Source organism: Grus americana, unplaced genomic scaffold, assembly GCF_028858705.1.
Source record: "Grus americana isolate bGruAme1 unplaced genomic scaffold, bGruAme1.mat H_67, whole genome shotgun sequence".
Lineage (NCBI taxonomy): Eukaryota > Metazoa > Chordata > Aves > Gruiformes > Gruidae > Grus > Grus americana.
Genome location: NW_026561390.1, coordinates 1 through 64,108, shown reverse-complemented (window position 1 = coordinate 64,108; position 64,108 = coordinate 1). Strand labels below are relative to the sequence as shown.

General features: G+C 41.3%; 2 protein-coding genes across 2 annotated transcripts; both read left to right on the top strand.

The window, feature by feature from the left end:
• The first annotated feature begins 6 nt into the window (after positions 1–6).
• Positions 7–8,790, top strand: LOC129200356 (BEN domain-containing protein 6-like). Its single transcript, XM_054811687.1, has 4 exons — positions 7–97; positions 2,128–2,320; positions 4,140–4,278; positions 6,776–8,790. Exons 1-4 carry the CDS (start codon positions 29–31, stop codon positions 7,041–7,043), a joined length of 669 nt encoding a protein of 222 aa, XP_054667662.1. The 5' UTR covers positions 7–28; the 3' UTR covers positions 7,044–8,790.
• Positions 8,791–14,110: 5,320 nt separating this feature from the next.
• Positions 14,111–62,658, top strand: LOC129200355 (E3 SUMO-protein ligase ZNF451-like). The gene is made up of 15 exons (XM_054811686.1): positions 14,111–14,382; positions 15,182–15,265; positions 29,684–29,767; positions 31,105–31,230; positions 32,784–32,895; positions 33,513–33,663; positions 35,034–35,160; positions 37,438–37,591; positions 39,559–39,706; positions 40,283–41,931; positions 43,016–43,147; positions 47,194–47,324; positions 48,257–48,443; positions 58,059–58,130; positions 61,507–62,658. Exons 2-15 carry the CDS (start codon positions 15,185–15,187, stop codon positions 61,557–61,559), a joined length of 3,207 nt encoding a protein of 1,068 aa, XP_054667661.1. The 5' UTR covers positions 14,111–14,382; positions 15,182–15,184; the 3' UTR covers positions 61,560–62,658.
• Positions 62,659–64,108: the final 1,450 nt, after the last annotated feature.

The window sequence follows — 64,108 nt, the reverse complement described above, 5'->3', positions numbered from 1 at the left end:
CAATCCATTAGCAGATTCATATGCAGCTATGCATAGTAACTCCGGTTCACCAATAACTTTGAATGTGGAAGATGAGGAGCAACAGACCGAAAAACAGGTCAGTTAAAAGGCAATTTCAGGCATAAAAATTAAAACTTTATATAGTACAAACTTTACTGTTATAGTATAACAAATATAAAAAATAAGCATCAGTAAAAATCATTTTGTCATTCAGTTGATGATGTGACTAATGAGCTCCTTTTGTGCAGAAGGCTCTTTCCATGAGAAACACTAGACTTAAATCAGTGTGCTGGTACACTCTCAAACTCGCTTTGATGTCGGTGGCTTTCCACATCTGTGACTAAGGGCAGAATGTAGATGCATGAAGAAAATACTGAGACCCAGGGATAACTTCCAGCCCAGTGTTTTGGATGCCAAAGAGGAATGGTAGTGTTTCAGAGATAATTAAGAAAAATACCAGCAGTCTGTTTAAACTGTTAATAAGTAAATGGAGAATGGTATGTTTCTGCTCTTGCTCCAGACACGGGCCAGCAGTCCAGTAGAAACACATACATATATAGATACTGAGTAAAGATGTTCCCCTATTCTCTGTAATTATCACTGAGCATAACTGACAAATCTCAGGCACAGAGGCTGTCCCAAGCACAGCTATAGGCTGGGCGAGGAATGGATTGAAAGCAGTCCCAAGGAGAAGGACTTGAGGGTATTGATTGATGAGCTGGCAGTGTGCACTTGCAGCCCAGAAAGCCAACTGTGTCCTGGGCTGCATCAAGAGAGGTGTGACCAGCAGGTCGAGGGAGGTGATCCTGCCCCTCTACTCCACTCTTGTGAGACCCATCTGGAGTACTGCATCCAGCTCTGGGGGCCCCAGTACAGGAGAGACATGGAGCTGTTGGAGTGAGTCCAGAAGAAGGCCATGAAGCTGATCAGAGGGCTGGAGCACCTCTCCTATGAGGACAGGCTGAGAGAGTTGGGGTTGTTCAGCCTGGAGAAAAGAAGGCTCCAGGGAGATCTAATTGTGGCTTACCAGGACCTGAAGGGGGCCTACAAGAAATCTGGAGAGGGACTGTTTATCAGGGAGTGTAGTGACAGGACAAGGGGTAACGGGTTTAAGCTGAAGGAGGGTCGATTTAGATTAGATATTAGAAAGAAATTCTTCACTGTGAGGGTGGTGAGGTACTGGAACAGGTTGCCCAGAGAGGTTGTGGATGCCCCCTCCCTGGAAGTGTTTAAGACCAGGTTGGATGAGGCTTTGGGCAACCTGTAGTGGAGGGTGTCCCTGCCCATGGCAGGGGGGTTGGAACTAGATGATCTTTGAGGTCCCTTCCAACCCAAACCGTTCTATGATTCTATAAAGACGCAACCAAAAGAATTCTAGCTTCTGCATTCACAATTTACATAAACATTCTTATGCATTGAGTCATGTCAGTTGATGGAAATCATTCTTGTGTGTTGTCATGGGTTCCTAAAAAACAAAGAAATCTATTAAGAATTATCAATCATCATATCAATGATGTTTTTACTGAATATTGCAATACACAAAATTTGACCTAGCATCTCCAAAGAAATAAAAAGACCTAATTTTCTAAGCAGCCTAGCCTTACTTAATAGAGGTAGCTCAAAATTGCCCATTAGGAGAGTTCAACTACTTAGGCTGTACAACTGCTTGTGTCAAAGTCACTCTCAAAGCCCAGGATTAGATGTCACGGTTCTTAGGGCATGTCTGCTTGGAGACAGGAATGTGCACGATGCCATGCTCCCGAGGCCGTACAGAATCCACACCAGAACTGGACCACAGCCAGCCTGCGTGGAGTGCAAGCGGAAGGATTTAGATATGTCTGAACATGTCCTGTCTCCACTAGTGAGTAATAAGGATCGCTTGGTGAAGTGGTTGCTAGGATGAATGGGGTCTTTAGTCTGCCCCAGACTTGCTTCTGAAAATAAATCAACCTGCGTGCACAGTTGCAAACGTTGAGTAGTATGCAAGTTTAGCGTTGATCTCAAGCACACAGTTTGCAGAGATTTGTGGTTTAAAAAAAGAAAATGTAAAAAAAAAAATTCAGAGGTAATTCTATATTTTTCTAGAGAACTGCAATAGTTATGCCTATGACTGATTTTGTTTTCCAGTTCAAGATTGAAAAGTGGCAGATTGCACTTTGTAACAAAAGCAAACCTCAGAAGTTTATAAATGACTTGATGCAAGCACTTTATACACATGAATACATGGCTACACACAGCCTGACAGGCGCAAAGTCCTCCTCTTCAAAGGATAAAGCAGCAAAACCAGCTATGAATCAGAATGAAGTTCAGGAGATCATAGGTGATGACTTGTTCACGTTATTCAATGTGGCACTGACTTGATGGAGGGCTTTCTCTGAGGGAGGGGCTGTAATGCTTAACAGCTGGTCTACTCGGGTGATGTGCTGTTTCCTATTTCCTTCTTCAGCTACATACTTTTTTAACTCAGCTGTTACAAATACTGTTAGTGAAATGCTAAGTAGTAGTATTTCTGTTGCGTGAATTTTGTGGGTTTTACTTAAGTGGTTACTTAGCACAGGGATATAATTTTTTTTTAGCCTTTGAAAGGTTAATCTGTGACAGTCAAATTTGGAGCATGACAATAACAGATAAGGGAAGGCAAAGAGAGGACACAGATCAAATTTAAAATAATGTCTGCTATGTTCTGAAGTTAGTGAATGTTATGAATGCTGACATTTTAAATAACGCTGGAGGCAAAATGAGACAATAAGTATAGAAGACAGGAATAGTGATCAGAGAAGCAAACAAAATTTGTTTTATGCTGAGGTTTAAGGCAAAGAATGTTTGGTGCATAGGAAAGAGAATAATTTCAGATGGAAGTAGCAGCTTTAAAGAAAACAGTATTTTGTGAGCACACGAAGCCTGATTTTTATTGGTTTCCAACCTATAGCTTAATACTTGAACAACATAGCCTAAATTCCTGTATTAGAATCCCTTACCCATTGCCATTCTCTTGGACTTCCCCAGTTCTCTCAGTTCCCTTCCCAGTTTAGCTCCAGTCCCTGTACCTTGGTCCAGTTTTGTTGAAGCGGGCCAGCAGTTTCAAAAGTTATCAGTTGCAGAAACCTCTTTTTCTTAAGAGCCTAGCTAAAGAAAAAGGCCCAAAGTCAAGAGAGAGAAAAGGAAAGAGTGCGTAAGGTGGTGAAAATATATTTAGAGGCAGTAAGATGAGACAATTTCAGAATGATGTATGAGAAAAATTAAGATTTCATGGGATGACAAGAACAGTTGGACTCGATGATCTAAATGGTTTTTCCCTACCTCAATGATTCTATGATTGTAAGAGCTACCGGTGACTTTTCAAAGGTGGATTCTGGGGAAGGGTCTAGGCAAAACTGAAAAGGGAAGCAGAGATGATAATCAGGACACTGAATACAGCAGGCTGCAGAGAATTCAGTGACCAAGGGGAACCTATAGAGAAGTCAAAGAAGTTTGTTGAGGGAAATGACAACACTCCTGAATTCAAATAGAAAAGTTTCAACATTATACAAGAGAAGAACTAAAATAAGAGGGAAGCCTGGGAGTTCTAGGACTGTAGAAAATGAGTTAGTAGAAGTTAGTTAGTAGTTAAAGAAGATGGAAACTATAAAACTTCAAAATGAAATGAAAGAGGGGAGAAAAACAGGGGAAGGGAAGATGATCGAGGAGAGCAGGAGTTGCATTCCTGATGTTGAGTTCTGTTTGGGTTTTTGCATTCAAAAAAGTTAGCCAGCCAAAACAGAAAGGAAATTTTTAGGTAAGGAGACATCACCTGCAAATGAAAATTAATGAACAAAATCTGTAAGATTCAGAGGCATGAGGACTGACGAGGATAGGAATAGGACTCTTTGATCAAGAGCAGAACAAAGGGAGAGAGGATGAGCAAACACAAATCACTCACTACAGGAAGCCCTTTGTGGCCCTGGAGTTCCCTTTGAGTTTGCCAAGAGAAGGCACAGAGAAAAGCAAGAGCTGGCGCATGCAAAATCTATGAAGTATTGTGTGAAGAAGCAAAGTAACTAGAGCTGAAGCTGATGAAGTAGCTGGAAATTTCAAGATGCAAGAAATGAGTTGTTTCACTGATTTGGAGGCCTCATATATATCATCTCTTTATTTTGCAGGAATCACAAAACAGTTGTTTCCAAACACAGATGATGCTTTAATTAGGCGAATGATGGGACAAAAACTGAACAATTGCACCAAGAAGCCAATTTTAAGCAAAGATGTTAACTCAGGTGCTTTTCAGAAGCATAGCTTTTGGTAAGTCTTAGAAAAAAATAAAAATGTAGCCTCAATATGTAATTCCGTATATTACCCTGTGGTAACAAAATCTAAAAGCAGTCTTAAAATTACCATGAAGATACGTGTTCATAGATGCATTGACAAGTAGGTAAATATTTTCATAACCTTGTAATACAGAAGCAGTCCAACTTTACAGCACAAAAAAAGTTGTTCATTCTAGACAAAGCTGCACAAGGCTATTAAATTACAGGAAGAGGATACAGAAGTAAACATGGAGTTACCTTGATCCGTATGTCTGTTTTAGATTTGGCATTATTTACTTTGCTTATTATTTTCTGTAGGCTCTCCAGAGACCAGTCAATTCCATTTTCATGTCACCTGTTGCACCTCAAATAACCCACAAGTAAAGATAAGGAAAATCACACCTCTTTTGTACCTACTGATAGAAGTACTGTAGGAGAGCTAAATTAGCATTATTTTACTGCCAGAAGAGTCTAAATTATTGGGGCAGAGGAATTATTTAACAACATCTTGCTTTTTATGGGCATTCTTACCTTGTGAACAAGACTAAGTCTAAAAGTGCTGAACTCATCCCTATTGTCAGTCAAGTCAATTATTTGCATAGTACTGTTTCCATATATACCAAACATACATATCATGGAATGGCTGAAGTTGGGAGGGACCTCTGTAGATTGGCTAGTGCAACCCCCACTGCTGAAAGCAGGGTCACCTAGACTGGGTTGCACAGAGCCATGTACAGTTGGGTTGAGTATCTCCAAGGATGGAAACTCCACAACCTCCCTGGGCAACCTGTTCCAGTGCTCCATCACCCTCACAGCGTAAAGGTGTTTCGTGATGCTCAGAGGGAACCTTCAGTGTTTCAGTTTGTGCCCATTGCCTCTGGTCCTGCCACTGGGCGCCACTGAGAAGAGGCTCCATCTTCTTTACACCCTCCCATCAGATATTAATCCACATAGATAAAATCCCCTTGAGCCTTCTTGAGGCTAAACAGGCCCAGCTCCCTCAGCCTCTCCTCAGGAACAGGAGAGGAGATTAAAATCAGGGAGACAGGGAGAACAGATTTGTCCTTACTTTGACTTTCCATACTGAAGTAATATTTTACTTCTTTCTAGTTCAGTTATCTCGTGCACGTTTTAAAATGTATATTTGCAACTGTAAGACACTTCATAACAACAACAACAAAAAAACCAAACAATGAATGAAACCACTCCAAGATACTTGACTATGTTACAACACAATTGTTTGAAAAGTGGCAGTGCTTTGCTGCTAAAATTCCTCTCTAAGCCACCTGGAAGTACTCCATGGACCACCAGTGGTCTATGAATTACTACTTGAGAAATAATCAGATAACATCTACTGGAAGAATCCACATACACAGGTTTTCCCATGTGGAAACAATAAACAAATGCACTAGCCTGGCTAAAATACAGTTTACTATGTTAATGCTTTTCTCCTAGAGATGACAAAGCTTCATAAAACAAAGGTCCTCTGTATTTGTAATATACAGTGTGCATTGATTCACTGTAGTATTTTTCCTTGTCCTTGATGCAGGTGGTAAAAAAAAAGCACAGAAACATAGACTCTGTCTTCTTTGAAAGTACTAAATCTTAACTATTTTATATTTATATCTTTATCTTCATTAGATAAATCCATAAATTTTGCTAATTCCTGAGTCTTCTCATGTACAGACACAGTATTCCTGAAGCCTTGACAGGAGGATCTTGAGCTAGCACTATAACAATTCTGGGTTGTTTTTTAATACTGCCTATAGACCTTTCAGTTTAAACTTGATATCTTAAATATGTTTTTATGTCTGGTATTGATAAGTGCTTACGTAAAATCCAGTCCAACATCCACTGAAACCAATGCAGATATTGCCTGCATAGCTTGTCTTGAATGGATGCTTATTAGAATGCATTTATAATGGATTCATTTTACATCTGTTCAGAATTTCCTCACTATAAAAGCATTTAAGCACTTTGTAGGTAATCAGGATAATGGTGGCCATTCCTTTAACTCAGATGACACAAGTTTTCTCTGTAAGAAAATTAGAAGAATTTAAAAGCGCTCATAATTTGACAGTTCCTCCTTCAGTTCACCTTCCAGCAATGACGTACAGAGGGGCCAAGAGAAAATGCTACTGTGCAGTGCCTTTAGTAACAACTTACACAAAAGTTACGAACTTTTAAAAATGGTGATATTGCAGTTTTGATCTCCTCCCTGGCTGCTCCACCTTCCTTGCCCACCTCCTCTGCCCTTCCTCAGAACGTGATTACAATTCAAGAGAAGGAGTTTGGAGTCAAATCCAACAAGACAGACAAATGACCATCTCAGATCCATATGGCTGAGGTGAAACAAGGAAAAGGGGAATGTGTCAATGAAGAAAACTAGTTAACTAGCTAATAAACAAACTCTGCTGCTCGGAAACTAAGAACAGTAGTAATTGCACATTTAATGCGAGTATCTCAGGCTCAGTTATAAATTGTCTCAACAGTGGTTCGACAGCTGCTCCTCAGGGCATCATCTCTTCTGCTGTTCCTCCCAGCACACAAGACCAGCAGGATGATGATTCAACAGCTGCTAATGCACAAATTCAGCAAAGCAACAGCCATCTGTCTCCTCCACCTCCCACCACACAAGGTCAGCAGGAGTACTTCAAACCCACTTCTTCTAAGGTGGAGTCTCATCTCACCAGAAGCTCACCAGCGCCCTCTCCCAACCAGGGTTGCAGACAGGATCTCAGGAATTCAGACAAAGAGTAATAGAAGGTATTTCATACCGGTTTAAATTCTCAATGGAGATTAAGGAGTAGTATAAAATAAAAAAGAAGTAATATCTAAATCGGCCTAGAAATAGTGGACAGAGATGCTGCAAGCAGAATAGAAGCCTGAGAACCATTTTCTCAAACAAATTAAAATCCCACAGCATAGAAAAAAATGAAGGCATATTAATATCTTTGGCTTTAAGATATTATTAAATATATGCATGTTACACAGTAATTAAAAAAATATAAACTCATTCTGAAGAATATAAGAAGAGTTCCCCTTAGCTAGAAAAAAACATGATTTAAAGTAATACCAAAAGAATGTATAAAAGGAACCTTAATCCCCTTGCTTTCACCTTGATAGCTGATGGAAAACCGCTTTACCGATCAGAGAAAGCTATTGCATATTAATACAAAAAAGATATAGAGGTATGAAAAGAGAATAGAAAAATTTCCTAGTGAAATTAAGACTATGACCAGCACAGGGCCACGTGAGCAGAGAAGGAATAAAATAGCGGAGGATGCTGTTAACTTGGAAAGAAGAAAATATTCTTGGGGCAATGAAACTGCAGCTCTCAAGATGTCTGCAAGAAAGCAGCAGCTCATTTTTAACCTCTGAAAGCTGGAAAGGCAATGAAAGAAGCCATGTTCCCTCTTAGCTCAGGGAAGGGTCCTCCAGGATAGCCTCTTAGGTTGTGGAGGCCATACCTTCTCTCACAGGCCTTCTGCTGCTGGTATCCTGCTGGCATCCTGCTGGCTTGGCAGCTCTTGCTCTCCCTTCTTCCCTGAACATCAGGGTGCCTGATCCCTCTGGTCAGGAAATGGAGGACTGTCTTTTGGAAGCAAGTAGTACAAGGCAGAATTGCCAGCCTTTACTCCCTGTGTTCCAATTTTGGTATGCTACCTCTTGCTGGGAGAGTAAGTAGGCAGGCAGAGCTTTCCTTACGGGACTGGGACTAGAAAAATCCCAGTAACTGTGCAGTTCCTCTTGAAATTTAACACCACTTGCCCCTGGGAGCAGCTGGCAGTCACACACCCTCTAATTGCCTGAGGAGGAGGAGGAGGGGGGAAGCTACATTTTTTTCCTCACTGACTGATTCCAGGTTTACAGGGTGCTGGTAGCATGGGAAGGAGAGAACACTTGGATTATAGCATTCGTGCTTGAGTGTACTTCTCCCAGATCAGAGAGTGCTAATACTTAAACCTATTTTGTATGTGGCAAACAAACAACTAAGGAGTCAAGATGAAGGAAAAAAAACCCAACATAAAGTTGAAGAAACCTAGCTTGACTTGAGGAAGATTTCTGTAACTCAGGAGATCTGAGCTATAGAAATAAATTAGAAATAGTATTAGGGTGAATGCCAGAAAAAAACCCTGAAGATAGGTTAGCAGCCAAATACCTCTAAAAGAAAGTGCTGCAAACATAACTGTACTAGAACAATGCACTAACAAAATGCACTGTGAAGAAGACTTTTGTGGGGCTGGGGTATGAATTAAGTGATCTGCTAGCCTTTTCCATCTCTCATGTCTATCAATTCCTTATAGATAAGATCAGGATGAAAGCAGGTATGAAATATGATGTAAGTCCTATCTCATGTTATTAACTACTATCCATAAAATGCAACAGAAGGATGTTTGCTATTATGTATATTTTGTATATGTACTGTATGTACAGCATATAAGAATGTATATAGTTAATCATATTTTTGAAGCAACTTTCTATAAAATAAAATGAAACATTACTACGTCTTAGTTCTACTTTCTTGTCCTGACTGTCTTCTGGGCCTTTTCTTACATCCATCTCTAATGTAAGGTGTTTGAGTTTTTTCTCGCTCACTTTTTTTTCCTTTTTAAAAAAAACTGTTCTGAAGCCAGCTTCTATAAAGCTCATAATCTTTAGCTGGGGAAGGAGTTGGTCTAGCTTACAAGGGCTCTCTAACCTTAAAGTTGTCACAGCTGATATTGCCCAGCTGCAGCTGTTCTGCTATTTGGGAGGTGTAGTAACACTTGGGCAGGTACACGGAGCCAAACATGAGTGGTGGCCCTCCCTGTCGCAGTACTGAAGATCACACTATAGCACACGCTCTTCTATTCTGCTGACCAGGTAAGTTGTCGAAGGCTCACCACAAGGAGTAAAGGAGGATTTTGTGTGGTAGGATGATGGGCCTACTCCCAGGCACAAGCTAGGAAGAGAGATGGGTGTTCTGGACAAAAAGAGCAACACAGAAGGAGACATCTTAGTGTTTTGCTAAAGGGTAAGGAGGGAGCAAGCTGCAAAGGATTGTTCCTCTCTCCTAAAGTATAGGACTAGTGTTATCCCACCAGAAAAAAGAAGATAAATAGCTTTTACACAACGACACAGTTAACAGAAAAGCCATGCTCCTTGCAGTATGACCAAAAAGGAAGAAAATACAACTGGTTTTCCAAAATGACCCTGACAAACTGAGAACACACAACTGAAGACTAGATAATCACAGATTAGAAACTTCAGAAGTATCAGAAAGGGAGACCAGAGCAGTCTAATGCTGCTTCTGCCAACATTTGCACTAAAATCAAAATTAATTGGTGGTGTGTAAATGTGTGGTGTCACAAAGTGTAAAATTCTTCTGATACGAGTGACAGAGGACACATAATTTGCATTACGTAGAATAGGAGAAGGCTGACGGCTACTGTAGAAAAACCTAACAACTATATGACTATACAGCATTTAGTAACTGGAGATTTAGTACTGAAAAGGTAAGCAATACTAAAACTAATAACTTGAACTATTTGTTTCTATTACTGCATTTTAGATTGAAGATTACCCTGGAAAAAAATTTGGTCATTGTTTATTATGAACTGCTCAGTAAGAACACTTGCTTTCTAACGAGGGAATAATATTGAGATATGTGAAGAATGGGATAAAAAACTTACTGAAAAAATATGCTATTGAATAAATCAAGGGTTTTAATGCATGTCAAGTTCATGTCTCCTCTTATTATGGTGTATAGATAGGAGTAAAAACAATCCAAACTGCCAGACATCTAAATTTTCTAGATCAAGAGTAAGTGGCAGTATGCAATGTTGAGGGAAATCAATGGTTAAAAAGGCAATGTTTCACTCACTTTAAGGAGCAAGGAGAGAAACAAGGATGTTGAAATATGTTTAAATTCTATAAAAGAAAATCATTAAGGGCACATTATGAATATATGGAATCGGTTGCTAGCGAGCATTACTGAGTTTATATAAGAGTCTGGTCAGAAACAACTTCCACATCCTATGTGATACCCAGACTTCGTTTGGAGGTTTGGACTTGGAGATCTGAGGTCATGAAGAGCAGATCGTGGGTACGCCCTGCTCTCCCAGGTTTGTTTGCTCCTCCCTTTGGCAATCTACTGCCTGTGTTTAAAAAAAAAATTACTCTCTTACCAAGTTAGACAGTGAATGTGGCTTGCAGGTGGCCCACCAGCCAAGAAGTCCAGCAGGCTACATCTTTTCTCTTCTCTACGAAACGCGTAACAACTTTCCCAAGCTGACCCAGCCTGGGAAGCCTGTGCTTTCCCAGGAATTAGCTGAAATACTCAAATTTTGGAATTCCAAGTTTTGTTAGCATATTATAAATGCTGACATGATTGCATGGCAATTCCCTTACTATTTTTTTTTTCCTTAACTGTGTTGTTTAAATACGAGGAGGATGTTTGGATGGGTCATTGCATGAGCAACCATTTACGTAAATTACTGCTGAAAAATTTATATTCAAGAGAGTGTCATTTTTATCGGGTATCAGAGTTTGGAAAATTAATGCCACCTTGCTGTTCTAGTAACTTGTCACTATGGCACTTTATCTAATCTATCCTCAAGAATCAAAATTAAGTGCAAATGCAAGCTATGAATAGAATGGCTGCTATTTTATTAGCAAATTTAAGTTATAAATGCAAAATATGAAAGTTTAGACAGCAACAATGACTTTAATTTTCAAAGTAGTAGTCAGGTTTCCATTATTTTAATAATGAAATAAAACTGTTCAAATCAATGTTGTTTATACAGTCCAACAATAGTGATTAAGTTGTACAAATTTGTTTCCTAGTATGTAACTAGTATATATAATTAGCATCTGTTTGTCTGTCTTCTCTCATAAATATCAGAAGCTCCCATAACATCAAAATTTAACACAGAACCCTGAATTCTTTCTCTCCTGCGTGTACAGGATTTGATAAGCATACATCAATGATGTGCCTCTCTAAAGTGTCTGTATATTAATGCACACAGCATGGGGAATAAACATGAAAAGTTAGAGATCTGTGTGCAGTTGCAGGGCTATGATCTTTTTGGGATCACAGAGACACGGTAGGATGGCTCCCACGACTAGAGTGTCACAGTGAAGGGATACAGGCTCTTTAGGAAGGAGAAGCTAGGACAACAAGGAGGGGGAAGTCACTCTTCATGTGAAAGAGCAGTTGGAGTGCATGGAGCTCTGCCTGGGGTGGATGAGGAACCAAATGAAGGTTTACAGATGAGGATTAGAGGACAGGTAAAGGCGATGTTATAGTGGGTGTCTGCTATAGGCCACCTGACCAGGAAGAACAAGTGGATGAGGTAGACAGATAGGAGCAGTCTCACATTCGCAAGCCCTGGTCCTCATGGGGGACTTCAACCACCCAGATATTTGGTGGAGGGACAACACAGCAGGGCATAAGCAATCCATAAGATTCCTGAAGTGCACTGATAACCTTTTCCTCCAAGTCATAAAGGAGCCAAGGCGGACCAATGAAGCACTGCTTTGCTGGCCCGCTCATACCAATGAGGGGCTTGTTGGGAATGTGAAGCTCAAAAGCAGCCTTGGCTGAAGTGAGCATGAGGTGGTGGAGCTCAGGATCCTGAGGGGAGTCACAGAATCACAGAACGGTAGGGGTTGAAAGGGACCTGCGGAGATCATCTAGTCCAACCCCTCTGCTAAAGCAGGATCACCTAGAGCAGGTTGCACAAGATCGCATCCAGGTGGGCTTTTAATATCTCCAGAGAAGGAGACTGCACAACTTCTCTGGGCAGCCTGTGCCAGTGTTCTGTCACCCTCAAAGTGAAGAAGTTTTTCCTCATATTGAGATGGAACTGCCTGTGCTCCAGTCTGTGCCCGTTGCCCCTTGTCCTGTCACTGGGCACCATTGAAAAGAGTCTGGCCCCATCCTCTTGACACCCACCCTTTAGATATTTTTAAGCATTGATCAGATCCCCTCTCAGTCGTCTTTTCTCCAGGCTAAACAGCTCTCTCAGCCTTTCCTCGTACGAGAGATGCTCCAGTCCCCTAATCATCCTCGCAGCCCTTTGCTGGACTCTCTCCAGTAGTTCCCTGTCTTTCTTGAACTGGGGAGCCCAGAACTGGACACAGTACTCTAGATGTGGCCTAGCCAGGGCAGAGTAGAGCGGGAGGATAACCTCCCTCGACCTGCTGGCCACACTCTTCTTAATGCACCCCAGGATACCATTGGCCGCCTTGGCCACAAGGGCACATTGCTGGCTCATGTTGTCCACCAGGACTCCCAGGTCCTTCTCCGCAGAGCTGCTTCCCAGCAGGTCAACCCCTAACCTGTACTGGTGCTTGGGGTTATTCCTCCCTAGGTGCAGGACCCTACACTTGCCCTTGTTGAATTTCACTTGATTCCGTTCTGCCCAACTCTCTACCTGTCCAGATCTTGCTGAATGGCAGCACAGCCTTCTGGTGTATCGAAGGGAGGGAGTGTAAAAAGCAAGTTCACAACCCTGGACTTCAGGAGAGTGAACTTTGGCCTCTTCAAAGATCTGTTTGGAAGAGTCTATGGGATAAGTCCCTGGAGGGATGAGGAGCCCTAGAAAGCTGGTTAATATTCAATGATCACCTCCTCTGAGCTCATAAGCAGTTCATCCCAGTGAATAGGAAGTCAAGCAAAAATGCCAGGAAGCCTGTGTAGATGAAGAAGGAGCTCCTCGTCAAACTCAAACACAAAAAGGAAGCATACGAAGGGTGGAAGCAAGGATGAATAACCTGGGAGGAATACAAAACATTGTTCAAGCATATAGAGATGAAGTTAGGAAAGCTGAAGCCCAGCTGGAACTGGATCTAGCCTGGGATGTCAAAGACAACAAGAATGGCTTCTATAAATACATAGGTGACAAAAGGAAGACTAGGGAAAATGTGGGCCCATTGCTAAATGAGATGGGTGACCTGGTGACACTGAACATGGAAAAGGCTGAGTTACTGAATGCATTCTTTGCCTCAGTCTTTACTAGCAAGACCGAGCTTCAGGAATCCCAGGTCCCAGAGAACAGGGGAAAAGGCTGGAGCAAGCAAGTTGTACCCTTGGTGGAAGAGGATCAAGTCAGGGGATACTTAAGCAAACTGGACAAAATGGGCCCTGATGGGATGCACCATGAGTGCTGAAGGAGCTGGCAGATGTCATTGCAAGGCCACTCTTCGTAATCTTGACTAGGACAGGTGCCTGAGGGCTGGAGGAAAGCAAATGTGACTTCCATCTTCAGGAAGAGCAAGAAGGAGGATACATGGAACTACAAGCTGGTCAGCCTTACCCTAATCCCTGGGAAGATGATGGCACAGCTAATCCTAGAAACCATTTCCAGGCACTTGAGTGACAAGAAAATCATCAGGAGTCATCAGTATGGCGTTACCAAGGGGAAGTCATGCTTGACCAACTTAAATAAACTTCTATGATAAAGTGATTGACCTGGTAGATGAGGGGAGAGCAATCTGGATGTCACCAAGGCCATTGACACGGTCTTCCATAAGATCCTTACAGACAAGCTGTTGATGTCTGGGCTGGATAAGCAGGCAGCGAGGCGGACTGAAAGCTGGCAGGCTGAAAAGGCACAACGGCGTGGGGGCAGGGAATGGCCGCCCGCCGGAGCAGCACCCCCCTGCGGCCGCCTCAGCACCGCTGACTGCCGGCCCCGCGCGCCCTCCTCCCGCAGAGGTGCTTTTCGCGCCTTCCTCCCTCTGCTGTCCGCCCCAATGGCCGCCACTTTCCTCCTCCTCCGGAAGCGGCGTGTGGGTTTTCCTGCTTTGAGCAGGAACTCTATGCAACCTAACTGAAGGCGGAAGAAGGGAAGCAGGAAGTTATTGAAGGAAAGAGCCCCGTAACGCTGTCGCGGGGGGCGGGGGCCGCGCCATGGCGTTATCACGGTAGCGCCGGCACCTGCCATGGGGGAAGAGGAGGGGGAGCGAGGCGAAGCAGGTGGCAACTACAAATCCCGGCAAGCAGTGCCGCGCTCCCGCCCCACGTCTCCCCTCCCCGCCATCCCCGGGTTGAAGAGGAAGCGGAGACGCGCGGGGTCGGGGCGTTGGCGTGTCCTCGGGTGCTGGCGGCGGGGTGAGCGGGGCCGGGGCATTATGAGGGGCGCGGGGCCGTCGCTTAGCAACCCAACCCCCGCAGGGCGGCTGGGCGAGGAGCGGGGTCCTGGCGAGGCCGCCGCTTCCTCAACCCGCCGCCCAGCCTGAGCTGTGGCGGCGGGGAGGCCCGGTGGCGGTGTGCTGCGGGGCTGGGGTGTCCGTGCGGCTAAAGAAACGTGAGTCAGCAAAGCCTCCCCCCCGGGTCCGTGCTGCCCGTGCCGCCCTCGGGCGGGCCGCGGTTCCTCGCCGTTCACACGGAGATTTTCCGCTTGGTAGAGCGGCGCTTGTTTTGAAGCAAGAAGCTCAGCCGCCTGGCTCTGCCGTGGTCCTAAAGCGGCCACAGGCATCAGAAATAGCTGTGGCTGCTAATTGTGCCTGAACTCGCCCCGCGTCTGTTACCAAACCGTCCTCTGTTCTAGCGGTAGTAGTGCGCCGTTAGGCTAGAGCTCCGGTCTGTCTCTTGCTAAGGTTTTTCACGGTTAAGTGCACTATTAACGCTGGCGGTATGCTACAGCTATGGTGGGGTACAGGCATTGGGATGCCTTGTAGATTAGGCCACGTTTTGTGTATTTGGAAAAACATAGTAAAGTGATTCGAGTCAAAATTGTTACTGCTTATTCTGGTATTACTGATAATTGTTGGTGAATGATGTAGAGAGGTTGGTTGAGTGCAAATAGGCTGTAAGGCCAAAGTAGGCATAAAATGGAAAATGCCATGTAGCTAAAGAAAACGGAGAAAATAAAATGATGATGCATGTTTTGTTTTTTTTTTTTTTTAAGATAATGGAGTCTCATAGCTCTACCAACATTCATGAGAGTACATCATCAACTTCTGAGAGTGAAGATGAGATTGAGTTCGTTGGAGTAAGTAGATCTTGTAGTGGGAACATCTGCTTCTTGTAGTAAATATGGTCTTGGTAGCCTGATAAAATAGGAGGGAGCCTTTGCGTACTGCGTTGATGATCTTGATTATATTTCAATGGAAAGCATTACTTCTGGATTTAAATATAATTTAATTTGTAAATCTTTGTGGCAGATAACAGGCTTATCTGCCCTTTCTTTGGAAGGGTATAAGATGATGTCAGTTGCTCCTATAGAGAGAATATAGACTTGAGTATCCTAGCAGGTGAGTGGGGGGTTACAGTGATCAGTGAGGTATATGAGAAGTCATTGTAGATAACTTTTCTGGTAATTGTATTGCATCGTGTTTTGCTTCATAAATAGTCCCACTGAAGTTAATGGAATAAAGCACTGCTTGCTCTGCAAAATGTCAAAACCACTATACTTTGTTTAGAAGACAAGCAAGGAAATAATGGGTTAGAGGCCTTAAACGGTCTTCTCAAATTGTGAAGCACTGAATAATAGCTACAGTACAACACCTAGTCTAATGCAGACATGTGGCTTATGTGAATGTAACTTTAAGACACATCTGTTGAATATCCAAGAGAAGCAGAATGTTTTTCATGCTGCCTGTGTTTTGGCCTCAGTCTGTCATCAGTGAAGTGGTGTTGGGTGGCAGGGATACGTGCAAGAACAGAAAGATGATCTTCCCTAAGGAGCGTGTCATGTAAATAAGTGGTTAATTGATGCCAGAACTAATAATGGATGATTTCCTATGGATTTGTCTTATTTTTAATGCTGAACAGTAACTAGGGGTTTTTTTTGTATGGTGTTTGATTAAAGCTTATGTTCAATGTACAGACTTCTTCTGCAGGGGTATTTAGGTGCTCAAGTATGAAGGACATGTATATTTTTGTGAAAATTTTAAGTAGTTGATTATCTCTGAGACTTCTTGTCCTTTGAGTTGATATGGTCAAAATTGACTAACAAGTTCAAAGTTCATTATATACACACATAAGCATCCATGCGTAGCATGACTGTATGAGCTTCATTTTCCTGAAACACTGGGCAAACAATGAGGAAGCTACTATAGCTTTGGTTGAATGGCTGCTGGAGCACCAAGAGCAGCAATTGGAAGAGGAGAGACTTACTGAAATCAACACTTCTGATACCTTTTTTCTTTTTTTTTTTTCCTGGTTTCACCTGTGGATAATATGGAGCCTTATAGTCCCAGTGATGATTGCTTCTGAGAGAGGCTGCTATATATAGGAAGATGACTCCGCTTAGGCTTGCTTGTGCAAGATTGGTATCTTGGGTTGAGGAGCTTACTGTTGTCACTGATGAATACAAGGGGAAAGGTGTGTGATGCTGGCCATTGCCTAATGTCAGCAATGTGTCCTTGGACTTCCCATTTGTTCCTCTGAGTGAGAGTGAACTTGGACTTTGCAAAAGGGTTTCTGAACTATTTGGCTAGCTTTAGGTCATCATTTCCATATAATAATGTGTATTGTTAGAAGTGTATAGGCTTCATAAATATTGTCTATGAATGCTACCTGATCATCCAGGTACTATTTTCTGCATGTCCTGAGGACTCAGTGCACCAGGTGGTACCATATAAATTGAATTAGAGAAGCCACTTGGATTTCTCAACCTGTGCTCATTTTGATAGAAAAAGTTGTAGGCCATGTGATCTCTGTGTTTTTCTTTTTTTTTTCTTGAAAACAAGTTGGGTGGTTTTTTGGTGTGTTTTGTTTTGAGCTTGGTTTTTTTGTGTGTGGTATTTTTATTTCAATTGCTCGTCTTAGGGTGTTTGAATTCTTCTGTAGGACTATGGCAAAAAGTCCTCATTTGAAGGAGCAAAAGGGATCTCTGCTGCTGCCAGAGTTTTTGAGCTTTTACAGTCAGATTCACCCTCATTCAGGAAACTTAAAACTGTTCTTTGATAATTTCCTACCTTTTAATTCTGCATTACAATATATTTTGTCCACTTAAAATCATTAAATTCTAAATTTTGCATACCAGCAGAAAAATATAATCTACAACATTATTCCTAATGGCTTAATTTCTTAGGATAGGATAGTCTGGCTCCCATTCTGTTTCCTTGGGAAGTACAAGGCAAGAGTGAAGAGATTCACAGTATTAATGGAGTCTATAGCACTTAAGTAGACAGATTATTCAAGTTGCCACAGTCTATGCTGAAAGCATTGGACTCTTCCTGAAGTGGAGTTTTTTGTTTTGTTTTTGTTTGGGGTTTTTTAATGGTATCCATCCACTCATGCTTTGTTGCTGACTAATTTCTTGAAAGATGAGGCTCATCATTATGATGCTTTTTTAAAAAAATATAAATTCTGCCTGATAAAGCTGTTGGCTTTCCAATGCAGTAGCTTTTCTTACCTTTGTTGCTGTATGTGGGACTTCAAGATAATACGTAGTTTTAGAAAGTATTTAAATACTTCCTGACTCCTCTGTTACGTTACAATGGCGAACACTGTTAAGGAGGATATTTGTGTTTATTTTCTGTAAACATTTGTTAAGTACATGTAAAGATAATGTATCCAAAATAAAATTCAACTGGAAAATTGAAGATCTATGTATTTAAAAATTACTTTCATTTTCTGGTGTAATATTACATTTATGCCAAGTCTTTTTCACTGTTGGTGATTTTTATTTCAAAAGTATGAATTCAAAGAAAAACTTACTTCCATAGGCCCTGGCTAATTCAATAATGAGCTGTAAATTTAATTCAACTTGAAATCCAAGAAAACCAAACATACTCCATATACTTTGTAACTTTTCCTTTTTACAATGTTTTGGCTGCACTTCATAGGAAAAGACAGAGGCCCTTTCTGCCCTGGAGGAGTTCGAACAGCCACTTAGTTTTTTTTCAAACAGATGTTTAAAAATTTGGGTTTTATTTCAATCCTGAAGAGGACTTCTGGACTATTATGGGAACTGATGATACTAGAAAAATTGGTTTATTAAAAACAATTGCAGTTCTTTGAGTTCCTGCAGAGGTCTTAAGGAAAATCAAAAACTTTACCTGTTCCTTGTAATTATTGTTTTCCAATAAAAATAGAGATCTGAAGAACATTTGGCCCTGGGATGTACCAAAATCAAGTGATTTGCTGAAACATGATAGTTACCATTTCAATATTTTGGTTCTTTCCCCCTGAGGTGTTAAATATTGGATATATAGACTCAAATATTTGTCTCTCTGGCTTTCCGTTGCATCACAGCAGGAACAGAAGAAAATTGTACAGGTGTTACAAAGCATCTCTGAAGCAGGACTTCTGGTTTTGCTCCCCAGCTAGCCACGGACTTGGATTTTTGTATTTGCTAGGTTACAGAAATCCAAACTTTCTAAGTGCATCTTGGTTCACAACGTAGGTCAGTTATTCAGCAGGCTTAAAGTTGGAAATCTTCTGGGACAAAGATTTAGACTGCAAATAATACAATTTATGTCAGATTTTTAAATTTATTTTAATTTAGATTTGTTTCATGATAATTAGTTTGTTTACATGTGTATACACAATTATGCTCACATAATTATTTTGTCAAAGATATGTTAAGTCTGTGGTGTCAACGTATATTGAAAGCCAGTTTCATGCTTTCTGTATGCCAGTGTGTATACAAAGCACAATTAAACTTTTGCATACTTGTAAGTAAATGATGTTTTTTCTGAATGCATGTAAAGCTGAGCAAGCAAACAGAAACCTTACATGATGTATCAGTGAACTAGGTGTCTGTTAGCTAGGCATGATAACCCAAAGACTGACTGAAATGAGGGAGGGGAAGAAAGTGAGACCACAGTTTAGGACTTTTTGAGAAAACTTCTGGAGACAGTAAAAATGAGCTTCACAGAACTCCTTGAGAAGAAACTGTCCTTGGAGATGAATATGAGTCTCCATCTTTACCAGCCACCAATTAAATGGCCTTGATTATATTAACTGTTAGAATTGGTATTTTGCATAGCATAGTGAAATTAGTTTTGTTGATTTAATGCTAATGCTTTCAACCAAAGCTATGAATAACAGCAGATACACTACAGCTGCCTGAAGACTCAAAAGATACTTTTCTATCAATTAAAACCTAAAAATTCTTCTAGTAACCAAAATAGCTGCGATTTAGCCATTGGTTGATTGCTCAGTGGTGTGGCAGCTGTTTGGTGAGAAGTGGCTTTCAAAGATTGTTTAGAGACGTAATTGAAAAGTGGAGTGTTGGTTTTTTTGTTTGGGTTTTTTGAATGTGAAGGATCTGCTTACAAGATGTGAAGACTGAGCATAACAATACTAAGCATTGATGGCTTTCTGAGTGCCAAGTATGCTAGTATAGTCAGCTGGAGAGGCCACAACTTTCAGCTGTTTGTTGAGTGCTTATCCATGTTGTTTCTTCTGTAATCTCAGGCTCTTGTGTGCCAAGATACTTTTTAGCTGGTGGTGGTGGTCTTGGGGGGGCATACTAAGACTTGGATGAAGCTAACTGATCCTCGGTTTCTTAACTCTCCTACAGTGATGAAATCCTAAGGGTTGGCACTATCTCTGTATTATGTTACTACTTAGTTTAACCAGTTGGAAAAAAATGAAGTAATTAAACTTCTCTTAACTTTCAATTTGGGGCTCACCCTGTGCAGAGGTGAGCCAACAGAGCGAAAGCTCAGTTCCTGCTGTTGAGAACTTTCCCACCATGTGGTACTGGAGTATTCATTGGGAATGTTTACTAGCAATACCTGCTCTCTCTTGCTGGAAAAAAGGATGTGTTTCACCTGGGACCGCTTCTCCAGTCCAGATTAAAATTATAGGAAGTCCATCTGAAGCTATGGCTTGCATGAAATTCTCAGAAGGCCTCTATGAGTGTTTAAAGGGTAGGGGAGTCCTAGACTCAGTTTCCCTCTGTGAGGAAAATTTCTATCCTGGGCCACTGAATAAAGAAGCTTTGAACTTATACTTTCATTTTGGTATCAACACCTTTTGGCAGACAGAAACACTGCTGTCAGGATGAGCCCAGGCTGAAGTCACTGTCTCTTTAGAAATAGTATTTGGAGACTTCTCTATGTAATGGCACTCAGATGGGGTGGATCTAAACCAGTGTCGTGACACTTAATGATGACTTTCAACTAAGGTTTCTCAGATATTGGTGTAAGCAGTTGCTGAGTGGATATACTTGGGATAGGTTTATACAGTTTTACCCAATTCTTATGCTCTCCCAAAATAATCTTTTGTAGCACAGATGAGTTCTTGATCAGACACAGGATTGTAGTTCTTACACTCTTCAGTATTTGGTTTTAGTCTTCATCTAAGTTGGTTAAACTACCAACCAGTGAAACACAAACTAGCCTAAATAAATGCTACATGTGGGACTCACATTATTATTCAGGAGTGTATATCGGCAGATGATGTGGTGGTTTGTTTTGGAGTTTTTCTTCCTCCTCATTTTATTTTTGTGGAAAATAAGGGTGTATATCTTTGAGTAGTCATTTGAAAGAATTACCATATTGCATTTGTGTTCAAATTGGAATGCAATCCAAAAAGTACTACACAAAAATCGTGTAGTAAGAGGCACAGAATTCAGAAGGAAAAAACATTTCACGTGTGCAAACAAGTGTAATATTACTTGTGTTAAATGGAATTTACTGTTCTGGTCACTAGAACTTCCTATGCTTGAAAGCAAGTTACTCTGCTTTTCAGCTGTCAATTTCCTAACTTTTAGTTAGTTGTTGAACCCAGGGAGTAAGTAAACAGAAACCAGGAAAAGAAGCTACAGCTGTTAGGATCAGAGTTGAACAGTTCAGAACACCTTATTGAACTGATTGGACAGTCAGGTGGTCTGAGTGTGACTTTGAACTGGTACTTGCTACCACTTGTTGTTTAATAAAGATTTGATTTCTTGTTAAGTTTAGAGAGGTCAGTTTCTACAAAGGCAAATGTGATTATTTATTTAAGATTTCATTTAGAAAAACCATGTTCTCTTTATTTAATGATAAAAGTTAAGCACTCTTTTGGGGTAATTTGAGGCCTGCAGCTTGATTCATATAAGTTTGTCATCTGTCCAAGATCTCATCCCTCTTCCTTCCCAGTGAGACAATGAGGACTGTTTATGCCTGGCTAGCTGAACAGCTTTACAGCCTTGAAAGGTGGAAGAATGTAAAGAATGAGATTCAGTAAGAGCAGAGAGAATTGCATGCTGCTGTTCTCTCTGCTGCTTCTCATGAGGCAATAAATCTTCCTAGCCTGCCCTTGCTGGTTGATTGTTAAGATCTTGAGGACACTGCCAAATATATGGCAGAGATGGTAGATAAAGTACTGCGCCTCTTCAAGAAGTCAGTCTGATGACTATTTTAAGTCCTCCTTCTGTTGGAAAACTTAACTTTCTAACAAATAAAGAATACCTTTGGAGTATGTAACAGCTCTGTGTTATCTGCCAGCAGTATTGCTAATGGCTAATGCTGCAGTTTAGTTAAAAACTATCATATGATGTAGATGACATTGCATGTACAGACTTTTTAAAAAAAAAAACAAACAACCACCACCTCACTACAAAAAACTTAAACTATCTTTGGTTTTGGTTTATTACTTTGAGGTTAGATAATTGTCCTGGTTCTGGCAAGGACAGAGTTAATTTCACAAGGAGCCAGGACAGGTGAGCCAAGCTGGCCGGGGGCTATTCCATACCATGTGACATCATGCTCACCATAACAGGGGGCTGGTCGGGCCGGGGCGGGTTCGGTGTGGCTCTGGGACAGGCTGAGTGTCCAGTCGGTCGGTCGTGGGATCGGTAAATTGTTCTTTGTTATCACCCATTATGAATATCTGTTATCAGTACTGTTGTTGATTGTTTCCCTCTCCCTTGCTGTCCCAGTAAACTGCCCTTACCCCAACCCTCGAGGCTTTGCCGTTGTTTTTCCGTTCTCCTCCCCAGCCCGCCGGGGGAGGGGTGAGTGAGTGGTGCGTGAACCACGTCAGTCCTTTTTGGCGCCCAACGTGGGGCACGAAGGGTTGTGATAACGACAAGTTTGAAAAAACAAAGTTGTTATAAGCATCTATAATGTTATTGAAACAGTTGCTGGTCATAATGATGTTGTGTTTGGTCACATGGCTCTGGTTTGTAAACCCATGTTTACTCTATGTAATCCCTGCGGCACTGTTTATCATCTCTGGGAGAGGGGTTTATGTTCTCATGTTATTGTATTGTGTGATAATGACTTATGATAAGATATCATCGATGGTCATGAGTCTGAGCTGGTACTTGTATGTAGCATTTCTGTCAGGCCCGTACCTCGGTCAGTATCTTTCAGAACTGATTAATAATTGCACCCAATCTATGGGAAAGACGGGGGGGATACCTTCTCTCACTCTTTCACCTCCCCTTTTCCCTTTTGGTTGGTTACAACAATTTTTGAGAATTTTGAATACCCTTGGAATGTTCAGGCCAGTATATTGCTATTGCTAGGTCTCCTGCATGCTTTCCAACTCCTGTTCAGGGTTAGCAAAAATTGTTTCAAGAATACCACCCAAGGATCTTCCCCAAGGCCGAATGGTCAGGGCTGGCATGGCATGTGGGAGACTATGGGCGGGTATCTAGAGACCTTCTCACCCCCAATGGTTTGGAGCTTCACTCCTGAACAATTGCAAGACCCTGATAAAATGGTAGAATATTTGAAAGGAAAATGCTGTGGGGATTCTAAGGAGACATAACTTACTGCACTGTGCTGGGCTCTGGCCACAATCTATCAAACACTGCTTGAGAGTAGACAGCACCACCCAGAGGGAGAGAGCAGACCCACAGGCCCCGCAGCTGCCCAGGCCCCCGCAGCTGCCCAAACCCCCGCAACAGGCACTGTAGCCGAGCCAAAAGATCAACCCATACCAGTATCAATCGCCCCTATACACAAAAAGAAATACACAAGGAAATCGGTTCGCTTAGTGAAAGATGATGGTGAATCGGGACCATCACGAGAACAAGAAGAGCCAGAACCAGAAGTGATCACCCGATCCCTGTCCCTGAGTGAGCCGCGAGATATGCGGAAAGATTTCAGCCGCCTTCCAGGGGAGCACATTATTACCTGGCTGCTCCGCTGCTGGGATAACGGGGCCAGTAGCCTGGAACTGGAGGGCAGGGAGGCCAAGCAGCTAGGTTCCTTGTCTAGGGAAGGGGGAATTGACAAGGCAATTGGGAAGAAGGCACAGGCCCTCAGCCTCTGGAGGCGACTCCTGTCAAGTGTGAGGGAAAGGTATCCTTTCAGCGAAGATGTATGTCGGCCAGGCAAGTGGACCACTATGGAGAGAGGTATCCAATATCTGAGGGAATTAGCTGTGCGGGACATGGTTTATTATGATCCGGACAATGCACAGTTGCCCACAGACCCCGATGAAGTCCAGTGTACCCGACCCATGTGGCGAAAATTTGTACGAAGTGCACCATCATCGTACGCCAACTCACTGGCAGTCATCGACTGGAAAAGTGAAGAGGCACCCACAGTGGACGAAGTGGCTGGCCGACTCCGGCAATATGAAGAGAGCCTTTCTTCCTCCCTCGTCTTGGCTGTGGAGAAACTGTCCCAGGACGTCCGGCAACTCAAAGAGGATATATCTTTTACTCCCCACCTGTACAGACCCGTATTGCAGCTGTTAGGAGTAAGCGTTTTTCTGCTCCAGAGAGGGGATATAGAGCATACACACCACGAGATATCCTGTGGTTTTATCTGCGTGACCACGGAGAAGACATGGGGAAATGGGATGGGAAGCCTACCTCAACCCTGCGGGCACGAGTACATGAGCTACAAGGCAAGACAGCTGTAAAAAGGGACTCTTCCAGAAAGAATGCCGCTCCAGTTTCCACCCGGCAGCCCCCCAGACCAAGTGAAAGGCCCGATCGTACTTATGATCCTCTTGAAGGCACTTCTAAGTCCTTTTTGCAAGAGGTGAATAGTGACTATGATGAACAGGATTAGAGGGGCCCTGCCTCCAGCCAGGTGGAGGAAAGGGACAATAGGGTTTATTGGACTGTGTGGATCCGATGGCCTGGCACGTCGGACCCACAAGAGTACAAAGCCCTAGTGGACACTGGTGCACAGTGTACCTTACTGCCATCAAACTATGAAGGGGTGGAACCGATATCTATTTCTGGTGTGACGGGGGGATCCCAACAGTTGACTCTGTTGGAAGCTGAAGTAAGTCTAACTGGGAATGAGTGGCAAAAGCACCCCATTGTGACTGGGCCAGAGGCTCCGTGCATCCTGGGCATAGATTATCTCCGGAAAGGGTATTTCAAAGATCCGAAAGGCTACCGGTGGGCTTTTGGAATAGCGGCTTTGGAAGCGGAGGAAATTGAACCATTGTCTAGTTTGCCCGGTCTCTCGGAGGAACCTTCTGTTGTAGGGTTGCTGAGGGTTGAAGAGCAACAGGTGCCGATTGCTACCACAACTGTGCACCGGCGGCAATACCGCACCAACAGAGACTCCCTGGTTCCCATCCACGAGCTAATTCGTCAACTGGAGGGTCAGGGAGTGATCAGCAGAACCCACTCACCCTTTAACAGTCCCATATGGCCAGTGCGGAAGTCCAATGGAGAGTGGAGGCTGACGGTAGACTATCGTGGCCTGAATGAAGTCACACCACCGATGAGTGCTGCTGTGCCAGACATGCTGGAGCTTCAATATGAACTGGAGTCAAAGGCAGCCAAATGGTATGCCACAACTGATATAGCTAATGCATTTTTCTCGATCCCTTTGGCAGCAGAGTGCAGGCCACAGTTTGCCTTCACTTGGAGGGGCGTCCAGTACACCTGGAATCGACTGCCCCAGGGGTGGAAACACAGCCCCACCATTTGCCATGGACTGATCCAGACTGCACTGGAAAAGGGTGAAGCCCCAGAGCACCTGCAATACATTGATGACATCATTGTATGGGGCAACTCAGCAGAGGAAGTTTCTGAGAAAGGGAAGAAAATAATCCAAATCCTGCTGCAGGCTGGCTTTGCCATAAAACGAAGTAAGGTGAAGGGCCCTGCACAGGAAATCCAGTTTTTAGGAATAAGGTGGCATGATGGGCGGTGTCAGATCCCAGTGGATATTATCAACAAAATAGCAGCCATGTCTCCACCAACCAACAAAAAGGAGACACAGGCCTTCTTAGGTGTTGTGGGTTTCTGGAGAATGCACATTCCGAATTACAGTCTAATAGTAAGCCCTCTCTACCACGTAACCCGGAAGAAGAATGATTTTAAATGGGGCCCTGAGCAACGACAAGCTTTTGAACAAATTAAACAGGAAATAGTTCATGCCGTAGCTCTTGGGCCAGTCCGGGCAGGACCAGATGTAAAAAATGTGTTGTACACCGCAGCCGGGGAGAATGGCCCTACCTGGAGTCTCTGGCAGAAAGCACCAGGGGAGACTGGAGGTCGACCCCTGGGGTTTTGGAGTCGGGGATACAGAGGATCTGAGGCCCGCTACACTCCAATGGAAAAGGAGATATTGGCAGCCTGTGAAGGGGTTCGAGCTGCTTCAGAGGTGATTGGCACTGAAGCACAGCTCCTCCTGGCACCCCGACTGCCAGTGCTGGGCTGGATGTTCAAAGAGAGGGCTCCTTCTACACATCATGCAACCGATGCTACGTGGAGTAAGTGGGTTGCACTGATTACACAGCGGGCTCGAATAGGAAGCCCCAGTCGTCCAGGAATTCTGGAAGTGATCACAGACTGGCCAGAAGGGAAAGATTTCGGAATGTCGCCAGAGGAGGAGGTGACACGTGCTGAAGAAGCCCCACCGTATAATAAACTAACAGAAGATGAGAAATCATATGCCCTCTTCACTGATGGGTCCTGCCGCATCGTGGGAAAGCATCGAAGGTGGAAGGCCGCTGTATGGAGTCCTACATGGCGAGTTGCAGAAGCTGCTGAAGGACAAGGTGAATCGAGCCAGTTTGCAGAGGTGAAAGCCATCCAGCTGGCTTTAGATATTGCTGAAAGAGAAAAGTGGCCAACACTGTACGTCTATACTGACTCATGGATGGTGGCCAATGCCCTGTGGGGGTGGTTACAGCAGTGGAAGCGAAACAACTGGCAACGCAGAGGCAAACCCATCTGGGCTGCCCCATTGTGGCAAGATATTGCTGCCCGGCTAGAGAAGCTAGTTGTAAAGGTATGTCATGTAGATGCCCACGTACCCAAGAGTCGGGCCACAGAGGAACATCAGAACAACCAGCAGGTGGATCAGGCTGCCAAGATTGAAGTGGCTCAGGTGGATTTGGACTGGCAGCGTAAGGGTGAATTGTTCATAGCTCGGTGGGCCCATGACACCTCAGGCCATCAAGGAAGAGATGCGACATATAGATGGGCCCGTGATCGAGGGGTGGACTTGAGCATGGACGCCATCTCACAGGTCATCCATCAATGTGAAACATGCGCCGCCATCAAGCAAGCCAAGTGGGTAAAGCCTCTGTGGTACGGAGGCCGATGGTTGAAATATAAATATAGGGAAGCATGGCAAATCGACTACATCACACTCCCACAAACCCGCCAAGGCAAGCGTTATGTTCTTACAATGGTGGAAGCAACCACTGGATGGCTGGAAACATATCCTGTGCCCCATGCCACTGCCCGGAACACCATCCTGGGTCTTGAAAAGCAAGTCCTGTGGCGACATGGCACCCCAGAGAGAATTGAGTCAGACAATGGGACTCATTTTCGGAACAACCTCATAGACACCTGGGCCAAAGAGCATGGTATTGAGTGGGTGTATCACATCCCCTACCATGCACCAGCCTCTGGGAAAATTGAAAGGTACAATGGACTGCTAAAAACTACCCTGAGAGCAATGGGTGGTGGGACCCTCAAACACTGGGACACACATTTAGCAAAGGCCACCTGGTTAGTTAACACTAGGGGATCTGCCAATCGAGCTGGCCCTGCCCAATCAAAATTTCCACGCCCAGTAGAAGGGGATAAAGTTCCTGTAGTGCGCATGAAAAATATGTTGGGTAAAACAGTTTGGGTTATCTCCGCTTCAGGCAAAGGCAAGCCCATCTGTGGGATTGCTTTTGCTCAGGGACCAGGGTGCACTTGGTGGGTGATGAGAAAAGATGGGGAAGTCCGGTGTGTACCCCAAGGGGATTTGATTTTAGGTGAAAATAGCCAATAAATCAAATTGTATGATATTAATAGCTATATACTGTATCAATGGTATGACCATAAGAATCACCCAAAACTAATGAAGGATGGACTTTGAAACTGAACAAAGTGCCATGATGATGGAACTAGAACTGACTTCAACTGGTGCCCAGGAACTTCATCAAAAATCACATCTTTGACATCCAGACTGTGATCATGGACCACACCAGATACACCAGCCGTGAAAACTCCGGATGTAGCGTGCAACAATCCAGTAGCATGCACCATTGCTCCTGCTCTGAGAGACTGTAATGGCAGATGGAACCCAAAAGCCATGGACTAAATGAACTTGACAGGCATTTTAGAGCGATAGCCCGTAGAGTTAAGGGAATGAGATCTGTGAAATAATCTGGGCATGACGTAGATGGTATGGAATAAGGGGTGGATAATGTCCTGGTTCTGGCAAGGACAGAGTTAATTTCACAAGGAGCCAGGACAGGTGAGCCAAGCTGGCCGGGGGCTATTCCATACCATGTGACATCATGCTCACCATAACAGGGGGCTGGTCGGGCAGGGGCGGGCTTGGTGTGGCTCTGGGACAGGCTGAGTGTCCAGTCGGTCGTGGGATTGGTAAATTGTTCTTTGTTATCACCCATTGTGAATATCTGTTATCAGTACTGTTGTTGATTGTTCCCCTCTCCCTTGCTGTCCCAGTAAACTGCCCTTACCCCAACCCTCGAGGCTTTGCCGTTGTTTTTCCATTCTCCTCCCCAGCCCGCCGGGGGAGGGGTGAGTGAGTGGTGTGTGGCACCCAGCTACCGGCTGGGGCTAAACCACATCAATAATAACTTTCCGAATTTGGATGGGAAACTGTTTATGGCACATGGAGATTTTAGTTAACTTTGCTTCTGACCATGGATGTGAGTTAGGGTCACTAGGAATATTTTTGTTTGGTGTATGTAGACTTTGTCACCCTGTTTCCTACTCATGCTGATTATTTAATTGGCATGTGCTAATGTTGTAGCGTGATAGGGGTTTTTTTAACCTGACATCAGGTTATGTGGACATAGTGCTTCTTTTTTTGCCTTTAAAAACTGAAGTCATGTTGCAGTGAGTGTGGATGGAGCACCAGACATTTTTTTGCACATCTTCTTTAAAAAACTTATGACCTGTGTGTTTAGTTTGGGTCTGCTGATGTTAATTTTTCTTCTGTTTGCTTTTTCATGTATGCGCCATCATTCTGCTATCTACCAGAAGCTTGTAGTAGAAATGTTAAAATTGGTATGAACAGAGAGTGAATGGCTTAAACCATTAAGATGATTGCAGAAGACAAAGAACAGGGTTAGAGCCTTAAGACCTCCTAAGGAGGAGACAAAAACAATCAATAACCTTTAGTGACTCACAGAGGAGGTGCAGTGTGGAGAGAGGCAAAAGATGGGAAATATGCAACAGGAGCACATGGCTGCCAAGGGAGGTAGAATAGAAAAGACCTAAGTACTTGTTGATAGCCAGGGTCCTTTGTCTTCCATATGGCTGCATTGAGTCCTAACCAGGCTTCCTGGATGCCCATCTTAGCAACTGAATGCTTGGCAGACAATTCGAACATGTGTCTTTGTGCTTTTGAGTATGTGGTGTGAATAGGTGAAACGTGTTTTCTTTTAAAATGAGCTCCCCCCTCATTGTGATTCCAATATAGAGAAGACACTTGTAACCTGCTTATGGAATATCTGCTCAGAAAGGAGTAGTCTTCAGGGCTTAAATGTGTATGAAACTGGTTCCCACTTTCTTAATGTTTGAAATGCCTAACGAGTTTAATTTCTTTTGGAATTGAAATTTGTGTCTTTTAAAATGAATGAACAAAACTGAAACAAACTAAACCTGGAAAAAAAAAAAGAAAAACCATTTAGGATTGGTTAGTGACATCTAAGACTGTTACTCTCTTGATAACAGCCTGCTGCCCTATTACCATTGAATTAATGGTGCAAGTTAAATATCTTTAAAAATGTAGATCTAAGTTGATTGAGAAGGTGAAGAATATTAGGTTATTAAGCAAGCCAAGACTGTTCATTTGATTTTTTTTCTAGTTGATATTTACGTGTTAAGTTGTTATTGTCATTATTTGTGAATACTTATTTATTTGCATGTTTTAACAATTTTATGGATTAGTCTAAGTTGAAAAGTTGCCCTGCAGAAATTTCATTGCTAGACCTTCTCGAAAACTTGGTGAAATTCCCCTTCAGGTATTGCTAATGCTGACAATGTGCTGTACTGCATGCAACACTTCACCTCTGAGAGAACCAGTGTAATACTTTTGTGTGTATTTTTAACACTTTTTTTCAGGAAGGACCTTTAAGACCTGTGCTTGAATGCATTGATCTTGTCAGTAGTGAGGATGAAGAACCTAACAGCAGTTCTTACACTCATGTGAGTATGTTGTAATGTATCTCGGGCCTTCTTGGTTGAATAAAATAATTAGTCTCCTGTATTTTTTCCCCATCAGTTACTCTTCATGAAAAAGTCGTTAGTGGTCTTTTTATCAAGTAATAAATAAACAAGTCATCATTCAAGTCTTTTGGTTTTTTACCTGCTGTTGAGTGAAAGGCAAGAATGCCAACACTTCTTTTTGTCCAGAGCCATTGTTTGCCTTCTTGAAACGGACTTAAAACTTCTGAGTCATATGCTGTGATTCGACTGGTCCTGTGTGGAGCCACGAGTTGGACTCGATGATCCTTATGGGTCCCTTCCAGCTCAGGACATTCTATGATTCTGTTTGGCTTTCAGTGCTTTTAGCAAATGTGGCAAAGAAAAGAGAAGAAAAATGTCACTTTACAAGTGACCTCAGAAGTCAATGTGTCCAATCTCTAGCCTGCAGATGTATCTGGTCTACTGCCAGGCCTCTTCCTTCTAAAATGACTTGTTAGGAGCAGTTTATAGGTTGGAGGACCTTATTCTGATAATAGCTTGGTCTTAACTCAGCCTCATTCTTCATAATCCCTCCTAAGAATGTATGAGTCAGAAGCAGGCTGGTCAGTTCATGTGTTTTCCAAATGTATTGTGCCTACTCTGCAGGGCTTTTGAGAGGGATAGTGACTGAGAATGACTCTAGTAGAGCTGGTTTTGGCAGTAGTGGTCATCTCTTCACTTCCATTTTCCAGTGTTGCAGCAGAGGATGTGTGTAATAAAGCTGGTTCTTAAGGAAAGGTGGGTCTTCTGTACACATACAGGCTGATTCCCCAGTGATGATTGCTAGAGCTGATCATGTAGCAGGTGCAAACTACAGTGTATGGCCTATTCCTTATGCTAGAAAAAGCTAATGATCTGCCTTTCTGTAGATACTGGCCAATCTTGTCTTAGTGCAAGAATATCACTTCTCAGTTTTTCAGATGGGCTGCTTGTTGGCCTTGAAATCTTTAGGAATTTTGTTTACCTACTTAGAAGAATTTACTTAATTTTTAATTTGTTGGAGACTTCTAGGACATGCAGCACAATCATTTATGCCCCTTCTTGTGCTTTGGTGAGGCAAGTGTTGACGTTGAATTGCCTTGAATGTGTAGGTGAATGGGGGCTGGTTTGTTTGTTTGGTTTTTTTAACAGAAGTTACAGATCCTTGTAAATAGAGAAAACTAGCAAGGTGGATCATGGAACTTTAGGATCAGAGTATCTGTACTGAATTATATCCTGATGGTTGGCCATCGCTTTTTACCATGTCAGTGCCTGTTAATTAACAATTACCAAATAAAAGTTTAACTTTTCCATTGTAGAGAACTACTAAGCGTAAAGATCACATCGACTATCAGAAAGAACGAGTTGCGTCAACTTTGGATCGTCTGGCACGCCATGTTGAAGTAGAGAAACAGCAAAAAGAAGAGAAAAACAAAGCCTTTAAGGTATTGGACGTAGTTTCTTTCAGTAGAATTGCATAATACAGGCCTTGTAGTCACAAGTGTGTTTGTTTTCACTACTAAGTAAATAAAAAGATTCATGAGCCAGACCTGGAACCAGCAACTAGAGACTTTTGCTTCTGGGGCATTGTTTGAAACTTTGTCTCTTCAGTGGCTTTTAACTGAGTAAATTGCGAGTCCTACTGCAGTTCTGAAGGAAAAAAAAAAAAAACCAACCCAACAAACTAACTTTGTGCAAGCCAATGGCAAAAACTTGTTCTCTTGTTTGCATATACAGCAGAGGGACCTTAAGTCAATTATTCTGGTTAAATAATTTAAAAATAACTGTTATCACAAACAACCATGCACCAAACCTGATTATTTACCTGCTTTATTCTAAGATTTTTGGGAAGCCATTTGGCACGGCTATAAATCTTTATATCAGGTAATATTCTATAATGGGATAAAATTTTCTATATGTAAGGCATAATTTTAAATTTGAATCCTATTGTGCAGCCATTTGAAAGGCATGGATTTTTAATTTTTGTTACAAACTGAGAGGTGCAGTCAGTAGGCTTAAGGGTAGGTCTGCTATCACTGTGACCTGGACAGCGTGAAAGAATGGGCTTACAAGAACCTCATGAAATTCAACGAATTTGGGACAAATGCAAATCCAATATTTGTGGAATATGCTGACTTTCCAGCCTGATTTTCTGAATGCTGTTAATGGCTGTTAAAGTCATGTAATTATGCTATAGTTTCAGCTTGTTCTAGTGTACCATAGACTATGCAACTGTAATAAACAGAGTAAAAGGCTGTTAGGTATAGTCCAAGGTGGCCTTGACGTCTAGAGGCCTACATCCCTCTCCTGTCTCCTCCACTTAGAATTTGGCAATCTGTTAATGTCTCTATATACAGTTGAAAAACTGTGAAGTGGAGTCTGAGAATGAAGGTTAAAAAAATCCTTTTGTTAACGATGAATATTTTCCTGCTGGACAGCTCTTCACTCCTCATCAGGTAATGCAATCTGCAGAATTAAAATTACTCTTCAAAGTGAAACTACCTTTTCTTTTTATTTTTTTTTCTTCAGCAGTGGACAGATAGACTCTTTGGTTTCAGTAACCATTTTGTGTTGTGTATTTTTTCTTAAATTCCATACTTCTTATAATCTTATAATTTTAAATTCTTCTTTGTTCTGTACGTGCTTCAGAAACTTAAGTAGGTATGGTAAAAATAAATTAATTGACCTAAGCTGTAGCTTTTATTTAGGGCACAAAAATAACTATTTTTTAATTTTTTTTTTATTGCTGTTACATTCTGTCTTTATTGTGTTGTATTGAAGTCAGTCAGGTTGTAAGGGTTTTTTTTTTTTCCCCCCTTACATTTTTGTGTTGTTTGTGGGGTTTTTTTTTCCTTAGGTTTTGAGACACCCATATGCAAGTTTTGGTATACATACTTAATCTTGATTTTTTTTTTTTTTTTTAAAAACCAAAAACAAACGAAAAAAAACCCCAACCCACACTTGATTGCCACCTTACCTGATATGTTTTCCCCTTCAGGAGAAAGTTGATTCCCAATATGCTCATGGGTTGCAAGAACTAGAATTTATTCGGGAACGCAGCGACACAGAAGCTGCAAGATTATGTGTGGACCAGTGGTTAAAAATGCCAGGTAAGAGGGAAACTAAGTTTCAGTCATATGTTTTTGAAGTCCTGCATTGCAGAATAGAACATCTGATAATTGTATTGAGCAATACTGACATTGAGCTTGCACGTGCCTCTTTTATGCATAACCAAGTCTTACAGTATTAACTTTGCTAGAGTGTGGCATTCGAAAGTTCTTATACACTCATTTCCATCAAAGCTATTTGTCTAATGTTTTGCTGCTTAGAAAATGTAATATGCAAAGTCTAAGAACCACTAAGGCAATGTTAACTACTTATATAAGCAATGTTGCTAGAGGGAAAAGTATTACTGTTGCTCAGGAAACTGTCTACATAAGCAAGGATAATCTCAGGATGTTCAATCAGTTTAAAGTAGTGCCTGGAGGACCTGGAGAAAGGGTGTCAAAATGAATGAAAAGTAATCCTACTAGGGATTGAAGAGACAGATTCTTCAAGTGAAAGAGCAGACTTACCGTAGTAGGATTGCAATACAGTGCATTGTTAGTTTGCTTTTAAGAATCAATATAACTTCATTTTTAAGTGCTTTAGGACTTGTATGTTATTTTGTTTGTTTTCTTAAGCCTCTATAATTCAGATTCTGGTTAAGTGCTTTGTTTTATAACAGGTCTTAAACCAGACACCGTTAACAGTGGAAAAAGGAGTATTTGTAAGAGGGCAGGTCAGACGCAAGTCAACAGCAGTCCCATATCTTGTCCTGTGATGCATTGCAACAGGGAGTTTGATAATAGACCTCTTCTCTTAGGTCACCTTCAAAGGTAAGGACATAGTGTAAGAGCTCAGTGCAAGAAATAATAATGAAAGCATATGCTTTAACTTAGGACATCAGTGTCAAGTCTACTTTAAACTGCCTATAGTGACAAAATTCCATTTGGTGAGCAGATTAATGTGTTATAGATTTTACATAGATGATGTGGTGAACTTCCTGGTTGGTTGTTTTTTTTTTCATTCAGAATTGATTTCTTCCTCTTGTTAAGCATTTTTTTTAATATCTGGGTTTTTTGAGAAACAAGGTTGCTGTTCATCAGTTCTGTTAATTTTTTTTCGTCCAAACTTGGAAAAGAGCAAAAGGCTAAGGTATACAACTTGATGGTAAGATTAAAAAGATGCCCCCTAATGAAGGGAAAGAGGAGCAAAGAGTAGCTATAGGCCAGGCATCTGTTCATAGCTGATCATTGCTAGTCAGCACTCGCTGTGTCTGGGGTCAGTTCCAGCATATACTGCCTTTTAACTCGTGAATGTGTCATGGGGCAGATGGTAAGGAGAAAAGCGAAGGGGAGTGTTGTGGGTTAACCCTGAAAGGCAGCTCAGCCCCACACAGCTGCTCGCTCCTCCCCCCCTGCACCCCCTGCCCTGGTGGGATGAGGAAGGGTAAAAGTGAGAAAACTCTGGGCTGAGGTAAAACAGTTTAATGAGTAAAGTAAAAGCTGCACACACAAGCAAAGCAAAATAAGGAATTCCCATTGATGGGCGGGGCTTTATCATGCGTAATGGTTACTTGAGAAGACAAACACCATCACCCTGAACATCCACCCCATTCCTCCTCCTCCACCCAGCTTTTATTGCTAAACATGATGTCATATGGTATGAGAGATCCCTTTGGTCAGCTGAGGTCAGCTGTCCTGGCTATGTCCCTTCCCAGCCTCTTGCCTACTCACTGGCAGGGCAGTCTGAAAAACAGAGGAGGGCTTGACACTGTGCAAGCACTGCTCAGAAATAGCTGCAACAGTCCTGTGCGATCAACACTGTTGTTCATAAATCCAAAACACAGCACCATACAAGCTGCTATGAAGAAAATTAACTCCATCCCAGGAAGGATGCAGGGAGGTAAAAATAAATTTAAAAAAATCCCTCCGTAGGAAATAGAAGCTTTACTAGTTCTCTTGCTCCTAAACCCATTACGATTTCTCTGCAAAGTGTTCACTACAACAGGTAAGCTGCAGGGAGAATCACCTCTGTACACGATACTTCATCTTATACGGTTAATGATAGAGGAAGTGAGGAATTTTAGTTTAGGTTGATTCGATAGGTTTTCATCCAACACTTCAAAAGACATAATTTTTTCCCATTAAAAAACATTTTGACTATTTAGAGGGGACTAGTTTGTTAACTATTTCTTCCTCTCCAGGTTTGATCATTCTCCTTGTGACCCAACAGTCACATTACATGGACCCCCAAATAATGCTGTTGCCTGTGTGATATGCTGCAAAAGATTTTCAACCTCTCAGCAGTACAGTGATCATCTTTTGTCTAAGGCAAGATCATAAGGATAAGTAACTCACCTGACTGAACATAGGAGAGGGTTTTCAAGACTTATAATTATGCACTGATTTTTTTTCTTTCAACCTTCTTTCTCTCCCATCCCTTCTTTTAGTCTTCAAGATATTTTTTCTTATTCTGCTGTGTATCAAACACCTAGTGTATCCTGATGGTACTCCTATTAGATGTGACCATTAGGTTGTACTTTCAAGAGGATTGTCCTCTTGTCCCTCTATTCATGCTGTGAAAAGGTATTCCCTTTTTTTGCATCTCCAAAAATATGAAAGATAAAGGCAAGTAGTTAGGGTGAAATAAATGATGGTAAAGAGAAGCAGCAGAAAGGAGATGGGGGAAGAAGAGACAACAGAATGAGAAAAGAAACTTGGGTGATTCAGATGCAAATGTTTCTTCTCTGTTTCCAGTCTGACAGATGTTTGCTGCTACTCACTAGTTAACTTACAGAAGGGAAAAGGATAATCTAGCATTTGAGTTTTGATTTGAACATAAGCTAGTTCTGATTTGAATATAAGCTAATAGTATTTGCTTTTTTGGTGTTGTTCCTCCCTACTTCCACTCTTGTGCTTTTTTTTTTTTTGATAAGACTCTCTTTTCCTTTTGTTCATAACTTACCACTGTAAAACCTCAGTTCAATGACAGATGCTCAGGTGTTGTCTTTAGGGTGTGTGGTTTTATTTAAGCAGTCTGGTGTTGAATTGGATAATGGATAGCAGTTTTCAAGTTTAATGTTTTAATAACAAATACTGTTGTGTAGCCACCTAGTCTCCAGAAGCTGTGTTAAATTCAGGGGAAGTTTTAGATACTCCGAAAATCGGACTGCTTTTAGCTAGTAGTAGTAACTCCTGATGCATAGTCATCCCTGACAAGCTTGAAAGAATGCATCATAGTTTGCCCCTGCTATTTTTCCATTCCTTCCAAGCTGTGTGTCTGTGGTGTGCCTTAGGGCTGTTAGCAGGAGTTACAGACAGGTTTGGTGAAAGGGAGTGGCTCTTGCAGCAGGCAAGAAGATGGGATTATTTTGGTGTGGAAGGATGGGGAGATATTCCTAAACAAAGCTGTGCAAGAAAGCATAAGAATGTCATGAAGATTCCTTGAGTGACAATAAGAAAGGAGTAAACAAAAACGTCAGAAGCAAAATTAAAAGATTTTTGCACTGAAGGCAGAGATCTGAAGTTGATGTAGAAGGCAAAGGAGGTGGAAGAAGTTGACTTTTATAAAAGTCACTGGCCTGTCAGGCTACTCTGAGGAGCAGCATTTTGAGAAGTTGGAGGTTAGCAAGATTGGGAAAGAACCAACATGAGGAAAACCAGCTGCTTTAGTGACAGAAGGAGCTTTTTCTAAGAGCCTGGATAAAGGGATAGCTAAGAACTGATGGAGCCCATAGTTCCTGAGGAAGGTGGTTGCTCCCAGTGGTGCAAGAAGGGAATAGAAAAGTTGCCAGTAGTTTAACCGCAGCCAGCACCTAAGCACCACACTGCTGCTTGCTTACTCTCCCCTGGCAGGATGAGAGAGGGAATTGTAAGAGTAAAAGCGAGAAAACTCATAGATTGAGATAAAGGCAGTTTAAGTAAAGCAAAAGCTGTGCACACAAGCAAAGCAAAACAACAAATTCACCACTTCCCATGGGCAGGCAGGTGTTCGGCCATCTCCAGGAAAGCAGGGCTCCATGATGTGTAATGGCTACTTGGGAAGACAAATGCCATCACTCTGAACATCGCCCCTTCCTCCTCCTCCTTCCCTCAGCATTATATGCTGAGCATGGCATATGGTATGGAATATCTCTTTGGTCAGTTGGAGTCAGCTGTCCTAGCTGTGTCCCCTCCCAACTCCTCGTGCACCCCCAGCCTCCTCGCTGGTGGGGTGGTGTGAGAAGCAGAAAAGGCCTTGGCTCTGTGTAAGCACTGCTCAGCAGGAACGAAAACATCCCTGTGTTATCAACACTCTTTTCATCATAAATCCAAAGCACAGCCCCATGCTAGCTACTATGAAAAAAATTAACTCTATCCCAGCCAAAACCAGCACACCAGCTTAGTAAGGATGAGTAGCTGAGTTTGACGATGGCAGTTTGGCCAGCCCCTTGTGTCTCGCGAGCTGAAGTGCATAGGGGTAGGCTGTAGATAAACATAGATGTGGTAGCTGAAAACCCAAGAGTGAAAATATTACCACAGAAGCAAGAGGAATGGAAGGACATGAGGAGAATTGGGACTGGTTTCTTGACTTAATATTTTTCCTAACTAGATGATTTTCTCTTCCAGCTAAATGAAAGTGATGGACATAAAAAAGATCTCCCTCCACAGCATATTCAGTGTTTTGCATGCCCAAACTGCTTCCTCCTTTTCACCAAAAGAGACGAATGCTTGCAGCATATGTCAGGAAAGAACCACTTCCTCCAGGTTTCTAAATTGAGTGGTATGTTGCTACTAAGTGTACTTCTTTTCTTTTATTCTGATAATTGATCCTTATGATACGAAGCAACTTATGTTTTTCTACTGTGTATAAAAGCTTAAGGTTTTAAAGTTTGTTTTTAATGGATTCTTATTTTTAAGTTCTTAAATGTGTTACAGTGCTATAAGAGAAGATGCTCTGAAATTCATACTTTTGTGTAGAAAAGATTCCTCCATCACAGCTGCTATGATGAGAAGCAGACTTTCCTTTATCTCATGCTGTCAGGTCTCTCATACAAGCTTCTCATCCTCCAGTGACACTGTGCAACTACCTAAATAAGTTTACATTTAGCATGTTGATAGGAACTTGGAACAAAGCGCATAAATTTCTTTTCCAATTCCAGTCAGACTGGTCGTGATGTTCCTTCCCCTCACTGTATTGTCTGAAGTCTATTTTTGTCAGTGTCCTTGGCATTCCTGATGGAGAAGACCCGTGACAGTTTCTTCTCCGTATAATTGCAAATTTAGCCTGCTTAGCTGGAACAGTGTTGCCGATCTGATGCCTTGCACTGGCAGCATTGCTACTGAAGGCTAAAATGCTGGTTATGTTGTGAGCTGATAACATCCTGAACAATACTTACTAGATTCCACAGAAAATATCTGTCTGATTGTGGTCTGGAAAACAGAGTTAATGACCATCATAGCTGTAGTGACTTTTTAGCTTTGACATAAGCAATAGGCATTAAAGCATCTACTTTAATGTTAAGTAAATGACTGAGACAGATGAGGTACAGATGGAGTTGACTTCTAATTCAAGAAGCTGCCATATTTTAGATAACGTAGCTTTCAGGATAAACCTACATGGCAAAAAGGATTGGTGCGGTTATGAAGATGAGAAATAACTATATCTTCTGCCCTCCCCCAGAGTGGCTGCAGTAACTGTACAGTAAAGACAGGCTTTGAAGGAATCTTCCTGCAGGTTGAGTGAGTGCTGCTGTCTTCATGGAAGTGACAATCAGCTGCACGGTTCTGAGTTCTGTTATGTATTGTAAATCTAATGTACTTTTATTCTCAAATCGGTTATTAATTTTGAATGTGCTGACTGTAGATGCCTTTAAAATCAGGACGTAGGTTTTAAAAAAGATTACTAGTGAGCTGTTGCTTTGAAAAGATTAAAAGCACAAAATAGTGTTTTCTTCTTTAGAGATGGATGGCTTGTAGCTCAGAACAAAAAAAAGTGCTCCATTTTTCCATTTGCATTGGTAGGTCTTCATGATTAATATCAGCATGGGCTGTAAGATCTGGAAGTGAAGTTAGTCAAAAGGCATAACCTCAAGTTACTGCCTGCTGATCATCACATCTTACTAAACAGAAAATTCAAAGAGAATTTGCCTCCTAATATGCAGAACATTAACAGCAATATAAAGTTCTCTTTTCAATATTTTTTTTATTCTACTGGTATCTGGAGTTAGTCATGGAGTATATGCTTGGAACAACAGCAAGTCCTGCACCTAAAAATTTAAGAAGAATTAACATTGAGGATGGGAAAGAGAGAAATGGCCAGAGTATGCGGGAACTTGTTAAATGATTTGTGCACTTTTTTAAACACACTACAGCTTTAAACAAAAGTGTATGTAGTAAGAGTAGACAGGTGGTGATAGATGGAGGGGAAGAAGGTCAGTAAGAACCTTTCTGAGAGAAACGTCTGACCTGACCTTGTAGAAGGAAGAAAAGGGAAGTAGAGTCAGTCACTGAGTGTGAAAAAACAAGATGCAAACAGATTCAAATATGAGATGGTTAAAGAAGTTTAAACAATTAATGCAGTTTTAAAGCTTCCCTTGAACAATTACGGTGGCTCAGCTGACACATGGTAACTTGCTTTCTGAACGCTGTGACAAACGAGTGCATATAGTACTATGTCACCCGAGAGCTGAAATACTGTGAAAGAAATCTTTAACGCATGGTTGCACTTTCTGCCATTCCACGTTACAGACGAAATGAAGGCTGGCCTTCCTCTACCTTTCCCATCCTATGCAAAGAACCTTCTGATATCTCTGTGCAAAGAAGTCCCTTTCCAAGTAAAGTGTATATCCTGCTACCAGGTACTACGCTCGCATATGGAATTAACGGCTCATTTCAGGTTTGTAAGAGACAACTGTCTTTATAATGTGAACATCCATAGATCAGTAACAGATAGGCAGACGTGTTCTTTGTGATGCTAGTGGCTTTCAGGTCATCTAGGACCCGTTTGAATGTTGATTTCCTAAGTCAGCTATCCAAAAAACTGTCCCCTTTCCATGTCTTTTACCCCACCTTACCTCATACAACCCACTGCAGAATGCTGATGGCTGGCTGTATTCTTTTTGTTACTTTCTGTAACAAACAGAACAACAGAACTTGGTCTCTGTTGCACTGTTTCTAAGGTGGCAGGATTTGATTGCTAAAATGTACTGAGTCAACAACATAAGCATCAGTTGAAGTGCTAGTTTTGGAAATTAGCACCTAATTCTCTTTAAAGTGCAGAGACTAGATAGGCATTGCATGTTTTTGTTGACAAGCTAGTAGGTGAGTCAGTATTCCACGTGCTAATTGCTGTAGCACACCATTTCCACATGCTAATTACTGTAGCTACTATATAATATTTCAAAGTACCTCTGACAGTTTAAAAATGTTTCAGGTTATGATATTACCTCTTTTCTTTTTTTCTCCATTCTAGAACACGTTGTCGTAATTCTGGGCCTGTGGCACTGTCAAAGAAGAGCATCTCCCAAGTTGCAGAGATATTTAAAACAAAAGGTTACTGTGAGAACTGTGATGAACTGTTTGCTGATAAGCATCAGATCACCCAGCATAAGCAAACCACTCAACATAACGTAAAAGTTCTTAGTACATTGGAAGAGTCCATCTTGATGTTCTGTCATATCAATGGAAAAAATAAAAATCAGTCTCATTTGTGCAATATTGTGGATCGGTCAAGACCTCTGCTTAAAAGACGTTTGACTTCAAATGAGTCTACCAGTGAAAGAGGGTCTACTCCTTCAAAACGGAAGAGTGATTTAAAAGTTAAAAATGAAGATCGTGGAGCAAACCAGAGTCAAGGTAGTGAAGACTGCAAAGTAAAAGCCTGGTTTTGTGAATGCCTTCAAAAGTTTTTTACCGAAGAGTCAGTAGAAAAGCACATTTTAGCAGCAAATAGGATTTGTCACAAGTGTGCTGTGTGTGGAAAGCTTGCTGAAAATTCAAGCATTATCCGCCTACATATGAGTCGATTCCATGGGGGAGCGCACTTGAATAATTTTCTTCTCTGGTGTAGAGCATGCTCTGTAGATCTCCTTAGAGAAGAGGATATTATGGGACACGTGACTGAATTTCATGGTGGACATAGTTACTATTATGAGCAAGAAGCTCTAGAAGATGAACCTATGCCTTCTGCTTCTGACACAGTGTGCATTTCTGCAGGTGAAAGGAAAGGTGGCATTGCTAGTCCTGTGGAACTCTCCCCTGAAAAAAGTCCTATTCTGGGAAAATGGCAATGCCGCATTTGTGAGGAGATGTTTGAATCTGAAGAGAGCGTTAAACAACATTGTATGTCCTTAGAAAGCCATGCGTTTCACAGATATTGCTGTGGCTTATGCAGAAATCACTTTCGGAAAGTAGGAACGTTACAGCGACACTTCCAAGAGCATAATAACCAGGAGATACAGACTAAATACTTCTGTGGCCTTTGTGGTAATCTCTTCTTTGACACAGAAGAAGAATTTCTAATCCATTATAAGGAGATTCATAGCATGGACTATGCATTTGTGCCTGAGCAGATGGAAGTATCAATAAAAAAAGAGGAAGACTTTCTCCCAGTAGAAAAAGGAGACCTTTTAACATGTGGTTGCCGGACAACTTATGTCTCCAGAATAAACAGGAGGAACGATTATGTGAATTGTCGGAAAGCCATGCTGCAGAAAGGAAACTTATGGTTTCGATGCTGCTCCTGCTCTGCAACTGCACAGAATTTTGCTGATATGAACAGTCATCTCAACAGTCATACATCAGCAAAACACAAGGAAGAAATGTATGTTGTTAGATGTGCTGCATGCAACAAGAACTTTGACGATCTTCAGAGTGCACATCAGCACTATCACATGAAACACTGCTTCTTGCAGAAACCTGATCTATCAAGTCTTGCATCAGAATCGGAAAATACAGTATTCAAGTTCACAGCAAGTGGGGCTTGTGTGGACAGAAAACCTCACAAGCTAAAACTTCAAGCATCTCCATCCAAGAGACCACAGTCATCTCCTCTGCAGGGACCAACACAGGGAAAGAAGGAAAAAAAAGAAAATTCAACACACTCTGAAGAACCTGGTGAAGGTTTGTAGAATTTTTTTTAACATTAGAAAAATATTCTTGTCTTTAATACACTCTGTTTGAATGTCAGTACAAGTATGTAGCATACCATTTCCCTACTTCCATTCTATAAATCAGCTCAGAATTTAGTATTTCTTATTTCTCAAAGCTGCATTTACAAGTCTTGGTATTTGAGTTTCCAGAACTTGGACTCAACAGTTTATTGCTATATGCCATATGCATGAAGTCTTTAAAAAAACAAAAAGTAGGCAGATGAGAGAACCCTGAGACTGAAAAACTTAATTTCTAAATTAGTTGGGAGCATAATTTGTTGTTAAAAGGAGGATGACAATCAAGGACTCAGATACATTTCTAGATTTCTAAGTGGTCTATAATACACATGCATTCAAGAGAAACTTGCCTCTTCTGTATGTATAAATATTTATGAGCCTGGTAGTGCTTTCTGTGTGGGCAGTCCTATTATAACACCATCTTCTCAGTTTCCTTTAGCTTGCCAAAAATAATTTTGGCTGAGAACTTATTTTCTCAGTATGTATTAGGCTATTTGCCTTGAGCATGCAAATATTTTTTTAAGTTGATGTCACTTATAAGAATGACATCAAGAATGCTGAAGGTGTACTTTGTGTTCAAAAATTGGAAGTATTTTTAATTACTTATGGTGTCATAATGCCTTTGATTAAAAGGTTCTATGTTAGATATACAGCAAAAAGTATGTCTCAACATTTTACATGCTTTTATGCATGTAAGCAATTAAATGTCACAGAGACTTGCCATAGTAGGGAGTGCACACTTGAATATTAAAATATCTCTGTGCAGGACAACAGCTTTCTGTGCCTACCACAAAACTATCCAGCTTTACACCATCATATTGCTAGATTCTGCTTTCTTCTGTCCGATTTGTGTGTTACTAAATGCTACTTCAATTGATTTAAAAACAATGTAATCACTAAATAGGATCATGTTTTGTAACTTTTAGCTTATGGAACAGTTGAATACATGAATTTTCAAAAGCTTATCTAAGTTGATGTATGTTGGTTGACCAGAAAGTCAGATGAACTTTAAATGTGTCCCTTTTATCCCATTGAAGATGAACTTCCCGATCTTGACTACCTCAGTACCATGACTCACATTGTGTTGGTGGATCTGGACAACTGGGGAAGCTTATTCACGCAGCTGCCAGCTAACCTGAACCAAGGGACATTTATCTGGGGTTTTCAAGGTAAGAAGTGGTTGAAGAAAATAGGAAGATAACATTAACAAGTCTGCACAGATACTTGAGAAGAGATTCTTTAAATCTGAGAGAATGAAGAACAGGAACAAGCAGCCACTAAGGTTTCTTAAGTTACAAAGTCACAGACACCATGTAATAGAAATGTTCTTGAACTTTTCTAACTCAATCTTAACCTCTTCTGCTCTTCTTATTCCTTGTAGAATATTGTTCCAGAATTGCTAAACAGTTTAGGAGTGTTTCTGGCTTCCCTGCTGAACTTGCCTCAGCTGTATCATAATAGGTTTTCATAATTATCAGGGCAGCCATGATACTCAGAGATTATTTTCTTTCAAACTCCCAAGTGCTTGTCATGATGATCTTAGTTCCAAAAGGCATGATTTTACATTCTTGTACTTGAATTTTATTCTGCATCTGGCCTGCTCCTTAAGGATGTTCCTGGCCAACCTGTACATCAATAGGTGTATCTCACATCTGGGAGATAGTGGTAGTGGTGCAAGGTGGTTGATGGAACTCACATTGTTATGGGTTTGTAAGAAAACTTCTTGCGAAGTCTACCAATAGCATCACTTTAACTTGATGCTTTTCCTTACCTGACTGTTCTTGAACCAACTTCTTGTCCACCTCATGTTTTTTTCTACTGGTTTTCTCTGTATCTGCCTTCATAATTATTTTGCTTGTGGTACAGTGAAAACTTCAGTAGAGTCTAGATAAGGGATAGTTTCAAAATATGTATTGCCTGAAACATAGGCATTGTCTTAACAAATTTGTAGCAACTGTCAGCCATGTTTTACACTTAGTAAATACCATTGCATTGCACTTCTTCTGTATTTAATGTTCTTAATAAGCTCTTTCTTTAAAAGATAATCAAGAACATCCTGAAAGGTGAGAGTCTTCATGCTGCTGAGGTTGGACAGAAAGGCCTTTTGATGCCTGAATCCCTACATTTTTTTTCCTTCTTTTTCCCTCTTAGAAATAGGTATTCCAGTTAGCTGGTGAAGGCAGAGCAAGTATGTCTATTAGTGTAAGTTCTTCAGTGTCAGCTGTGCTCCTGGACTTCTAATCTAATGTCTGATTGTTAGGAGGTCTGGGGACAAATCCGCTGGTCTTCTCTATCAAAGCAGGTTATGCTCCTGAGTTTTGTGTTCTGCTCAGGCATTACCTCTGTATCATGACCTGTACTGTCATTACCTAGCACTTGGCCTCTATTTACAGTAGCAGTATTTGTGCACACATACACACACAAAGCCACAGAAAATACTGATTTTGGGGGACTTAAATTTCACCTAATTGTCCTGGATTTCTCTTTCATCCTTGCTGCCTGGCTGCTCTGTTTATGTTCTCTTTTGTATATGGCTGAGCAACCTGTTCTTTGTTCTTATGATCTTTTGTGAGGCTTTGCCCAGCTTGACTTCTGGTCAAATTTCACTTCACCTCTGCACTCCTTGACTTCTAAGGCTATTATGATTTGGAGTTTGGCTGTGGCTTGTAATTGCTGAAGGTTTGTTGTTTATTTCTGTAGTTATTCAATCCACTTGGCCTTTAAAACACTTTTCCCTTTTTCTACAGATAAAAAGTAGAAACTACTAGGAATCTGACTTGAATAAATGGCTGACCTGTTTGACATCTAAAGTCCAAAGCCTCTCTGTCTGGGCTTTATAAAGAATTATTTAGTAAAGAATAATTTTTCACAGTTATGTCAAACTTTCCCCACTTGAATTCAGACGCTTGCTTTCAGTTGTACTTTTTATTCTATTTAATTTAATCAAAACTAGTTTGTCATTAATTGACCTAAGCTTGTTTTTTATGACAGGGTCTTCTGGGCTGTTACTATTATTTTCCAAGGTTAAAATGCCCTGGTTTTGATTCAGTAAGAAAAAATGGATTGAACCCAGGAATGTCTGAACTGTGTAATTGTCAGAAATATCTCTTCTCTGACCTATCCAAGAAAGAAATAATCCATAGTACAGTCTTAGTGTTACTAATCTATTGTTAGGAAGCTCTATTAATACGATAATCATACCCAAAGGTACCTGTGCTAGTTAAGACACAATGCCCAGGGATGTCACAGGCACGGGCACCTGCTGGCATGGCCCAGCCCATGTCAGTGCCACTTCGTTTCTTGCTTCTCACATGGGGTTGCTGCGTGCAGGCTGCCTTGTGGGAATGGCCCCTAGAGCACTTGAACTGAAAGTTCATGGTGATTTAAATGGGCTGTATTCATATCAGAGAACACTTCAGCAGTTTGTGTCAACTATATTGTTACAGAGCACAGGAACACTAAGGCTCCCAGGCACATCTGGATTTATTGTTGTAGGTGCCCTCCCATAATAATGGTTTATGGAGTTACTTGATGCATGCTATTCTTGTTTGTTTAGCCTGTGCAAATAGAGCAATATCCCTGTCTCTTCTGGAGTTTTTTTCCTGTGTTTCCCAAACAACACTTCTGATTTTCTTTTTTTTATATGATACTCCTGTTGCTAATACAGCCTTAGCTTTGCTTTGAGTTCTCTGTTGTATTGCCCAGGCTCTGTATTGTTTGTATTTTCAGATGTCATTCACCAATTTGTGGTTTAACTCCACCAGACTAAATACAGTTCTGTCATTGTTTTCAGCTGTCCTGGTCAAATGTTTATGCTGTACATTTATGTAGCCAAAAGCCAGGGTTGGTAATTACAAGTCTTTCCCAAATAGTGACCAAGCCTGTCACAACAGATGAGAATGACTTGCGAATACCATTTTTCTCATGGACAGATACCCCTAAATTGTTTCTGTGTAGTCTGTTATGAAATCTTTTAAGATTTTTTTTTTTAATACCCTCTCATAGATGTTAGGCCGAAAAGGAAAGAGGAGGAGGGGAAAAAAAAACCCAAACCAGAAAGAAAACATAACCCCCCACCACCACCAAAAAACAAACCAGGAGACATACACTGAAAATTGTTTCTTCTACTTTGTCAGACTGGGGATGGGCAGGTTGGAATACACAATCCTCTGTAGCCTGTTTACTTGAGCCTTAGTTTCACATGTCCTCACATGAAGTGCCACTGATGACTGCTTTCACGTTCCATTCAAAATCCTTTCTTACATCCAGCTGCTCTATCATCTGGCAGATAATGCAACATTTTTTTCCTCCCCATTGCAGACTCATTATTTCTTAGCAATTGGGAAGTCATGAAATTCTTATTCGCTCCCTTCCAACTGTCCTTCCATTTGTTTTTCTTTTTATGTTGTCATAGTAACTGCAAGCTCCTCTATTTTTCCCCTCTCTTCTTGAGAAACTTGCTGCTCCTTTCTTTTCCCTTGCAATCTGTTTCAGCCTGGTATTCTTTTTATCTGTAGCAGGCCTGTTACTCAGCTCATCTCTATTATCTAACTATTTTCTCAGCCAGTAACTACATGTTTTAGGATACTGTTGAGAAAATTCCTGCACTTATATTTTCCCCAGTTGTAGCCTCATTTTGCTTATCCTTGACTGCATCCCAGTGTTTGTCAGGACTCTAGCATTTATTTCAGCTGTTGCTTCAGTTCTTGGATCCTCTTTAAAGAGTTCTGACATGTGATCTGTCAGGCAGTTAGAGTGTGTTAGAAATAATCTTGGGCATTACATTAGTACAGGATTCCCTAAGAGAACCTTATCTGTTACTTGTACTACGTTCCCAGAGTTCCTCTGCTTCTGCATGTTAGCTGTAACTGTGCTTAAAACTGGAAAAAAATAAATACTTGTATCTAAATGCACATGATTTTTAGAAGATAAGTTTTTCAGGATTAGAAGAAAAATTCATACAAAACTGAGAGGCTTTGTGTAGGATCAGGCTAGCTACTTTTCCCTTTTTTGCTTTCTAATCCAAGAACGAGGGTTCTTTTGGGATTTTGGTTATAAGTTTATTTTAGCTTTCACATTGGTCAAAATAAATTCTGTCTTTAAAGACAGATTTATCTTTGCTTTTGCCTTCTTGCATTCTTAATTCATGGTGGTGTGTCTGGTTTGGTTTTGTTGGTTTTTTTGTTTTGGTTTGGTTTTTTTCTTCACTGTTTAGGAGGACACAGCAACTGGAAACCTCCAGTGCAGTGCAAAATTTACAATTATCTTAAGAGGATTGGATGTTTCTTTCTTCATCCACGTTGCGGTACCAGAAGAGAAGCAGCAGACTTTGCTCTCTGTATTCATGTAAGTGCATGTTTTCTTTATTACTGTGTTTCTGTGCCCACAGAAGAGTGGCAGATGATATCTGCTGTTGATGTTAATTAATAATTACAGATGAGGTTCTTAGATTCTGTTCACGTGACTTCTGCATTCATTAAGAAGAATGATAAACCTGTCACCGAATTGAGTGGAGACAGCCTGTTGAGAAGTGATTTTCTTTCTGTAGGAATAAAAAAGCCCAAATAGGACATCAGTCTGTTGTGGAGGGGAAGGGGGCTGGTTAGGGAATGAAGAATAAAAAAATCACAATTCTTATAGTTTCTGTTTCAGAGGGAAATGTAACTCCTGCCTCTTTCTTCAAGTAGCCCAAATCTAGAGCCGTCTTTAAGATGGAGCTGGATGGGTGGATGCCAGTTTCAGAGACCCAGTTGGGCTAAGAAAGAGCAGTGTCTCTGTTCAGTAGACCTAGGGCTTTGGCTGGGTTGGGAGAGGTGCAGGTGAAGGGCAGGAATCTGGGATGCCATGGGGACTCATGTTCTTAATACTGCTTTATCAGTTAGATAAAAATACTTGAGAATCTAATTATACAATATAAGCGTGTTTTGCAACAGTGTATGTTACATTAGACTTTTTTAGGATTCTGAAAATGCTCTGCGCAGATGACTTGGTTTTTGTGGAGATAGTTCTGAAATACTGCTTTTTAGGCGTTCATTCTATACTCTATCTGTACCGTTCTGGTAGCCATTTCCTATAATGTCATACGTATAGAATAAAAGCAGTGTCAAACTGTTGAAATAATACCTTTCATAGTGGTATAACATGCATTGGAGCATAAAAGCAGAGGTAAGTTGCTGTAGAAGGCTTTCCTGTGAAGACCTGTCTTACAAAAAGCTAGCTAAACATCAAAAGATAAAAATATGATCTCAGTTCAACAATTGTTATTTGTTTCCATACAGGCTGGTCGCCTGGATGAGCACCTGCCCAAGCAAATTCCTTTCACTGTACTTTCTGGAGACAAAAGCTTCCTGGAACTGGAAAGTCAATTTAAGATGACCCAGCGGTCAGCTCGCATTCTAAATCCTCACCACATTGAAGGAGACATGATGTGTGCCTTGCTGAACAGCATTTCAGATACCACAAAAGGTAGAAAGTAAAAATTAAATACAATCTTTCCAGTAAACCAATAGTTCTTTCCAATAAAAGAACTGACCACTGGTTCAGCTGGTAACACAAGCTGTTGCTTGATGCTTCTTGTATTTTACTGATATTTCAATGAAATATAGATCAGAAAATCAATTTGCTTGGGGCAAGCTTTGCAACCAGACTTAATTAAGCATTTTTTTCAACATAACAAGCTCTGTTCTCCCTGTATTCTTTATTATAGCAGGAGACAAACTATTGTTTCGGTCTGAAAACTCCTTTCTAGCTAAAGCTCTCTAGAGCGCGCTCATGTGCATATTTGTCAGTTTGTACCGAAATCTACTTTACTTGATTTGTTCTGGGTCTGAAACAATCGTGACCCTGCTAAAGCATCATTATTTCCCAAAATTTCTCTGCCTATTTTAACTCTGATTGTCCTCCTGGCTGCTTCCAGTCACTTGGTATTTGTCTTCACTGGCACATGGCGCTCTCATCCATTGGAAGGAAAAATATCAGTTAAAGCATTTGAGTTCTCCAGAATGCCATATTCTAATTAATGGCACACCGAAATGATCACCCTGTTTTTATATAGGATAATCAGAGGTTTGAGCCAGCTCATTTTCATGCAAAAGATACCGGAGCTGAGTTTTAATACTTCTCAGTATTTTAAAATACCTTGAAGTAAAGTTTACTTAGAAGACCTGACATGTCTCTGTAGGCACATTATTGCTTTTCTTGGCTTCTCGTTGTGGTTTTGAGGGGCTTGTAAACTGAGCACATACTACAGAAAGTTGTTTCTGAATTAGCCCTAAACTGTTTTCAGAAGAATACACTGCTGGTCTTGATGCAGGTGTATGAGAGCTATCACGTGGTGCTGCTGTTCTACCAGGAAGATTAGAGTGCTAGCACTCAATGGTGAATGAGCATCAATCGATTAGAGGGAAAATGAAAGATAGGGTAATTATAAAGGTTTCCTGCAAAAAACTATCTGTGGTGAGCTGGAATTGATTTATGTGCTTCTGATACAGAAAAGGTGCTTATAGAGTCTTCTGGCCACCTCAAGCACTTGCTGGTCTAGATTCTTCAGCTGGATTTTGGAGATGTGATTTCCAGACAGAAGCAGCCATTCTGGTAAAATTTCTTGGCATAATTAATTGCAGAACTGTCACTTTGACTAGTGCAGTTCACTTTGCTGAAGGGGGAAGATGACTTTTCTTCACAGTTACCTATAAAGCTACACATTGAATCATTGCATTCCCACTACGAATGTTTTCTTTGTGGAGTGTATTGATAGATCTTTTCTAATGTAATTATAGCTGTAACTGTATATGAATGTGGGAGGCTGTTTTTGCTTTGGGAGCTTTGCATATTTTTGGGAGGAAGAGTTGGAAGAGAGCTGTAACTTGCAAGCAGTCGATTTAGCTGTAAGTCAATTTAGTTGTAGGGGCTTCATTTCTTGTACAGTTTGTTGTGTGACTTAACGGTACGAGACAGTGAGGAGAGGGAAATGACTGTTTTGCTATGTAAGGGGAGTTCAGCTCACTGCCTGGGTAGTTTTGCTAGTGTAGCTTTATTCACTGGGGTATACTGGCTCAGAGGTGATGACTTGATCTAACCTGTGTATAAATTATACTCCAGTATTTCTTTTTTTTTTTTTTATATGGGTCTTGCTTTCAGAAGTTTCCTAATCTTAACCCTTCTTTCAGTGTCCTTTACTATGTTAATATTTAATTTACTGTTATGGTGATGGGCACTATTGAGAGGCCCCAAATCTTAACTTGCTGGCTGGCTGGCTGATCATTGTGCATCCCACTTAAGTTATGCATGTGGTCATTAAAAAAAAAAAAATTAAATACTTTCAGCAGGAAAGTGATGGAATCATGCACAAGCCCTCAGATTGTCAGTGTTCCCTGGGAAACTTGTAAGGAACAGAACTGTCTTGAGCCGTCCCTGGTTCTTTTCTCCAGTCAGTGTCAGCGGTGGGGGGGACGGGACACCGAGATAGTGAGAGCTGCCTTTGTCTCTTGTTCCTGTATTAAAACAGGACATTAGATGATGTTACCAAGAGTAAAAGTAAAAAAAGTAAAGTTTGATTTTTGGTTTGGTTTTGTGGGTTTTTTAAAAAAGATAAAGCCACCACATAATACACACTTCACTGTGTGTCTCAGTGGCATCAGCAAGCATTTGCAAGTCTTAGTGTGGCAAGACCAGTATTGGAGGGCTCAGATGGAAAGTCGTGCAATGTATCATAGGCTGGTATAACCTGTTGTCCTGTTACGGAAATGCAGCTAAATATAAGGAAATACAAACAAGAATTGCTTGCTTTGTGACTTTCTCAGCCTATGGTTATTATCCTGGAGGGAGAAATAAGTGAGAAACAATTACTGCAGAGAATTGCATTGAAAAATATAAGACAGTTGTTGGTATTGGATGAGCCTCAAAATGAAAAAGCTATTTCCCTGAATCACCTTGACAGAGCTATCATTAGCTTGTGAGCAGTTGGATTGTGTTTGGTTGTGGCAGTCTCTGACAGTTGCACCTTGTGAACCATTTTACCATGTCAGCAGAACTGCTATGGGAACTGTGGTACATGCATTCATTTAATAATAAATAAAGAAAAGTTCCTGCATATGTTGCAATAGAATATCAACTGTATGTTACCTTAGGAGACCATTGGCTGTAGTGGATGCATGAATTTCCTTTGAGGTATGAAAAGAGTAGGCAAGACATTTGCTCTCTTCTGCAGCTAAACCTGAGTTCATAAATACAGAAGGTGGGTTGTTTTTTTTCTTTTATGCTGAAGGCACAACACACGATGAAATTCATGCATTTTAATGGAGTCGTTTGAGAAGGGTAGAAGAGATGAATTTTCAATGTCTCCCTTTGTAATTTCTTCACAAAGAAAAGTTTGTAGCATGCAGAAAACCACTGTAACTCCCTTGTCTATGTCCTGACACTTGATAGCTACTCATGACAGTACTGCTACAGCTTATACTTTTAATGAGTGCTGGACAATGATGAGGGTGAAGTTGGTGGTAGGTTAGGGGTCATCATACCCATCCTAACACTGACAGGAATGCCATGACTTCTTGGTTGTCAAAAGTGATTTTTTGTGTAAGTCAGTGGATTTAGTTTAACTGTATTTCTCACAGTGATATTCAGATGAGATCCCTTCTTGACCGAGCTCTTAAATAAAACAGACTTTTTTAATAAGAGGACCAAACTTTTCAGTGTTTCTTCTCCTTTCTTTTAGAGAGCCAGGCTGTGTCATGAGACTGTCAGAATCAATGGTGTAGTGATGTACTATGTTGTCTGCCAAATAGCCACTGCACCTCTTCCACTGACCCATAAGGTTCATTTCCACTGTGCTCAAGTGGAGATGTCTGTCTGAATCTTCAAGCTGCTACTATTGCCTGCAGTGTTTAAATACTGCTGAATGCAGCTTCTATGAGAGTTTATATTTGGGAGAGCAGGATTTCAGTTCATTTTGATATAGGCTGCTAAGCTTCCTAGCTCCCACTATCCCAAAAAACTTTTGGTTTACATACAGCCAACAAAAGAATTTAAGAGGAGTTAAGAATTAATTTACAGAAGGCATTAAGAATAGTTGCTTGTCTTCTCAGTAGTCAAGTTTTTGTGGCTGTTGAGATCCAATATGAATACCACATCTGACCCCATCTCTGCTTTTTCTGACCCTTCAGTTAACACAGACTGCAAATAACTAAAGATAAGTCACAGCCTCCTGCCCCCATCGTCCACAGAGACTGAATGTGAAGGGCATGAGCATCTGCAGTGTGATGCACCCTGAATGAATGATAGTTACTCTAGTAAGCATCTATTCCTTTATTTACACTGGTATTACAGTGGCCACAGCCTATTGCAGTAGGGAGTGCTGAGAAAGTCACCCTTGAGTTGTAACCTTGTGTTTAGCTACAACAGGAAGTTATTACTGGCTTTGGTATGTCAGTGGCATCTCTTGTGTGCATCTTTGAATATATATATACATATATACACACACCCTAGGGAGAAAGCAATGTATTAGACCTAAGATAAAGAGTCTGAACAAGAATTGTAGCCAAGTGGATGAACTGGGAAGACTGCACCACTCAGATCATACCAAAAAATCTCAAGGTTTAATTTAATCTGGTTGTGAATTTTGAGAGGTGTCTAAGATGAAGGTTAAATGAACGTCTGAGTGACCATTATGGTATTGGCCACAGTTTCCAAAAAATGCAGTTGGAGGAGGGTGGGTAATTGAGAGCTGTATTTTCAGTCATGCTACACTTGAATGAACAGATGAATGAGCATCTCTAGGGAGAGATAGAGTGAAGCTTTAGTTTGCATGGAGGAAGAGAGGTCTTGTGTATTTGTGAACCCTCAGCAGGGAGTAGCTGTACGTGCATACAGATGATGTTAGCTTAATGAAGAAACAGAGATTAGAGCAGTAAGTATTGGGGAGGAGTATGTGGGGAGGATCCTCCAGGGACATATTGAAGAAGGAATGAAGGAAAGGATTCTGGAAGCCAAGGAACGGTATTTTAGAGGCAGCGCGATCACATACTGAACATGATTGCTAATGAATGTAGAAGGATGAGGTACTGATCTTAAGTTTTTGGCTAAGTAGTTACTAGGATCCTGAATGAGGTAACTTTAATGGTGTCCTTCACGTAAGGTAGCACTAAAACTTCAGATATCAACTCTAAAAGGGAAGGGGTCGGTGGTTGGAGAGACAGTGATTTAAGTGTGATATTAATGCCACCGTACATTGGGATGGGAAAGAGGCAGATGAGATTGGGTGTTAGTGAAAAGACTAAAAGAAGGAGCACTGGAGGAGAGAGAAGTGGAGGTAGGGTGTGAAACTGCGCAACGTGCGAAGTAGTCAGGAGGTGTGTTAAGTAGTTGTGAGGCAAGGGAGGAGGACTAAGGCCAGGGAAGGGAAATAGAGTCTCTGGTGAGACAGGAACCAGGAAACCTGATGGAAATTATTAAGGGGATGGTGGCAACTAGGGAGGTTGCAAGAGAAGAGAGTCAGATACAGGGGATGAATTATGCTGAGCCATGTGGGCAGCTAATCCAAATTCAAACTGTGGCACTTTGATGTCAGGACAGTGGGTGGCGCTTGCATTCTGTGAAAGTTTACCAGTCTCTTCCCAGAATAGGTTTCTATGAGAGACTCATGAAATGTCAAAAAAAATCACTGTATTTGCTCCCATCTGTAGGGTTAATCTGTCTGAGCTCTGAGCTCTATATTCATCCAGAGTTTGCTTTCCTGTTTTTTGTTCTTCCAGCAGGAATTTGGCAATACATGAGGACAATAGCAAGCAGTAGGATTTCTTTGAGAGAATAGGTACGGTCAGAGTTTCTTAGCTGTTGTTTATTTAACAAAATGCACTAGAGAAGAGGCCATATCTTAAGATCTCTTGGCTGAGAAACTGGCCAATTGCTCTTCCTCTGACCCAAGAGGAGTTGGGAGCTACAGAATGTGCTAAGCATTTTAATGAGACAGGACATGCTTGATTTCTTCAAATTAAACATTCTCAATTATTCTTCATCAGAAGATGTCAACAGTACCATGAGTATATGCTGATGAAGTATGGGTTAGATGAGCAAACTTTGAGGTGGACTGAAAACTGGCTGAATGGCCAGACCCAGAACATGGTGATCAGTGGCATGAAATCCAGTTGGAGGCCAGTAACCAGCGGTGTACCCCAGGGATCAATACTAAGTCTGGTCCCATTTAATGTATTTATTAATGACCTAGGTGGTGGGGCAGAGTGTACCCTCAGCAGGTTTACTGAGGACCCAAAACTGGGAGTAGCAGCTGATACACCAGAGAGTTGTGCTGCCATCCAGAGGAACCCTGACAGGGGAGAAAAGGGCTGACAGGAACCTCGTGAAGTTCAAGAAGTGCAAAGTCCTGCACCTGGGGAGGAACAACCCCAGGCACTGATATATGCTGACCAGGGGCCAACCAGCTGGAAAACAGCTTTGCAGAAAAGGACCTGGGGGTTCCTGGTGAATACCAAGTTGACCACGAGCCAGCAATGTGCTCTCACGGCTAAGAAAGCCAATGGTACCCTGGGCTGTATTAGGACTGTTGCCAGCAGGTTGAGAGAGGTAGTACTTTCCCACTACTCAGCCCTGGTAAAGCTATAACTCAAGTTCTGAGTTCCCCAGTACAGTATCTTTTTTTGTTATATCCAAAAGCCATCTGGACATAGGCCTGGGCAGCCAGTTGTAGGTGATCCTGCTTGAGCAGGGGCGCTGGACAAGATGACCTTCAGAGGTCCCTTCCAGCCTCAGCCATTCTCTGATATTTGCATGGAGTATATTCTTAATGGGAATCCAAGATCTCTCTGAGAGCAGAGTTCAGTCACAGGGTACAGACACGCTACAAGCAACATTAGATCAAGCACAATGACCTGTCCTATGTGGAAAAGCAGCCTGCTGTCTTCTGACTTAAACATGCATCTGTCCAATCAGTTGGCCTTTCCTTCTCTTTGGTTGACAAGTGACAAGTTCCACACTAACAGTTCTTGCTGTCTAACCCCTAAAGGAAGCTGAATTCCTGCCTCCCCACCCCCTTATTTGTTGGAGCATTTCTGCCTGGGACTTTTGTTTGCAGACAGCTTTTCTTCTGACCATTACAGTCTTATTCCCACAGAGACATATCAGAACATCTTAAAATTCTCATCTTTACTGCTTTTGTGCCTGTAATCTTTGCTCTGTGTAGCTTTGAGGAGGGTGGGGGCAGGGGGAAACACTGAGGACAAGCATAACCATGTTTTGGTTTTTGGATAAGAAAAGTCTCAATATAATTTGAGATACTGACAAGCCTTTGCATGAAAAGCTCCTGAATAAGATTTGGCTCTTTGCTAGCCTCTTAATAGGTTAACTTTCACCACCTCAAAGATTTCAGAGAATCCAGCAACTGCCTGCATGGGAAGCTGAATGTACATTAATGCAGTTAGGTAGAGGGGAGAGAAGTCATAGAATCATAGAATCATTAAGGTTGGAAAAGACCTCTAAGATCATCAAGTCCAACCATCAACCCAACACCACCGTGTTTACTAGACCATGTCCTGAAGTGCCACATCGACACATTTTTTGAACACCTCTAGGGATGGTGACTCCACCACCTCTCTGGGGAGGCTGTTCCAATCCCTGACCAGTCGTGCAAATAATGACCAAAAAGCAGAGCGTAGCTCATGAGACTTTTAAGATGCTTCATAACCACATTTGACTCCGAGCTGATTTCTTCCCCTCAAACTAACGGAAGATCATCAGTACTAATTATTTTCATGTTTTCATAGTTGCTGGCAGTGGAATGGTGTTTCTTCAACTATGCTTTAAGCAAACCTGTTCTCTGTGATGTTATAACTATCAAGTAGTATTTAGTTATTGCCTATCAAGTGCAGCGATAAATCATGGGGCTGGCAGCTTGTTTAAAAAAATGTTTAAATGTTTTGCGTGGTAGTTTGCATATACCTCTGTTCCAATATAAATGTGTACCCCATGTTATTATAGTAGTGTAATTAAGATGGTGTGACTAGCAAAACATTTCAGCAAGATGAGGCCTACATTCATACATAAGACGAATCCTAAACTTTCTTAATGAACTAAAATAATAATTCTATCTACAAATCCTGTTTTAGCATTCATAACTCTCCTAAGTGACAGTAAAGTCAACTTAGCTGATCTGCTGTATTCTGAAAAATGAGTGTCAAGTTAGCCTGTTGCCCGGGTTGGGGAAGCCAGGAGTTAAGCAGGAAAGTGCTGTCGTCTAACAGCATGTCAGTGGGTTGCCATCATGGCATCTTGTGTGGTGAATGCTAACTGACTCCATAACCAGTTCCGGGAAAGTTGACTACTTTAGATCATATCTGAAAGAAACTCCTGCATTTCTGACTACTGCTGTCCTCTGCTGTTTAACCATCTATGCAAGATGCCAATCAGAAGAATATTGCCTTTTCCCTTTTGCCAGCATCTTTTGTCAAGTCACTTAAAACCCACAAACCTTCAGGAAAGCGTTCTTAATGCATTTTTATTTTAAATGGTAGCAAACCAGAGACTCTCCTGTACTATGCCTTACTGCTCACAAGAACTTAATTCTTCTGTTACGCCAAGAAATGAGTTAGGGAGTGATTGCTCTAACTGTTACTTCTCTCTAATAGGCACTAAACTTTTTAGAGCAGTCTGAGATTTCTTCTGGGCTGAAAGATTAAAAGGACAGTTAATAAGAGAGAAGCCACTTGTGCAAAGCCTTTTCTTTGCACTTTTTACTTCCTTTCGTAAGTGATGGTAATGACATTTTTTGGAGGTTTGTGGATTTTTTTCTTTTGCTTTGTTTGCTTTGGGAGATGATGTAAAAGAAAAAAAAAAAAAAAGCATCTCTCCTGCCCAGAGGTAGTAGGCAGCTCCAAAAAGGATTCATAGTCAGTCTGCCAAGTGACTGGAGAAAGACCATTTTGACTGCAGTGTGTATCTAGCTATTTCTGGCATCTTTGTGGGCTCCTGATCTCTGATACCAGCTGTTGGAGTTTGTATTCCTGGAATTGGCAAAGTCAGCAAGATTGCTGTTCAAACAAGGTATGTGTGTCAGAGGTTTGAAAACAGATTTTAGAAAGTGTACCTGTCACTTGGGTCATTTAAAATGCCAGAAGTCACACAGTCAGTAAATTAGATGTTCTTTGTCGGTAAATGTAATCAGAAGTACATTGGTGTACTAATAAATGTGATGACTTTAAGGGAAGTGCTTCTGGTGATATGACCGTAAGAAACCCAGTTGATTGCAAATACTGTAAGACCTCATTACAGAGACCATCTCCGAAAATAGCAATAGCCTGTAGCAGGAGAATGAATACATAATGTGACTCATCAACTTGTTTATTTTTTAACCTCTAGCTTACTGAGGCTCTTTAAAAAACAAACGGAGGGGGTGGGGGGGGAAAGCCACCTTAGGTACACTAGTCCCTACTAGACACTTCAAAATAGAGCTGTCATTCTGGAGCTGGAAACAGGCCTCATGAAGACCATTATTCAGAAGGGGAAAGGTGGTGGAGTTTTGGTTGGGCTTGGCTGTGATGAGTTAGCAGATTAAGTGTATTAACTTTGTTCTTCTGTGAGACTTGAACATCATCTGCTGAATTGCACTGTTCGGTTGAGTTATAGCACCCCATTGTTCAAATGGAGTATTTAGGCAACAAAATACAGCTAAGATTATGTGTAGGCAGAGACACACTATAGTACTTCTTCCCATAATTAAATCCTTGATACATTTTATAGAAAGTGAGTAATGTCTTTTTTTAATAACTAAGTATTAAAAAAGCAAATGCAGTAGACACAGTAGCTTCTGCACCTATTATTTCTTGTTTAAAATTGAAGCAGTCTGCTTCTAGATTTTGGGAGAAAAGGGAAGAAGTAGCTGAAAAATAACACTGTCTCTTGAATTGCTGTCTTAAACTATCGCTGTAATGTATTTTTATCTTGATTTTCAGATCATCACAAGTGTATTTCCTCAAATCCAGCCTACAATGTTGTTACAGTAAAAGAAATGCAAGAGGGGATTGTTAACTTTATTAGAAGCAATTTGTAATTTATGTTTCGTTTATGGTTCAGATAGCGAAGAGGATGAAGATATCAAACTAACAGTGAAGAGGAGCTTAGAAGAAGCAAAGAAAGAAGAGGAAGGTCTGTTAATTTTTACTCTTCTGTGTTCAGGAGTGCTATTAATTATGGAAGATAGAGAAACTAAACTTAATCAGTTTTACAGCAAATGGCCTTGTGGGAATACTCTCTAAAATATGCTGGGCAATCTTGAGTAGTTAAGAACACTGTGATGAGTTATAAATAAAAAATAATTTCCTAACCTGAAAAGTATGCCAGCAGACTCAAAATCTATTTTGTTGGTGCACCACAGGGTATGTGCAATTAAAGACTTGATTGAGCTCACTTTGTACCAGTTTAATATGACTACATGACTCAGAGTAGAACTTCTGAATAAATAGTTCAAAATGAGGTATTATATCTCAACAAAGCACTGTGGTCTCCTAAAAGAGCTGTAGATTTATGCACAAGTTTGAATCAGCAGTAGAGCTGTCTGCTCACATCGTATCTTACCTTATTTGAAATTGTTTTCATCCTTTTGCTGTTAAGCTTGGTGGTGGTCATACAATGTAGTCATTAATTTTTGGTGACAGACTACAGTGCACTTTGAAAATAATGTATTGTTTAAAGGCTTGACTGCCCTTCTACCTGATGGAAATAAAACAAACTTTAAAAAAAAAAAAAAATTTGTACAAGGTCAGTTAGAAAACTGATAACTGAACCTTATATTCCCGGAATTTATTAAGTTATAAATTTACCAACTGTTACTATTGTTGTTAAATGTCCAACATATTCTCCTACAGTACTGAAAGTCTGCCATGCTCAGGTCCCCCTAGCACCAGGTATTGCCATTGGGGATAGCAGTGGCACTTGGTGCATGCAGGAGGTCCCAGTTCTGCTGCTGCTGGGCTGAAGGCATCTGACCTTACAAAGCAGCTTGGCTCCAGCTGCATTCACTGGCTGCTTGTGTGGTTAATGGCACTCCTGTCATGGGGTAAGAGGGAGTGTGGAGGCAAATTAATCCCTAGAAAGGGGTAAAAAGGAAAAAGCACTAGCAACCGCTGGATGAGGAGAAAGCAAAAAGCAACTGTAGGAGGCAGAAGAACCTGCTTCAGCAACTCCAGGGAATAGAGGACAGTCTAGGTATCACTTGTGGAGCAAACTGCATGCCATTAGCAACAGCCTCACAGTTTGGACCTTATTCTTGATTCTTGCACATGCTTAGTGGCTGGCAACATATTTTAAATGCAAGCAGTTGTCTGCAAATGGCTTACTGTTTTATTTTGGTTTCAAATTTCTTTTTTGTTTCTGTGACCATGTAATGTTTTCCTTTCAGAAACTAACTTTGTTTTATCAGTAGTACTGGATATTACAGTAAAGTCCAGGTGAAAGAACATGGCTCTGCTGACAGGAGAGCATTCATTGATACTATTTCTGTTCAAATCTAGGCCTTGTATAAAACAGCCCAACTATAATTAAGTTTTAAAATGTTATGTTAATATATATAAATATTCTGTTTCCTTTGTCATAAGAACAGACAGCTTTTTTTATAGGATGTGCTTGTGTTCTCCTAAAGCAGATTATTAATTCAAGAATGACAGTGTCTCTGAAAGCTGCCTTAATTTTTCCAACTATACTGTTGGTATTAATATTTATCATACATATAAACCTTGTCTAACTTATGATGTCATTCACTAAAACTAAACAATTAGTGCTCAAAACAACCGAAATATAATGCAGAAACTGAGTTTCTTTTTTGAGTATTAGAAAAGGTGCTGTGTTGGGTTTGCGTGGCAAGGTTTTGGTAGCAGCGGGGGGGGGGTTACAGGGGTGGCTTCTGCGAGAAGCTGCTAGAAGCTTCCCCTGTGTCTGATAGAGCCAATGCCAGCCGGCTCCAAGATGGACCTGCTGCTGGCCAAGGCCAAGCCAATCAGCGCCTCTGTGATAACATATTTAAGAAGAAAAAAACCAGTTAGAGAGAGCTTTTGCAGCCAGAGAGAGAGGAGTGAGAAGATGTAAGAAACTCTGCAGACACCAAGGTCAGTGCAGAAGGAGGGGGAGGAGGAGCTCCAGGCGCCGGAGCAGAGATCCCCCTGCAGCCCGTGGTGAAGACCATGGTGAAGCAGGCTGTCCCCCTGCAGCCCATGGAGGACGGATGAGGGGGTGTAGAGATTCCACCTGCAGCCCGTGGAGGACCCCACACTGGAGCAGGTGGAGGCACCTGAAGGAGGCTGTGACCCCATGGGAAGCCCACACTGGAGTGCATTCCTGGCAGGACTTGTGACCCTGTGGGGGACCCCACGCTGGAGCAGTTTGCTCCTGAAGGTCTGCGCCCGTGGGAGAGACCACGCTGGAGCAGTTCGTGAAGGACTGTAGCCTGTGGGAGAGACTCATGTTGGAGAAGTTCATGAAGGACTGTCTCCCGTGAGAGGGACCCCATGTTGGAGCAGGGGAACGATGAGAGGAGTCCTCCCCCTGAAGATGAAGAAGCGGCAGAAACAATGTGGGATGAACTGACTGTAACCCCCATTTCCCATCCCCCTGTGCCGCTGACGGGGGGTGGAGGTTGAAGCCGGGAGTGAAGTTGAGCCCGGGAAGATGGGAGGGGTGGCAGGAGGTGTTTTAAGAGTTGATTTTATTTCTCATTCCTCTACTCTGTTTTGCTTAGTAATAAATCAGATTAATTCCCTCTCTAAGTTTGGTCTGTTTTGCTCGTGACGATAATTAGTGAGTGATCTCTCCCTGTCCTTATCTCGACCCACAAGTGTTTTGTTATACCTTTTCTCCCCTGTTTGGTGAATGAGGGGAGTGAGAGAGCAGCTCTGGTGGGCACCTGGCCCCCAGCCTGTGTCAACCCACCACAGGTGCTTAAGAGAGATTGTTAACAAGCCAGATGAGTGCAATGCAGTCGTTTCTCCCTACCATCAAAAATGTTGCAGCCCTGATCTAGACTATTCTTACTGTTGATAGGACTTTTTCTCTACTTATGTCAGGCCTTCCTGGTAAGAATGACAGCAGTGGTGCCAAGTTAGAATGTAGATACAGGAATACTATTGATAAGGAACTGGAATGAAAATACTGAAACCTCTCTGCTTGTTTTGTGTGTCTGTCTTGTTTAATACTTTATTATTCTTGGTGCATACATATGCATTCTAATCTTGGTGTGATTTTGACCAGTAAAGACGTAGTTGCATTATACTCTTAACAAGGGGCAGCTCAATGATTAGTTTTATACAGTAGAAGGTTGTAGAGGTTGTTCGTATATTTTGAAGTGTTGAAAAGAGAACGTAAGACAGAAGGAGGGAAAATACTTTCATTCTTGTTTTCTACTTTTTTTTGCACTCTACCGACATTGCCCACAGAAGTAATTTGTTGCTTTATGTAGTAATATTAATGTATTTGTGTTTATGACTAGTTATCAACCATAATTTGAGACTTTATTTTTTTTATATTTATACAGGGCAAGATGCAGAATTGGAAGAAGCTATCAAGAGAAGCCTTGAGGAAATGTGAATGGAGATACTTCAGGATGCTAACACCATGTCATCAGAGCTGCTCACAAAAATGGAAGCTTGTTCATCTATTTACAATGGTTCAGAAATACCACTTCAAAAACACGTCTGTATCTTGAATTGTTAGATTAATCTGATGTCCTCTGTCATGCTGATAAATGGCTGGAGTTTATGAATATCTGCTGCAATATATTGTGTATGATAAAAATAAATTTTTAAGCCTTTGCATCTTCTGTTTCTAATGGGTAATGACTAAGTCTCTTCAGTCTAGCTGTATAAGTTGTTGCCTAATTAGTAGGCTGGTCTTACTAGGTATTTGGGATTTTTTGTTGGTGTTGGGTTTTTTTATTGTTTCTTGTATTTAATTTTTCTGTCACAAAATGTCACTGTCTTTATTTACTTTTTTTATGTGGTCTTTACAACAGATAAAAATAGTAAGCTCCAATTATCTCAGATTTGCTTAGCTAATCTTGTTATAAAGAGAAGCTTAGATCCCAGGCTTATAAATTGGACATATGGCTTAACTCTTGCCTGTGACCAGTCTCACCTCATAGACCATAACTTTGTCTATGTCCTGTTTGTTATAAATGTCAGAATTAGGACCACAGGATGTACAGTTAGTTAGCTTTATTTTTATAAATGTGTATGTGGTTTTTTTTCCAATAGTAGCATGGTAGAATGTTGTATTTGATGGCTTAAAGTTTGACTGGTTTGGTTCCTCTCCCTGATCTGAGGCTGGAACAACTTGTTAAGTGAACAGAAGGTAATTAAACTTGCTAGTTCCTGTTTGGAATAGATGCGAGAGAATTTAAGCTGTATTATTCCTCTGTACTATCATTCTTTGCTCCCTTCTCTTCATGAAGAGGTGGCCTTGGATAAATGAATGTAAATGTGTTAATTATTTTTGTACTGTCCTTACTTTAAGGTGAACAATTATTTCTGTGTTTAAAATTATCTATGCCACCTTTCCCAGTTCCTTTGTTTAAAAATACCTATGCAAGCTGTCCAGCTTTACCAGCCTGTTATACTTCAGTTAATGATTGCTGTCAATCAGTAAGAAACCTCAATGTAATAAAATGCCAGCTTGATTTTTTTATTAATATTCATTAGCCTGTGAGTTTGCTTCTAACTCCTGTAACTCTAAATATTTATTATGCAAACAAATACTTTTTGTGGAGAGTAAGACAAGAGGGAGGCTAGACTTCTCACTCTCCATTCCAAAGAGTCAGAATAACTACAGCTGTGTGCTGTCGTGGTTAGAAAAGCTGGGAAACTGGCACTGGCTTATTACCAATCATGTTTCTGATATAACTGGCATCTCTGAAACAAATAGAACTAATGAAGAATCTAGTGAGTTATCTCAGCGCTCATTAGCAATCGCACAACTTGAAGAAACTGTTCAAACCCCAAAAATAGTTTAAACATTTCCAGTGCATTTGACTCTCATACCCAAGTGTTAGAGAGTGAACAGGACCTCTTAATGTTTTCCCTTGTGCCTGCTGGTTGCTTTCCCACTGCACATCTTGGGTTAATCACACTCCTGTTCAAATCTGGGTGTGTAGCTCATACTGCTGCTGAGGAAGCCCTACTGTGGAAGACTTTTAAGTTGCCTTTAGCTACTGACTCAAGCTAAATCAGTTCCAGAATTTTTCACACCAAGTTCTTCTAATAAAGGGTGGAATGAGAGAGAAAACAATTCTTATCCTCAAAAACGTCTCAGGCCAAGTTTATAGAGGCTTTTGGGCGTGGGTGGTTTTTTGTGTTGGTTCCCCCCCCCCCCCCTCAGTGCAGACCCTAAAGTTGCAAATTCCTTTCCCATGAAAAGATGTTTCAGCTTGAGAAAGTTCTTTGGCTCAGCAAATGTTTAAAACCCAGGTAGATGGTCTTCACCAGAGTCTGCTATGTTAGCTTTTGATCATGTGCTTTTATTCCTCATACCCCTTTATTCTGTCATAAATGTAAAGTTTGTACCTGATGGGCCATGACTTCACTGGTTGGAAAAAAAAAAAAAAAAAAAGCCGTATGTGCACACACATTCTCTCTACTTGGAGCTCTGGTTATTAAACACATTGTATTGGCCTCATCTGCTTAGCAAAACAAGTAGCAAATCCCAACCACTGTTGCTATGGCTTTTATGAAACAGCTAAATAGAGTTCTAGTCTGTATTCTTTTTATGTTAAAAGGTAGTCTCCAGAATTACTGATGTCTTGAAATCTGGCCTCACTGTCTTTGGTCTCTTTGAGGTTCTCTTAAACTCTCTGAAACGTTTCTTTGCAAAGTTTTCTGCCATCACAGGCTTGTAATGCTTCTGTTTCCAGAACAGCAGAGAAAATAGGATTCCTAAAACACTGCATGTACAGACATGTGACTCATTACTCACCAACATCTCCTGGTACTGCACCTTGTTCTTCAGCTGGAAAAGGTGTCTTGTAAATGGTTGTGTTTCAGAATTTAATGTTTCTGGCTGGGGAGTCTTGTTGAACTGGATGAAATTTTTGAGGTTTGCCCTGCATATGCTGAGAGATTTGTCTGCATTTAATTTATGAGCAC

What these genes read in the sequence shown, in the direction of transcription:
- LOC129200355 (XM_054811686.1), top strand. Translation starts at nt 15,185, where the DNA reads ATGGAGTCTCATAGCTCTACCAACATTCATGAGAGTACATCATCAACT. An exon ending in CTCTTAGGTCACCTTCAAAG is followed by an intron (nt 33,664 to 35,033) that starts GTAAGGACATAG and finishes CTTCCTCTCCAG; the next exon opens with GTTTGATCATTCTCCTTGTG. An exon ending in GTGATCATCTTTTGTCTAAG is followed by an intron (nt 35,161 to 37,437) that starts GCAAGATCATAA and finishes TTTCTCTTCCAG; the next exon opens with CTAAATGAAAGTGATGGACA.
- LOC129200356 (XM_054811687.1), top strand. Translation starts at nt 29, where the DNA reads ATGCATAGTAACTCCGGTTCACCAATAACTTTGAATGTGGAAGATGAG. An exon ending in TGAAGTTCAGGAGATCATAG is followed by an intron (nt 2,321 to 4,139) that starts GTGATGACTTGT and finishes TTTATTTTGCAG; the next exon opens with GAATCACAAAACAGTTGTTT. An exon ending in TTTCAGAAGCATAGCTTTTG is followed by an intron (nt 4,279 to 6,775) that starts GTAAGTCTTAGA and finishes TTGTCTCAACAG; the next exon opens with TGGTTCGACAGCTGCTCCTC.